At 38.3% G+C, this 71479-nt stretch overlaps 5 protein-coding genes and 1 long non-coding RNA gene across 7 annotated transcripts; all 6 read right to left on the reverse strand.

Moving 5' to 3' along the window:
- Positions 1–807: 807 nt before the first annotated feature.
- LOC122655165 lies at positions 808–2387 on the reverse strand. The gene is made up of 3 exons (XM_043849385.1): positions 2033–2387; positions 1537–1907; positions 808–1431 (listed from the first exon to the last, which is right to left on the reverse strand). The coding sequence occupies exons 1-3, from the start codon at positions 2385–2387 to the stop codon at positions 808–810; spliced, it is 1350 nt and encodes a 449-aa protein (XP_043705320.1).
- Positions 2388–8025: 5638 nt separating this feature from the next.
- On the reverse strand, positions 8026–10899 carry LOC122653726 (laccase-11-like). The gene is made up of 6 exons (XM_043847661.1): positions 10790–10899; positions 10509–10660; positions 10146–10390; positions 9923–10051; positions 8796–9725; positions 8026–8163 (listed from the first exon to the last, which is right to left on the reverse strand). The coding sequence occupies exons 1-6, from the start codon at positions 10895–10897 to the stop codon at positions 8033–8035; spliced, it is 1695 nt and encodes a 564-aa protein (XP_043703596.1). The 5' UTR covers positions 10898–10899; the 3' UTR covers positions 8026–8032.
- Positions 10900–16140: 5241 nt separating this feature from the next.
- On the reverse strand, positions 16141–20143 carry LOC122656518 (cytokinin riboside 5'-monophosphate phosphoribohydrolase LOG1-like). Its single transcript, XM_043851079.1, has 7 exons — positions 19988–20143; positions 19525–19622; positions 19329–19359; positions 18269–18368; positions 17112–17182; positions 16786–16929; positions 16141–16350 (listed from the first exon to the last, which is right to left on the reverse strand). The coding sequence occupies exons 1-7, from the start codon at positions 20105–20107 to the stop codon at positions 16288–16290; spliced, it is 627 nt and encodes a 208-aa protein (XP_043707014.1). The 5' UTR covers positions 20108–20143; the 3' UTR covers positions 16141–16287.
- Positions 20144–23134: 2991 nt separating this feature from the next.
- LOC122656519 lies at positions 23135–42295 on the reverse strand. Its single transcript, XR_006332114.1, has 3 exons — positions 42123–42295; positions 25649–25655; positions 23135–23149 (listed from the first exon to the last, which is right to left on the reverse strand). It is a non-coding gene; the product is annotated as an uncharacterized LOC122656519 (long non-coding RNA).
- On the reverse strand, positions 38358–51322 carry LOC122656517 (pentatricopeptide repeat-containing protein At4g02750-like). Of its 2 annotated transcripts, none has more exons than XM_043851077.1 (4): positions 51250–51322; positions 39851–41658; positions 39251–39418; positions 38358–38621 (listed from the first exon to the last, which is right to left on the reverse strand). In XM_043851077.1, the coding sequence occupies exon 2, from the start codon at positions 41472–41474 to the stop codon at positions 39933–39935; it is 1542 nt and encodes a 513-aa protein (XP_043707012.1). In that variant the 5' UTR covers positions 41475–41658; positions 51250–51322; the 3' UTR covers positions 38358–38621; positions 39251–39418; positions 39851–39932. The 2 variants fall into 2 exon arrangements, with proteins under 2 accessions (XP_043707012.1, XP_043707013.1); XM_043851078.1 differs by having other exon boundaries at positions 39251–39414; positions 39841–41658.
- Positions 51323–64145: 12823 nt separating this feature from the next.
- Positions 64146–68500, reverse strand: LOC122656857 (protein CNGC15b-like). Its single transcript, XM_043851535.1, has 7 exons — positions 67903–68500; positions 67112–67667; positions 66812–67024; positions 66020–66312; positions 65812–65923; positions 65025–65261; positions 64146–64865 (listed from the first exon to the last, which is right to left on the reverse strand). The coding sequence occupies exons 1-7, from the start codon at positions 67929–67931 to the stop codon at positions 64164–64166; spliced, it is 2142 nt and encodes a 713-aa protein (XP_043707470.1). The 5' UTR covers positions 67932–68500; the 3' UTR covers positions 64146–64163.
- Between the last annotated feature and the right edge of the window lie 2979 nt (positions 68501–71479).

Consider the following 71479-nt stretch of genomic DNA (forward strand, 5'->3'; position numbering starts at 1 on the left):
AAGCCCTTTAGTCTATTTAAGGTAAGTGATGCTTTAGGGTCCATTTGGTTGGGTACTAATAGAATAAAACCCATTTTTGATCCAACAAGTCAAATGGGTCAAGTAGGTTGAATGGGTCAATCCAAGTTAAATGGGTCATTTAGCCAAATGGGTCACCCAAGTTAAATGGGTACTTTAAGTTAAATGGGTCACCCAAGTTAAATGGATACTTTAAGTTAAATGGGTCACCCATTAATTCCAAATAGGAAAGAAATCTATCAAAGGGGTCTATTAAAGGGTGGGATCCACGTAATAATGGAACACAAGTCCCTCACACGTTTCTTGAGGTAAGTGGGACCCACAAATAAAATATTTTTAACTCAACTAAAATAGCCCGGGCGATCCAAATCTCGACCCGCACTTCGAGGGCACCAAAGAAAAGGATAAATAAATAAGTCAAGGGCTAAAACTTACTTCTCCATTGCCATGGTGCGTTACCCATGACCCCGAATAGTTTCCTTTACAGAAAAACCCGTATCATGGTCAATAATTTTATAGTTGGGCTTGACCATCATCAAGAACAGGTCACCAGCATACATGGCACCAGTATCTACACGTCATGAGGGAGAAATAATAATTAATTATGATCCGGGGTGCGGGTATAACAGGCTGCCTCTTCAATTTAGGAGGTTGGAGAACACCATTTAGCGTAGATGTATTAATTGGGAACTATTTCAGATCTGGCATAGGTGAAATTATCTCTCTGTATGCAAGCTGGAGTTTATCTAGACTGTAATAGAAGTCACATAAATCTTCTGGTTCTCTCCTCTACTCTCGAATGCATGCTGCTGCATGCTTACAAGGGATTCCTGAAATCCTCCAAACTTCACAATCACAATGTTTAGTGCTCAAATTGACTGTAAATCTTGTACTTCCATCGGTGACTTCATACTGATTTTCTCCAGCAATTTGGGTGTGACAAAACCTTGCATCACTCACAATCAATTTCAGCTTCTTCTTCACAGATGGTGTTACCTTCCCTTCAAGGGAGCAAGCAAAGATATACTTTTTCCGTAATCTAATCATCACTTTTGCCCTAATATCATCGATTAGGCTTAGAATAGTCTTGTTTCTCATTGGCCCTATCCAATTGTTGAAAGACTCTATCATGTTATTAGTAACATGATCACATTTTGCCCCAGTATCAAAAGCATGTCTGGACCATGTACTAGGAGGATTACTCAGCAACCAATCATGTGCTTCCACATTAGTGTCTTTCATCTTTTCAATTGCTCTCTCATAAACCCATGCAGAGCTTACTTGTGCTGCTTTCCAAAATAGTGACTTCAATAACAATCCAGGAAAGGAGGCTTTGAAATTATTGTAGAGATGCCTACAACAAGTTCTCTGGTGAACACCTGAAAATATATTGTTGATAGCATGTATAAGACCCTACAAAAGATAAGGATATAAAACAATTTAGAGTATATAATATTCAGTTGTATATGTAATGTAAGATTAAATATAAAAAAGAAAGATAGGCTTTGAAAAACATACCTTCTGCTTGTCTGTCATAAATGTTAGGTTCATGTAATCCATAGAATCCTGAAGTGCATCAGCTAGACTGTGCAGGAAAAACTCCCAAGTTGCTGTGTTCTCTACTTCAACAATAGCAAATGCAAGAAAAAACAAGTAATTTTTCCCATCAACAGAGACAACAGACAACATAATTCCACCATATCTTCCCTTCAGATGACATCCATCTAGACCTATAAAAGGTCTATATCCACTCACAAACGCCTTCTTATAAGCATCCAAACAAATAAACAATCTCTGAAAAGTTGGGTCTTCATTGAAGTCATGCCTTACTTCGGGATGCAACAAAACTACTGAATCAGGATTTTTGTTTAACAACATCTCACAATATGCTGGCAATTTGGAGTATGAAGCTATATGGTTACTGAATGCTCTCCCTTGATAATTTGTTTTGCTTTGTAACACTGTAGCTTATGTACTACAACTCCAAATTGTTCTTGTATGGATGTCATCATACTCTTAATACTCATGACAGACTCTTCTCTAAGCCTGGCTGAAAGTAATTTTTCTATCCAACCAGATGTTGCATTGGAATTAGAAGATATGGTTGCACATGTATGAGCTGGTCCTATTAACTTGATCATGAAGGTTATTCCATCACTAGTAAGTGATGCATGTTCCCTCCATGAGCACCCATCAGAAGCACATATGGCTGTGACCCTCTTCCTCTCATTCTTCAATCTCAAAATATTAAAGTCACCTTTTATTGTAAATTCTTGAAGGGCAGATCTGAATTGTTTGATATTTTCAAACACTGAATGTAAGTTAAAATCTTTACCTCCATCAACACTACCTATGTTATCATCTGCCATGTCTCACTCATCCAAGTTATCATCCAACTTCTTATCTACATTCAAACGTTCAATCCCTTCATTCCCTTCATCAGTAAATGCCTCATCATTGTCATTTGATGTATCATCACCTGAATTGTCAATTTCTAACTCTCGACTATATTCAGAATCCATATCCTCATCATCATATCCAAAATCAGATTCTTCTTCAACAGTGATAGTAGCTGGCATAAATGAGTCTGATATAATCCTCTCATCAATATCACTAGCATGAGCCCTACCACCAGAATTACCACCACCCCTTCTAATTGGGCATTTTCCAGTCCTACTAGATCCAACTGTACCCCTTGGATCTCTTGTTCTTGGAACTACTTGACCTGGAAAACCATTGACCTCATACATTTCTGTGGGGCTTGGGCCAACTTCCATATCATATACAAAGAATTTGACCATATCCACATCCTTACACAATCTAAACATTGTCAACATATTCCGGTCAGAGGCAATGCCCATATCTTCTGAGGGGTCCGGTAATATACATTTAATAGAGAAATTGACATCATACCCAACCAGTGCATCATCCCTGACAACCGTGTTGTATATATCTGACACCATATCCAGGTACCCATACTTGTCTGGGTCTACTAACTTTTCACTTATTTTCCCTTCATAATAATATATCAACCTTGTCCACTGTGCTATACTCATTTCTTATACTTTGAAACAGCACATAGAAAGGAAACAAAGAAAATAGAAAAAATATAAAAAAGAAAGTTAAGAACAATTAGCAAGAACCAGTGAAAGTATCATTAACCTTGAACACATATAGATGTACATAAAAGAAAGGAAGGGAGACAGTGGTAAGGTTCACTCATATATTAACTAATAGGCCAAGAATCATGTTGTTTGTAGGGTACAAAACAAGGACAAGACCATAACATGAATGAATCATATTCTTCAAGATATTAACAACTCTAATCACATTTATTATATTTTAGATAAATAAAATAAAAACTTTATGTGATACCAACAAGAAGTGCAAAGTCCAAGTATGAAATTTAATGGAATACTTATATTTCAAACTATAACTGTTATGTGAAGTCTGTAATGATATTTTAGCTGCAACAAAATTCCAGATGTTGTTTATTGTTGAGTTCTACAATTTGACTTGAAGTTAATCTTATTCTTCTTGTCCTATAACTTTTTAATAATTCAGTGTTATCTTGCACAATGAATCTGTAGCCTTTGAAAACATTCATTCACTTAACTGCACTGCTGATGGATCCCCCCCCTTCCTTCTTGTTCTACAGGTTCATTTCTTTTACTAATTTTGTTGACTGAAGGCTCAATGTTGGAACTGTTGATGGTTAAACAGTATTATGGTCTTTTTCAAGAATAAGATGGTCTTAGACTTTGAAACAAAACAAACATGGTTGGAGTTAGACTTTGTTGTCATTACTCTATCTGGGTTTTACCATTTATGATAAAATGGACAGATAGATTAATTTTGGGGGATAGAGAAGAGACCCACCAAATTTGGACAGATAGAGTAACTATCAGGTATTTTGGTTGGAGTTAGATTTCTCTCCTTGAATGCTGTCCCAGTAGCATTTATTGTTTATTTATGGTTACAGGGACTAGAAGTCTATTGTCCAATTCTCAAGTTCTTATAGATTTGGAGACTAACTATCAGGTATTTAACAACTGTGGTGATCAGGGTATTTAGCACAATCAATGCAATGAGATTCTGGTGGTATTGTTAAAACCCACAAAATAAATTCAAAAAAAAATTGAGGGGAAAAAGAAGAAGAAGAATCATAGTTTTGAGAACCAGACAGCACCAACTGGTCAATCATAATGAAGTTGAGAAAGTTCCTCTTTGCAGTCTCTATTTTGCTGCTATTTCATTATGGGTCTTTACGTTTTCTTCCACTGTAAACTAATTTTGTTACTCATGAGTATGACCCACTAAAGCTATAGATGTGACCTGAGCCAAACAATCTAGCCCACAAATTTGCATAAATGAGCTCTAATGGACAAGAAACAACACAAATGAGTAAATTCTGCTAAAAAATGACTTCAGCTTCCTTCACCTTCATTCCTTCTTAACCAGTTCCCTCTCCAAACAGTCATCAAGCATTTTTGTAGAAGGGATTATGGGCTTCACATATACTCCAATGGATACGAGTCGAACTGAATTTGAGCTTCCATGGAAACCTCCAAAAGAATGGTCCTAAATCATCAGAAAACAAAATTGAGTGCCTTCCTGTTGACCGAAGGCTTCATATGTGCCTCGGTTTGTTACAAATTTTATTGATTTGGTTTCCTAAGACAGACTCAAACGAACCCATGATCAATTGATCATAATGGAACAACCTTACCACACGAATCAAAACTACCTCAACCTAATGTTAAAAGAAGGTAAAAAATTACCTCAATGGAATATTGCACACGGATAAGAAGAAGGTGAAACGAATAGGTTACGGATTTCACCGACGATCAAGCTCGAATGCCTAAGGTTTCATGCATATTCAAAACCCTAGATATTAAAATCTTTTCAAGAAGATTAAAACAATAGGAAAGATTGAAGGGGAAAAACATACAGGTGTTGGTGTTTTCCTTCTTCGTCTTCCGAGCATGGAAATAGGTCCAGCAATGGCGTCGAAGCTCACTGTACTACATAGTTCTACCATCTTCTTCCTGCAGCCCAGCGATGGTAAAACGATGATGTGTTTTGTTTTTTGGGTAAAAGAGGGTTTTATCCTTAAGGGGTATTATGGTACATTCATCCCTTCTAAGGGTAATTTGGCCATTATGATAAAACTATTAGCAACTTAACCCAAAAAACCTAACGGAGTGGACTAAATTGAAATATCTTCATAAAATAAGGGCAGTCTGTGCTATTTTGACCAAGTTTGACAAGTCCGTTACATATTGGATACTTACAGGGGGTGTTCGTGAAATTTTTCCTTTTTGTTTTTGTGAAAATTTATTCACATTTGACTATCAGTAATATTAATTTAGTTTCTTTATTTTTATAACACGATTGGTTTGATTAAAATTTAATTTATAACATGATGAAGATATGGTTATTTACCATAAAATAAATTGGGTTAAAGGTTTTTCGGCTAAATATGTCAAACATAAAGATAGCATTAATGAAGGCTCACGTGCTCATCGATCTTACAAATACAGTCTTTGAAGACTTTAGGTGCTTGGAGCAACTCCTCATCTCCTGTGCCACGCAATTTTAGGAGGTCTTTAACTTCGTTTTTAGAAAATTCTCTAAATGTCTATTCACACAATTATAGCCTAATCAGGCATATAATCAATAAACTATTCTATGGTTAAGGGGATCTTACCCTACCCGTTTGCCATTTAAGGTATGACACAATTAGAAAATTTTCAAAAACTGCGTTTGGTATGTATGCTTGGTCGATAATGTGTTTGGAGATGATAAAACAATGAAACCTATCATCTTGGAATTCATTATCGATTAGAATATATTTATGTATTCTAGGTCGATAATGCATTCGGAGAAATCATATTAAACGTGGTCTTAATTTCAAAAAATTATTTATACGATTACAAACACTTTCAAAGTATAGCTGTACAGTTCATTTTCTTTAACCACGATTTAGAGTTGAGATCTTCAAGGGTGGGGTGTCCATTACCCAAAAAATGTTGAAGTTGAGAAGATAAGATGACATATATATGTTAAATAAATATGGCATCCAGATTAAGAGTGTTTACCGGTGTGGTTTCGGTTAAACTATATGGTTCGGTTTGGTAGAATACAAAACAAACCATATATTAAATGGTTCCATGTATTGAAACCAAAATTGAACCATTTCATAACAAATGGTGCATAAAAGAACCTACTCTCATAGGAAAAGACATAAGCAATTGTTTAACGGATCGACGTTCTCTGTGGGGGAGTGTGGACCCTGTGCGTTGGTTGGCATCATGAGGGGTCATTTCGCCCCCACAAAGAACTTTTCTCCTTATTTAAATATAAATGGTTCATCCCTGAAAAAGATGATGATTTGGATGGCCATTGTATCTATACAGGATGGAGTCACCACTTAAGATTTGCCTCATACTACTTTTGCCCCAAGTAATGGAAAGCTTAATTTGTGGTTGAACATTTGGTCCTTGGTTTTTTCTTCTCCTTAGCTTTGCTTAAAGGTTTTCTAGTGCTTCTTCTAGTGCTTCTTAGTTTCTTGCTAATTTGGTTTGTCTCCTACTTTTTGGATTTCTTCCTTTATTCTTATAATAAATTATTTTATTCACAGAAAAAAATTATTTATTATAAACTTAATATCATAGAAAAGACATAAACAATTATTTAATACAAATCTACTCATCTTTTGGAATTTTGAATGGTTTCTTTAAAAAAAAGCATAAACAATTTCATCAATGTGGGGGGATGGATCGATCTATAGAGATGTCGAAGATTCAGGAGGGTGCTATTTATTTACTATATAAATAAAATATAATCGATTTTAATATATTTAAACTATTTTTATTTTTTAAACCAAAACCAAACCATTTAACTAAACCATTTCATTTTTTAAACAAAAATTGAACCATTATTACAGGGTTTCACGGTCCTAATGTAATCGGCTCGAATCGATCTCGATAAACGATTTTTCAATTTGGTTTTGACACCCTTAGACTTAAGATGTTGAAAATCATGGGTGGAAGACTATGGTTGTGTTTGGTATGATTTATTGAAATGCATTATCGACCTAGAATGCATTCCAAGAATTCATACCAAGAGTCAGCCTAAGTCAGTGTTGGGTATGCATTCCAAGTCAATTTCACATTTGTTTTTATCGCCCGAGAATGCGAAATTAACCTAGAATACATTCTAATAATCCATACCAAATACAACCTAAGTGTACAGTACATATGTACTCATATGTACTGTCCAAGCCTGGCCTAATAGTAACAGCCCAAGTTGGTACATATCTGTAACTCAATAAACAATTCCATCTAAGCCCATAGCTAGTGGCCCATTTCCTCAACCTATGTATCTTTGATGATGCTTTACCATTGATAGTTAAATGTTGAAGGACAATGTTTTCCTCCACCCATAGAGGATGGTTCACCCACCATCCTAGGGTTCACAAACTCCTCCTAGGGTTTTAGTATGTTCCCAAATACCCTCCCGATACCCATTTCCGCCCTCTCCCATCCCTCGGTGAATGGGATCCTATTCACCGTGGGTGGAGGGAAACTTGGTCCTATGTAAAAATACACTGTGATGATTATCATAGGCTTCCGGTTTTTCTTGGTTCATGTGGGTTGTGATGTCTTACATGGATCCGGGGTTTGCCCGATCTTTCCATCATTACAAAAAAAAATAAATAAATAAAAAATAAAAAATAAAAAATAAAAAACCCTACACTTGCCAACCAATTCAAACACTTTGTAGGATTGGTCTCATTTAGACCTCAAGACAATTTTATATCAAACCTTGTTGAGTTATGGTAATCTCATCCTCTATGAACAGTGAATACCCTATACAACTTTTGTAGGGTATTTCATTAACAGTAGCAACAGCAGCAGCAGCAGCAGCAGCATCAACAACAGCAATAACAACAATTACAACAAGAAGAAAGAAGAAGAAAAACGAATTATCCACAATTGTGTGTTGGTGTCTAGCACGGCGGGAGGTCGTTTGGAGGAGGTAAAACAGATTCTTCTGGTGATTTTCCGTTATCTACAACGAAAGCCATCTTCAATCCCCACATAGTATGGAGCTCTAAATGACAATGCATGAACCAGACACCTACAAGATCATATAAGAATGACATAACAAACAATGAGTTCATGTGTTACATGTTGGAGTCAATATATACTTTAAGGGGGAGGGTTCCACACAACACTAGTGGAGGGGAGTAGGCAATCTACATGTCACATCAATGGTGGTCCGGAGAATAGGATCCATCCACATAGGACCCACATGGTCATATAGCAAAAGAGAGAACATAATAAAGAACCTCATGTGAGAGAGAAATAGTACAATGGCGTCGCCAACTTTTTTTAACTAGCTAATAGTAGTGGGAAGTGAAAATCATTAAATATTTAAATGTAGTTAATATTTAAGTTTCATATATTTTTCTTATTAAAAAAAAACTTTAAACAAGAAGAAAACCATTTAAAAAAAAATAATTAGGTAAGTAATAAATCCTACTTTTCTAAAGAATGATGAAATCTTGTAAGGGTGTCAAAATTGGGCCTTACTCATAGCCCAAACTAAAAACCAAAAAAATCAACCAATCATCTTGTTTATTATTTTCAGTTCCATATTGAAAACTCAGAAGAGAATGTGATGCCTATAAACAGTTGGTATTTATATTCTTTCTAGATTTTAATTATGTTTTTGTATGCAATATAATATATTGATGGGCTTTAGATTACCTGGATTATCAGCTCTAAATCTGATAGCAGTCCAACCTCCAGTTGAAACTCCCACTGTATTTCTTTCAGGAGGATCAACCAAGTTAAATTTTGCAGTGTCTTTTGCTGGATCAAAGTTACCCATTCCTGTTCCGACGACAAAGAAGTTGTAACCATGAAGATGGAATGGATGAGACTCCACAGTAAGAAGATTAGTGTCCTGTAATACTAATTCTACTGTGGTATTGAATGCTACCCTACTCAGCCTAGGCATTGTCTCCAAAGAAGTACCAAGGTTAGCAGTAAGTGGTGCACCAGTGTAATTGAAAGGAGTTGGTGGCTTATCAGGGAAATCAGTGGTAAACACTCCCTTGGTATTGAAATAGTGTGCTTGAAGAAGGCCAGTTTTAGGCATCATAAAGGTGATGTTGTTCAATGAAGCAGTCAGTTTTGTTCCATTCTGGCAAGATGGGCATAGGTTTTTTCCAAGACCAATTGTGTAGAAAAGATGTCTATCAACCTTGAGAGGAACATTTGCAGGAAATTGAGGAGTGTTTAGGCTTCTAAGTTTTCGATTGTAGCTCAATACAAATTCTGTGTTATTAGGTGCAGGTAGTTGTGGCATCACAGGCATAATACTATTGGGGATGCCTTTATATTGTAGGATTGCTGTGGCAGTTTTATTGTCCACAGGAATTGGTACATCCATGAAAGCTCTAGTAGCCATGAAGTATCTTCCCGGTGCTTGATCGGCTCTAACCAGAACATTTGTGGTCTGGCCTGGTGCAATTATCAGAGCCTGAGTTGTGAAGGGTTTAGTATAGACTGCATCAATCTCCACCACTGTCATGTTGTGACCAGCAATAGCGAAGAAGAGTTCATCTTCGAGTGCAGCATTGATGATCCTCAAAAGGTAGGTCTTACCCAATTCTACTTCCATTGCAAAGGTATCTGCAATGAGGAGAAACAGAATATGTTGGTTAGATTAAGATATACTTGGTAGCCTAATTCCAATTAAATGGGGTTGTCTACATAGTTCTTTTTTCTCCAATCAGATCTATTAGAAGCCAAACTTGTTACTAATCGAAAGTTATGTATGTCTTTCCTCACCACTTAATTGTAGAACCAAAGCAAATTGTAATTCTTACATTTCTCTGAATAGGGGAAGAGTGGTCCTGGCTTCCCATTAATGGTATGAGCGTCGGACATGTTCGGTGGTAGACCCAACTTGTTAGCTTGTTTAACATTCTCTTCCACATCAGTATTCCACCATTCTCCTGTACAATCAACAGCAATTATCAGAAAATCCTATTAAGGATTGTTTTAGATGCTTCAAATTCTATAAGGTATTCAAGAGATAGCATTACCCACCAAGCAGAATATTAGTTTCAGAATGAGGTTGAGGGAATGGAAATGAAGTCCCATTCTTGGGCAAGATAACAATGGCACCATAAACTGTGGTTCTTAGCCACAAAATATGAGCATGCCACCATAATGTTCCTCTCTGACCAGTCGCATTGAAATCATAAGTGTAACTGTTTCCAGTCTTGATAGGACACTGGGTTATGTAAGCTGGTCCATCAGCCCAACCATTGCGGAATTGCTTCAAGCCATGCCTAATTAGGAAAACAATCAAATTAAAAACAAGTTATATAACAGTGAAATTCTTATTTGCAGAGCTGTATGTACAGGTCTATTAAAAGTCTTAAAGTATGTGTTCTTGTGACCATATACCAATGAATGGACATGTTATATTTGGCGTAATTGGTGACATTGACGAGAACTCGATCGCCTTCTTTTACATATATGGTAGGTCCTGGGAACATTCCATTCACAGTAACAATAGGCTTGGCATGGCACAACCTACTCACATTCTTGACTTGAATCTGGTAACCAAAATGATGATCAACAAATGATTAACCAAGTGAATATGTGTAATGAGAAATAGACAAGAAGTTGGAATTTAAGCAACTTTGTTCTGATCAAAGCTGATGAAAAAATAAAAGCCCACTCACATCAAATTGGTACTTCTTCAGGGCAGCCTCCACTGGAAAAGAAAGAAACACAATTAAACATAACAAGAGAAAGAGAAAACCCTGATACAAACTGCAATGTTTTCCCATTTTCCAGCCTAAAAGATACTTCTTCAGACCTGAGAAGCTTGTGAGGATGGGTTCCTAGGTGTAAAGGGATAAGGGTTCTTATAAGGGTAGAAACAGAAATAGTTTGTTAAAAGGAGAAGTAGAAGAGGTTGGCCATATAGTTGATTAGGTAGAGGAAGTGAAAGGGATGTACAAAGCTTGGAAGCAAATCCTTTTAAGAGGTTTTTTAGACTTTGAGCATGGATATATATGGAGTACCTTGAAAGCTGACAATAATGGAAAAACAAGTTTACTCCATCTACTAATATTGAATAAAAATAAGATAAAATGCTAATAGAATAAACACTTACTAAGATTTGCTTACAGGTAACATCTTTGTTTTCGGAGTGTCCATGAATCAGCTCTAGCTTTTATGTAGTGAGTTATGGTGAGGTGGGTTGTTTGTGGAGTGGTTTTGTAGATCAAAACCTTCTACTCAGTAAGGAAAATATGGATTGGGCTCCTCTCCACTGAGTGGAGAGCCCAATCAGGTATCCGACGGCTGGGCTGTGCCGTACATATCCCAACAGCTGATTGGGCACACGTTGAGATGTGTGCGGCACAGTCCAGCCGTCAGATGCCTCATTGGGCTCTCCACTCAGTGGAGGCTGGAGAGGAGCCGGATCCGGAAAATGTTCATATTGAGGGCGGGCCTTGGTGCAACGGTAAGATTGCTCCATTATGATCAAGTGGTCACGGATTTGAATCTGGAAACAGCCTCTCTGTAAAAACAGGGGTAAGGCTGCGTACATTATGACCCTCCCCAGATCCCGCAGCAGCGAGAGCTTTATGCACTCTGAAATCCTGTATACCCTTTTATGGTTAAAATTATATTACAACTTGAAAGAATATTTTTCCATTGGTAACACATTTTGAGTTTCCATTTTAAATTTTCAATGAAATGTAAATACAATCCTTACTCTATTTTAGCTTTCAAGAGAAATCTTGTATAAGTTGTATTCACTTAATGGATTTTGCCTCAATACGAAGGCAATAAATTTGTCCATCCCTAATTTTGTAAGGTAAGTTAGTTGTCTTTGATTGAATAAAATAATAAAAATAGTAATTTGTGGGTACGTATGTATTTTTTGGACTGGTATATTTAGACTGGGTTTAGTGTGCATTCTTGAAATAGATTATGAGTCTAGAATACAATCTAAAGCAATAAAATGGAAAAGAACTGGGTTTCAAAATATGTTCTAGACCTAAAATCTATTCCAAGAATGCATACCATACACAGCCTTAGTAATATTGTTATGAACTGTCAAAAAATCTATACTAGCTAATACCTTTTTTAGTCACGCAACAATTCAGATGTAGCCTTAACTTTATAGATATGTAAATCCCTAGGACGTCATCCCTTGCTTAGATGTTTGTCAAGTGATAAAATAGAGCTTTAAAAAAATTAGGAAAATGGAAGAGTGCATAATAGTGATGAGAGTACTAATGGATGTGCATAGACATACACGATGGATGCACACCAATGCAAAGGTAGGTAGGTCGGTTTTCCCAAATCCGAGCCCAACTTCGAAAAAAAAAAAAAAAAAGGCTTGTTATTTTAATGAAGATACCTTCCTCATTGAAAAAAAATAAATGTAAAAAAAGAAAAGAAAAGAAAAACTGCTAGAGCCTGAGCCCAGCTGCGGTTTAAAAAGGTTCCCTTGGGTTGGGCTTGGGCTGCTGGTCTTGCTCTCCTAGACCTCGTTTGGAATCAGGCCACCCCTAAGACTCTGTTTGTTTCGGTGTAAAATTTTATCTGAAAATTTTTTATAAATAAAAATATTTTACATGTTGAAAATTTTTCTCATTAGTTAATTATAAACATTGATAATCCGTCATAGCCTTTTTACCTCCACAACATGAATTTAATCCTTTATTAAGATCCTTGAGAAATTTACTTCTTCACAACTAAATAGCTGAAACTTGACCTTGATACCCATTCGGCTTACATAAGGTTGATCTGAGCTTCTTTTTTTCTTTGCTATGAGTTGATCTGAGCCGTTCATTTTCAACGGTTTTTTTTTTTTTACTAAATTAAATGGTTTGTTCCTTCACTGAGTTGGGAAAGTGCACATAATATCTAGAGTAATGGTACACATGCATAGACATACATGTCACCCATGCCAATGCAAGGGGAATAGGGGTATTAATCAGTCGATTTGGTTAAACCGATTTTGGGCTGCTAATGGATCAAACTGAAACCAAACAGTTAACTTGAAGTTCTGTTTCGGTCGGTTTCAATTTTGGTCTGGTTCGATTCGGACTATTATTGGATTGTCTTAAAATTCTATTTTTAGGCCATTATTGGCTGTTACCTTTTCTACCGGTTTCATAAAGTCCCAAACTACAACAAAACCAATAAGGGTACACTAACCGGTCGCATGATTCCTGCGTCTAGACACAGGGCCACATGAATTTATAGTTCAACCCCAATGAAATTAAAAATTCAATTCCAATAGATCCCCTTGTGTGCACTCTCATTGGCCCCCATACAGGTGCAGCCGCTACACGACCAAACATCGATTTATTGCCTTTTAAACCATGTCCTTTCTATCTAATAGTTGGAATAAACAGATCATTTGCCCAAATGGCAAACATGATGTCTTGTGAGATTGGCAAAAATAACATATCCTTATGACAAAAATATTTTGTTGGAAAGTTTTCCTTGACTTTGCGGTGAAGGTATCATACAATCATCAAAGGCCATGAATATCTGCCCTCTTATTTATGAATGGTATACTACCCGAATCGTTATCGTCTACGGTTCCCTGATCGATGCAGTTCCCTAGTGCCTCTCACAAGAGGGGTGTGGGATCCATCCGGGGCACCTGACCGAACACTTTACCCAGGTGGGGTCCACCCTCCTCTTGTGAGGAGCACTAGGGAACCGCACCGATCAGAAAACCGCATATGATAAAAATTTTATACTACCCATCTTTACACAATACCCTATAAACATCAATCAAAAGGCCTTAGTCAAGGGAGAATGGCTGACGGAAAACTCTATCCATGTTTTGCTTTTTCTTTTTTTCTTTTTTTATGAGAAAAGAGAAAGTGATTAAATAAACGAGAGATTTATAGGGATTTCATAAACAAAAGATAGTCTATTCTATTCTGCTGGGCTTTGTTAGCAATGTAATTAACTAACACAGAAAGCAAAGGGTCTTGAATTGTAGATAATAAGGCTCCACTGCAAAAATTAGTGATCTTCAAAAAATAAGACACCAGAGGGCAAGGCCATGCCGATTGAGTTCGAGATGGAAGAAAACCGGGAATCGTCTTGTTAGAGCACCAAACTTCTTTTACCTTCAGACCCAATTGGGTAGCATGTTCAAGGTTTGTTGCGATGCTAAAAACTTCTGATTCCAAAAAATGAGGAGAAGATAGGTAATCTACAACGACCAAAATGAGTTTTCCACCTAACAAAGTGCAATAAGTCCAACCGGACGAGGTTAGGCCTTTGGTAGCGGTTCTTGCGCATATCAAAATAGGGAAATTTAACATAGGGAGAGGATCAATACTAATTAATGTCATAACCTCGTCATAAGGTGAAGGACATACATCACAAGGGGATGAAATGGCTAGAGGGGATAAATTTAAATAATTAATCCAACGCTCAATGTTCATCATAGTTTTGATTGGATCAGGTTTTTCCAAGCCTATAACAACTTTGTTTCTTGTGCTCCAAGCAAAATAACAGGTAACAATAAAATGGCAAAGAACCAATTTAAAGTTACCTTATCAAGTTCTCTATGGATGAGAACAGAGATGCATAATTGTTCCAAAGATGAATGGGAGATAAATTCAGTTCTCAAATCCAGTGGACCAACAGCCCCAAATATGCTTAACCCAGTAACATGAGAGGAAAAGGTGCTAGATGGACTCGACATTAAAACCACAGAGAGCACAATAGGGGTTGATCGGAAGCCATTTCAAAATAGTTGCCTTGACTGAAAGTCCTGCATGTAAAACACGCTAAAAAAAAAACAATTTAAATTTAAGATGTAAATTAAGTTTTCGAAAGAACTTCCACTGCGGTTAAAATTGCAGACAAAAAGAATTATTAAAAGAGATTTAGTAGCTAATCTAATACTACATTGACCATCTTTGGCCAGCGTACACCACCAGCTTTCATCAGAGGCTTTTTTCTTTCTTTATACACAAGATTTTATATCCATAATTGGAACGCTTCGCTTCTTTCTTTTTAATCTTCTTCCCTCTAGACCACAAAACCCACTTAAATTGACTCATCACCCACTAGTACTTTTAAATCTGATTTCACAGATTTGGCAGAGTATAGTAATGGTACATAATTTGACAAAACCCAAATGAACCAGAGGCAGTAACATAAGGCAAAGGGAACCGAAGGTAGTGTACATTTAGCTATGATCATGTCCACGGTGCATGGCCTCTCTTCTCTTCCAAATCATATACACCTGGCCCTTTCCCTTCCACTCCCTTCTCCCATTGTCTTTTATTCAAAGTTCAAAAGCTAAACAGCACACCATCACAGAGCAAACATGTCAAGAACATGTCCGTCCATTAGAATGACAGTGCCAATTGCAATTTTTAGGTAGATGACAATCATTGGGTTCCTTAGGACTACGGGTCCATGGTGAAGCCAAGCTATGAGTAACAGTAACCTTTTTCTGTCGTGGGCATTAATCTTTTTTTTTTTTTTTTGGGGGGGGGGGGGGTAAGGAGGCATTAATCTAAAGCTGATAAAATCTGTGACAACCCAAGAAAATTGGTGGGATATAAAGTGTTGGAAGGTCTAGTTATTTTCTGTCTTGGGCATTAATCTTAAGCTGATAAAATCTGTGAAAACCCAACAAAATTGGTGGGATATAGAGTGTTGGAAGGTATATATGGTTAAGGATTACCAGCAGGGAAAACCTTTCTTCTTGGAGAAGACAAAGTTAACTGAACTTTCCAAATTCCAAATTTTCAATTAGTGCTCTATGAACCTACAATTTGAGAATTTTTTGTGATCTAAATATCCCACAATTTCCTCATTCATATTTTTGCCTGTGAACCAGAAACAGCAACAAAAATTCCATTGCTTTTGTTTATTGATTAATTTTAAGATGGTTGAGTATCCTTGGGACATCAAGAGAATTGTTCAAATCCTCCATAAGAGTGCCATTGAAGTATGTAAAGAACGTAGGCAGGTTTGTAGAAATATATACCCAAAGCATTTTGCAGTAAAAGTTAGAACGTAAAAAGAAAACAAATATTTCCAATAAAAGGGAAGCAACATATATTAAGTCATTTGTGAAAACTTTACAAAAAAAATTCCCCTAAAGTAGAAAATTTTGGTCTTCAGAATTAGTCTCTCCCATTGCCAAGTCCTCTAATCTCACCCGTCCAATCTATTGTTGTTCAGTCTCCCAGCTCAACTGTGAAGCAACTCGTTCATGGCGGGGAAAGTACTCCTGCAATTGGAAAAACATTTGTCAGGCTTTCCAGCCAAAATAAATAAATAAAACACAATATCTATGGCTGAAGGTCAGGCATGCATGGATGGACTTATGTTTATTGTAAGCATAATTTCTCATCATATGCCTTGATTTGCATTCATATGGCATGTTTCTTCTAGAATGTATATATATCTCTTGTCATGAACAATATTTACTTAGTGCAAGAATTGGGTTGAGGCATCATCAATCAAGAAATGAAAATTCTGCACAAGGAATTTTAGGCAATTGAATCTCAAGAACAGAAGTGGTCATAACACAAGGTGGGTTTCTGATATTCATTATTTTGAAAAAACAGAGCATCCTCCAGGACTCTGGATTTCATGAAGCGACACATATTTAACCCAATCTTTTTTTATCTGATTAAAAAGAAAAATGTGAAGGAATAATTACCTCCATTTTCTTCACCAATTCCTTTGCTGTAGGGGCAGATACAATGATATGCCTTGCATTTGGACTAATAAAGCCTTCCTCTACAGCTTTGTCAATGAACGACAGCAACGAATTATAGTATCCATCCACATTCAACAATCCCACCTGCAAATTCAGAAAATTTTATACTTCCATCACTCACCAAGGAATAGTTATGGTATTTCAAGTATGAAAAGAAAGAACAAAAACAGATTTTTTCAAAAAAAAAAGAGGAAAAGTGTTAAACAGAGATGAATATCTTAGTTTTGGATGAACACAAGAAACAAAGATTTCTAAAAGAAAATTACTGGCTTATCATGTATGCCTAGTTGAGCCCATGTTATCACTTCAAGTAGCTCTTCAAGAGTCCCATAACCACCTGCAAATACATCAGATATATTCTTTAATCAAGTTATACTGCATGAAGGATATATCTATTGAATATGAAAGCATGTGAGAAGAGCAAGGCCTTGCTAAATATGATATTGGTGCTAGGCATACTTAGCACTCTTTAAATGTAAAGGCACCAATATTTCCTTTTAAGGATATGGGGTTATACATTGATTAAGGAAAATGCTTATTAAGGATAAGCCTTGATTCTGGATTACATTAAGGCATGGCCTACCCAATGTAGTTCTAAACGACCCATCTGCCTCTGCATTTTTCTGAACAAGGTGCTTTTCATTCCCATCTTTGGGTAGTAAATCACTGGGTCAAAAGAGGTTGGCTCATGGGGTGAACAGTGAACTTCTACTGCCTCAGTGAAAATTTAAGGTAGCTCTTCATGTTCTCATGTAGAAGTCTCATAAAAACAAAGCTTCTAGTTTGGACTTAGGAGACCATGTATTGTGTTCAAAGAGTTGACTGTCTTTCCAGAAGATAAGACCTTTTTCTTTAGATGAACATTATTTCCTCTCATCTGCAGGTGCTAGTTCGTAAAACTATTTCGTGAAAGTACCGAAGGTTTCTTTTTCTTAATTTGGTACCTAATTGGTACAATGAAATCACGAGCTTCAAGACTATTCCACCTACCCAAAAAATAGAACAACAAAAAGAACAAAAAAAACAAAAACAAAAATAGGAAGAATATATTAAACACTGCAATAGAGTCCTGAGTTTCAGTGTTTGACGTTGACGAGTCAGGAACTAGGGTTTGAACATTGAAGGGTTGCTCTCCAATCATGGGTTTTGGGGTCTGTTCAAAGTTCAAACAGGTGTTGTGCAAAAGAGGCAGGAACAATTGGTTTCACAGCACTACCACATATATGGTAATTGTACAGCTTCCTTTTTTAAGCTTCCTTATTATATACTACGGAGAAAAGTTAGGGCTTTGTGTTTAATTTTCAAACTCACAAGGTTCCTTTTCATCTTTACAAGATTTAACCAAAGGGATATTCTTTGTTTAACTCAGAATTCTAGGTAAGTAATGTATGTTAAACAAGGATTTAGCAGGGTTTACACTAACCAGGTAAGGCAATAAAGGCATCTGACTGCCTAGCCATCTCTGCCTTCCTTTGATGCATATCTGCCACTGCCTTCACTTCCCCTACAGTTTCACCAGTAATCTGCAAAAGAGTCCCAAGATTAGAAACAGAACAAAAATCATTAAAGCAAGCAAGAAAGAAGGTTGACCCTGGAAAGAGAGAGGAAGAGATTAATTTTGCCAATGCTGCAAAAATTTCCTACAGAACTTTTTTTTGGGGTATTGTGCTTGTTCAGGGAAGCAATGATGTGGGAGATACAGCCTACCCAAGTGGTGGACTAACCCAAAACTTTCCCCAAAAATACAAATCAACAAATAAAGAAGAGAGAAAGAAAGAAAACAATACAGAAAAAGATGGTAAAAAGTCCAAAAGTAAGTCTATAATCTATATACTCAAACCAGGAACACCTTTCTTTATCTTCTCACAGTTTTATTGTGTGAAACACAAATGACTTTTCTAACTCGAGAAAATTGGGGAAAACAAGGAAAACTATTTGCAATCCCTACTGAGCATGAAAGGATAAACACAGATCCCACAAACAAACAAAAGCAAGAAAGGACAAAACTGAAAAAGAAAAAAAAAATAGCTCTGAAAAGAACTTGAGAAATTCCAAGAATCTAAAAGGAAGCAAAAACAATAATGTGGGAAAGTGGGAAACCCCAGCTAAACAAGTGGCAGAATGGATTACTCTAGCAGAGTCAAACCTGCATGAAATACCCTACCCCACCCAATAAAAAGGCAAAAAAAACACTCAATAAAAAAATTACAAATTTCCAAAACCGATCAAAAGGTCCTGTTTTTTTCCACTTCTGTTTCAGATTTTTTTTTTTTGCCAGTATCATAATATAATATATATCTAGAAAACCCCCATAGCCATGTTCAAGTATCCGAGCAGTAATGGACTAAAAGAGACGTAGAAACAAAGAGCAGGTATAGGAATAAAAGAGAAGAAGCAGAAAAAGGAGGTAATCCCCTTCTCTCTGGTTTGCTGTTGGCCATTTCTAACCCTTAAAAGAAAATTTTAAATGGCAGCAGACATACCTCTCGTGGCATGAGTGTCTTGGGAATAACTCTGCAAGAAGGCAATAACATGACAAAGATCAGTTGTGGTTGTGATGAAAAAACAAAATCGAAAACAACAACTCCAAAAGCTCAAACCACTGAAAATTTTCCATCCAATCTGTACTATCTGTTTATCTGTTTGAAGAGAACTTTATGGACGAGAGAAGATACTCACCCGAGTACATGCCGACCACCATTATAGACAGCTTGTGAAACTAAACCCATCAAGCCTATGCTTCCACCTCCATAAACCAGATCAATGTTCCTTGTCACCTTCAACGACCAACACAACGAATTAGCCATAAGCGGAGAAAAAAAAAACACAATTTGTTTGGACTAGTTGAGAAAACCAAGAACAGAGGAAACCCAAGAACAGAACACATTTCAAGAGCAAAACCCATGACCCAATTGGTATAAATAGACCCCGACTGTAATAATGAATAACATGAACTCCTGAACAACTCCAATCGACTTTATAAACATCCTTCTAAGAAAAGCAAACCCATGAAGTAAAAGTGATTTCTATCAAGATCCCAAGTTGAAATCCAGGATAAGATTGAAAAGCAAAATAAAAAGAGTAAAACTTCGATGGGAACCCGGAGAAGAAAGAGCAGAGAGAGAAGAAGCATAAGCATTACCAATTCACTCCCAAGCTCTATAGCAGCATCTTGGTAGCTACTCTTCTTTCCTTGACTACTTCCACAAAACACACAAATCCTTTTAAACTTGGATTGCTTCATTTCCTTCTCTCTCTCCATTTTTACTCTCTTTCTCTCTCTGCTTCTCTCCCTGCTTCTCTCCCGAGAGCCACAGCACAATACAAAAATATCCACACGACTCACTCACAGGCTCACTTCACTCACACTTCTCACTTGAGAGTTGAGAGTAGAGAGTTGAGACCACTTTTAATTTAATGGCTTCTCATGCGTATATATAAATAGTAAGGCACGTGTGTAGAGGAGCACGCGTACCTACCACCCCAATTCCTAGTCCCCCACACACGTGCCACTTGCAATATTTATTCTTCTTGAAGATGAAAATCGTTATTTGGGAATTCGTTTTTAGCATTCCCACCCCATATACGGTCTTTTGAGTAATTTCACCGATTCGATTTTTGAGTTTTGCTGTATCGCCGCAATTCTTGACTAGGGGTCTTTTAATAATCAAACCTAGGCCCAATAATCCCTCCTCATTTGTCAAGTGATTCGAACTTGCAATCTTGGCTCCTCCGTTGCTCGAGGAAAGATCGTCAAATACTGTAATTTTCAAGCTAGTCGGAATTAAAAAAGATTATGGAGAACAAAGATTAATCTTTAGTGTTTTTTTATTTCTCTATTGATCAAAGAATTAATTTACACGGATGCAAAGATCCTTATTTATACATGTTTTTTTCTAATTCCTTGTCTCTGATCCTCCTTGGATCCGCTAGAGGACTTTCCTTTATAGTCAAGTGATTCCCCTATGCTCAAATTAGGAAACCCCTCGAAAAAGGGGGATCCTCCTCTTAGATCTCGGGATCCTCAATCTTTTGACATGTGAATTACGGTTATCAGCCTTCACACATTTGGAAGTTCTCAACTGACCTGGCTGATGTGTCTAGACCTGTATAATTGTTTCGTTTTGTGGTCTCCTCTTTTCTGGCCGTGGGCCGATTACTTGTAATCCAAGTCGTTCTACGTGTCAAACAGGGATTGGATAGGTAAAACGTGATGTATCAGGCTCTAATACGAATTTTTGATCATTTCGATCAAGCATTTATCGTTACACTAAAACCAATTGATGACAACAACCTTTAAAGCCTAACATGCAGAAATCGAAACGAAAATATTCTTCTTTTAAACTTCAAAGTATCATATGATGTACCATAGGGGCATCTAAGATTGAGAATGATGCATTGGATGCATCTCTCACTCTCTTAAATTTTGGGGTTTTTTTTTATAGCTATGAAATTAATATAAGCACTTTCAAGTACAATCAAGCTAGGTACTTCACAATTCACATTTGTTTCCAAGTATGAGTCATCTTGTGATTCTAATCAAACAGTATCTGTGAATTTATGTCATCGATCATCATCAACATCCAATTAGTATCATTGGAGGGTGGCTGAATAAAAGGTAGTACATTTCATCACCATTCAATCAAGATCAGCTTCTCTAGTTTGCATTCTCAACCATCTTAATTTATTCCCTTGGACAAGAATGTATGAGGTAGGGACTATGAAGAGAGATATATGATAGAATTAAAACATAAGAGATATTAATTGAGGGTGTGTGTGTGTATGGGGGGGGGGGGGTGTGTGGGGTGGGAGGGGGGAGGGGGGAGGGGGGAGGGGCAGTGGGGCTTAAAGCCTATCTCACCTTGTAGCTCAGTCCACCCTTCCTCACTCAGACACCATTGTAGTATGCATAGGAAACATTGTGTTTTTAAATCAAGCGCCCTCCCATTTCCCATATTTCCCCACCTCCACCAGACCAACTGACCAAGCATGCATTGCATGCTTGCTGTCCCCACCACCCCCCCCCCCCCACCCCCCAAAACACACACACACACACACCCATCCCCTCCCTTAGTTATTGCATTTTCCTCTTCTCCATCCTTTATTTTTAAAACCTTGATCCTCTTCCTCCATATATCCCATTTCTTTATTCTCTCTCTCTCTCAAATGGGTTCTTGAATTGATCATTTATTTGTGCCTAGCTCATTTCCATTTGCAAGGACTGCTGCAACTCAAACCATGCTATTAGGCTAATCTATGTTATAATATTCTGAGATCCCCAATCCCTAAAAACCCAGAAAAAATAATAGACACCTTTCTAGGTCGCCTTCCTTTCTCCATATTCTCTGTTTTTTATGCTTCTTGCCCATCTCTTGGATTATTAATTAACTATTAAATCTATAACTCTTTCTTAGTTAATATTGTGTGTATGTATGTGCATGGCTCATGCGCGCGTGTTTGTACGTGCCTATGTACTAGGTTTATATTAATAAAAACTTACTAATAATATATAATTTATAGATGGACATGGGCATGGGTTTAGTTTTTCAAAGTTTTTGCCTAAAAAAAAATCCTGTGGTGAGAGACACTTGATGAGAGAGCAAGGACCAGCTACATATATATATATATATAAATACTGTTTTGAGAGAATTGTGGAACATCAGGTTTTATATAGAAATTGATTTTAGAGATTGATTTTTTCTTCACTTATGGCTGTTTATAAATGTTATGTGTAGAAGGTGTTTGAGCTTGTGTGTGAAAGAATAAGTTTCCATCTTTCTTGCACAGTTTTTTGTCGCAACTGTGGTTCTCATCTAAGGGTGGAGAAATAATTTCTAGTAGTACCAACACCCGACCTCAACCATTATTCTCTTCCTTTTACAATGCATTCCACCTACTATGACCCATGAGTTGCTAGAAGGGGGTGTGGAGTGGGGAAGGAGAGGGAGGCAATTAAGTACATAACTCAACTCAACCCAATTTAGGGTTTTTTTTTTTTAAATTAAATTGGGTCGCTATATACATTTTTTGTTTCTCCACTCAACTCTTTTCAATGTCATATTTGTTGCTAGTTCCAAGCTTTACATGTCTTTCTTCACAATTTCTTCTGGAAGAGTTTTAGGATCCATGCAAAAAGGGTTTGGCTATTCTTTTTTTATGGGAAAAAGATCTCTACTTGGTGGTGTTTACTAAGCCCTCTCACAGGACATCGTGAGATGATGACTCTGCCCCCTGGGTAGCTACCCAAGAATGCTCACCCATTGACCCAGACGCTTGTGTAAAAACCATGCAACCAAGTAGAGATCTCTTTCCCTTTTTTTTTATAATGCCAGTTATCAATTTGACACATCAACCTTCCTCTTTGATCTGTGCTTGGGGTCGGCAGCATAAAACACTGGTGGAGTTAAACCAGGATGGGCTCAACAAGAAGGACTGGTCGACCCACTTGTGGTTTGGTTTTGTTTGGAATCTGAAATATTTATGAACCCTCATGAAAACCATAATAGTCCCCCATTATTACTCTTCTTAATTAAGTTTTGAGAAAAGGATCTCTGAGCCTAAGGTGCCCCCTCGTAATGCGTTATTTTATTCATTTTTTAATAAGAGAGAAATTATTAAAAACAAAACGTGAGAGGTTGTAGAATACCCTACTTGCTAAGACAACCCTCTCCCTTTAGCCTTTTTTGGTTTTTTGGGTCTATCATATCTATATGCCCAATGTGATTTTAACTATAACTACAAGAGAGTTGATCCCTTCACCTCATGGGGGCATGCATCTAGTGGCAAGCCACCGACCAACTGACCAAGCAGCTATTTGTTGGACAAGTGTGTGTCCATCAAACCCGGTTTGGTTTGGTTCAACCAGGTTCACCTTTGTATTGAACATTTATAAATTTTAGTTTAATATTGTCACATGCGATATAAATTTTTTGAGCATTATGTGTCCGTAAGTTATACTTAAAATGGTAGTCGTGACTAGGGTTTGGGTTGGGCACCCTTATCATATGGTCATCGCATTAGGTATGCCTAAACATGTGATGTCAGGGTACGAATGCGAGTGTTCACATGTTTGATGTGTGCATTGGCGAAGAATCTACTTTGTCGATTCCCTCATGTATTACTGCCAGATATAGGAAGGCATAGACATGTGTCACCGACACCCTGTACCTGAGGGAACCCTGTCACTGTAAAGTGTGATCACATTCTTTGGTTCATCAATGACTGAGACTCAAGCGAGTCAAAGCCGGTAATCTGGGAATGCATGAACACTTTGTGAGTGAAGGAGTTATCCAACACGGTCACCACTGCCCGATTGGGAAACACCAAGATAGAGATTGTCTGTGCATGATCGGATCAGAATCTGAATCCAGTGCCGTTTTGGAAATGGTTTTACAAAAATCTATTTTACATAAAATGATATATTATTTATAATTATTTGAACAAAGTATTTTATCGAGTTTTGCGGGACCCGATCAGATGCACAGACGCTCGTATATGGACTTATACTATGGATTGGGGTTTGACAGTACATGTGTACGTGCCTTAGATTCCATAATGATGGTGTTGATTAGTGGGGGGGTTGTACATGATAATAGTTATCATATAGGGAGTTATTTGGAATTTACTAATTTAATTGACTCTTTATTTAATTAATGGAATTGATGCTAATTGTAATTATCCATTAATAATTAAATAAAGTAGCTAATTAATACTTTCCCTATTAGATTCTGCTTCTTCCCCTTTTAAAAGCACTTTGAGTTTAAACAGAACTGCCAAACTGAGAGAGAGAGAGAGACAGACTCTCACTGGGAATAAAGTAATCCATCCAGGGTTTAATTAAAACCCTAGAACTATAAAAGGATCAGAAAACGCAAGAGGGGGGCAGTGCTCCACGTTTTTGCCTGGCCCCCTCTTCTGCGTTTTGGTCTTTCTCTCCCTCTTTGAGATCTCTTCTTCTTCTTCTAGTTTCTCTCATCTGTGTTTGGGAGTTAGGGTTTGTGAAACCCTAGATCTGTGCTGAAGAATTTGAGAGCATCTGGGATTGGCTTGAAGAACCTTGGTAGCATCGTTGGAGGTTCAGATCTGTTTGTTTGGAGCGCTCACTGGAGAAAGAACCACTGTCTATTGGAGGAGCAACACTTGAGGCTCACCAGGTTAGCAGTTCTTTATTAATTCCTTCAGTTTATTGATTATTAATATTTATGGGATGCGAAAGAAACTCGAATCGATTTAATTCCGTTGTGCATTCGAGTATGGGATGGATTCCTCTTGCCATATGATGGACTAGAGATGAATTTCTCCGTCCCTATTGTGATAATTAAATTTATGGGACGCAATAGGAAATGAGAAACCCTAATAGGGATGCACCAGGGTTCCCATGGGCGACCATGAAAAACCCTAAAATTTAATGGGACACCAATGGGATACCATGGGATAACCCAGGGTGTGCAAAACCCTAATTTTGTAGTATATTGGTTTCTCTAAGGAACCATGGCTTGATCCCTGGACCGTAGTTTGTCCTACACTGTTCACCTTCTTAATTAAGTTATTTTACTAAATTACTTATATTTTTGTAGAAAATATGGTAGGGTGGAGGTATTTTACTTCACTTTTGAATAAGTCTCCCTATTCTGGAGAGAGTGAGAGAGACCAGATGGAGGAGCTAACAATCCAATAGTAAATCGATACATGTCCCTGCATCCCAACAATACTAAGCAAGAAAGGGGAGAGAGAACAAAAAAAAAAAAAATGGAGATAAGCTACCAATCCAATGGTGAAGCAACACATGTACCCCTAATTCTACAATTGAGCTTCTCCAAATATGGCAGCCTAAGACTTTTTTCAGTTATGCTTGTTCCCAGAAAAGCCACACACAAAGACTTAGAATGATCATCACCATTGACCCCACTTACAAGAATTTAAGTTCAAAGTGTATTAACCTTCTCCAACCAGTGAGGACCCCCTTTGTCTCCCTATCTTCCTTCTCCCCCCTTCCAAACAAAGCAAATGTTTCACCCTATTAATTGCTACTGTATTCATTACAGAGAAGGTTTAGGAGAGGGTGTGGAGAAAGAAAAGGTAGAAAAGATTGATAATTCTTCATCACCTTCATTCATCCTTCAATCCCCATAAAAAAAATTTATTCTTTTTCACTTTTTCAACTTATTCAGTCTTGCATTTTATAGGCCTTCCATGCCTTATCTTTCTCTCTTTCTCTCCATTTTATTTTCTTTTTTTACTTTATTTTTGGGAGGTGAGGGGAGGAGTTGTTGTGTTTGTTTTACAGTAGTTGTATGCTCCAAGGAAGTAGGCCATAGGCAGGCCTCTTCTATGGATAGAATTCATAGTATGTGACCACATAACAAGTGGTCAACAATTTTCTTTATGATAGGACTCCTTATTCTCTTAGAATAAATAGACCAGTAAATATAAATAAACCAAGGAGACAAGGAAGAATACCAACCCACTTTTGTTTTCTGGTTGTGGAGATCCTACTCAGAAATTTATGAATCTCTCTCTCTCTGTGGGGGTTACTAAGCATAGTAAGTAGATATTAGGATCATTTTTTCTCTTGGTCCACTCAGGCAAAATGTTAAAACAATAATAATAAGAATAAGCCCTTATGGGTCATCTTTTGTCTCCCCATAGGACCATTTTATGTTGTCAGTGTCTCCATCTGTTTATCTGTTTTAAGTTTGTCTTTGATGAGGAGCCCTCATCTGAATCTCATACAAATTTTCCTTTTTGTTCAATTTCCCCACGTTTCTTTGTTTCTTTGTTTCTTTGTTTCTCTCTCTCTCTCTCTTTCTTTCTTGTGCAAATCAATCAATTACAACAAGGACACTTCTAGGCTTCCAACCCATTCAATTCAGTATCTCACCATGATGATTGTTTTCAGTCCCTTTCATCTTAAGCCTACAAATTAACAAGTAAATTAGATGGGATTGACATGATTAAGGCGCGACGAGAATTAATTAACGACAAAACATGGGTTAAGATAATGAGAATTTAAAGAGGTTTACTTCACTAAGCAACTTGGGTGAAATTACAAAATCTTCAAAGTCCAAAACCTACTTAGTTTTTGGTGGGGGTTTTTAGGGGGTAGTGGGGTTTAAGGAGATAAGGAGAAAAATGGATTTGGCAAGAAGTGCTTGGAAATTATAACAACCAAAAGGATGCCTTTCTTTCTTTGGTTAGAACAGGACAATTTCCAATTGGTTCATTAAAGTTAAAGAGAAACAGAGAAACAGAGAAATACAGAGTATCATATTCCTTACATGGCACATGCATTTGAACCTTCCAGTTGTCATTTTCTTGTTGGACAATTCCAGTAGAATCATACCCACTTATATCTTAATCTTTTTTTATTATTTCTTAAAATTATTTTTCATTTTTTCAGAAATTGGAATCATAAATATCAAATTTGAACTGGTCATAAAAAAACCCAGTTCCTGATTATGATCACTGGTTTTTATTTTATTTTTTTTGTGAACCATTAATTGGTCCATTCAACCTCCTCTTTAGTTGCTTTTCTTTGTTTAACCATTCTTTTTTTTTCCAGGTCAAAGATCAGTTGAGATGAGAAGAGCAGTGTTGTCAAACAACTGCTGGATCAAAGGAAAGGAAAGATTTTGGTACTCCAATGGAGAGATCAGTGGCTCCTTTAACTTTAAGAATACCATCCCTGCAATTTTTCTCTAGTCAAATACTAGTGCATGACATGATCAAGAAGAAAGAATTAAGTCTTTTTAGGCATGCCATGTCAGGTGTGGGCAAGGAGGAGATCATTGATCAGAATTTGGTTAGAAAGATAGAAAGCCAAGTTTCCAGGTCCAGGACTTTGACAAATTAAAGAGAGGTTGGGCTCTCTAATCTTTTATTCTTTTTAGGAGGATTATATGCTTACTGTGCAATACGCATGCAATGGCTGCAAAGCAGATAATCTCAAAGTCCCACTTAAGGTGAAGTCCAGGATTCCCTCCATTGGATAGGCTCTCTTCTATATAAACTGATCAAACCTATCTACAATAAAGAAAAAAACCAAAAGGTAACAAAAGAAAGAGCAATCAAACAACTACAATACAAAGATACATGTGGTTCAGCAAGGTGCTTACGATCACGGTAAGATGCGAGTGTTTTTACTAACAAAGGAGAATAGGGTTACAAGTTCTCTTCCCCATGTCTCTCTATTTACAAAAGAATTTTCCGTTAACCTTGATAAATAACCTCCATCGCTATTAATTTAAAGGAAAAACAAAGAAATACAATTTGACACGGTTTCAATGGTTTCTGACTCCTAATCATTGTATATGTTGTTTAGGTGTTGGGAGTTGTAGAGATATAATCTCGCATAGCTAGGTTATCTAAGATCTAAGATCTTAGATGCGTCTTTATATCTCATTGGGTTATTTTCACCTAATAGCTTAAATTTTTGCGTTGGACTCCCAAGTGGTATTTCGAAAGTTATTCCACTTTATTTAACATGGTATTAGAATTCAAGTCTCGTTGTTGTCCTTCCTATGTTATTTGTCCACCTATAACTCCAGGTATACCGAAACTACATATGAAGATATAAAATAAAAAAAACCAACAGATTTGAAATTTCTATACATATACTTTCCAATAGTAATTGGAACATATGATTAAAAAAGATAGAGATTCTATGTCCCCATTAGAGAGACACATCAACAATGGTGGATGAGATGCTGACAATTTCTGATCTTATCCTTTTCTCCTCCCTAAATTCTATTAAAACATTGACTACCCATGCATAGAAGAATGGAACTAATGTAAGTACTGCTATATTGTAACATGCAATTATATTGTTGTTGTATTGTTTTCATTATTATGCTATTACTGCATTATCATCATTTACTTCTAAGGAAAGATTCTTCCCATGAGTCTGGGTTTTATGCCACATGGCAATTTTTTTGGCATTTTAAATATTGTTTTTCTTTCTTTTCTTGCCAACCAAACTTACCTAATTGAAACTAATATTAGAGAAATCATTTAAAAGCCAATTAAATATAAGAGTGAAAAAATTTTAAGACATTGGAGGCTTTAAAGCTTGGCAGATACCCAATCCAAAGAACAATCAATCTAGGACTGCAACAAGGTCGCGTTGGGTTGGGTCGGGTTTTTTAAAACCCTAGTTCAACCATGAGTCCTCCCTTAGTTGGACCCAAGCCTAACCCGACCCTAACTCAGGGCCTGAAAAATCCAACCATAGCCCTCTCTCTCTCTCTCACACACGCACACACACACAATGGGGATTCCTGTGGTTGATTTCAGGTCAGCATCTGCCTCTCCCATAGTCCTTCTCAAAGCACAGGGAACCTCCAAAGATGAATATATTTTTGGCCCATTTGAATATAATTATGGCACTTCTCAAAGTTCTACATAAAAGTACAAAATTGAGACAGAAACCTAAAGTGATAAGTCTATGCTTATTTTTTGTACTATGTTTAATTAGCATCTTCTACCATTTTTCTTGTTTAATTATTTCTTTCTCCATAAGGGTTAGTTAATCCATGATTTCTAGAATAATTTGGGTTCAATTAAACCTTGATTGTGTTTGGTATACATTCTTAGAATTTTGAAATCTAATTCTTCTCTATTTTATCACTTCAGAATGTATTCTAGACCCAGAATCTATTCCAAGATGTATACCAAACACAACCCTAATTAAACTAATGTTATAAGAACATCTTGGGTCTATGACTTTTCAAATATGTAGAGAGAAAGAAAGAGAGAAGATTGGTTATGGTCTTCTTAATCTAATCCAGTCAAAAAAGAAGATAAAATTGTGGGTTGATCTACCTAGAAATATATCTAAATATGAAGAACCAATCTTGTAAAAAGCATGAAAGTATGAATATGACTACTGTGTTATGATTTGGGTTGTTGGACTTTATTGTCATTCCTCACATGGTGGCCATGAACAAAAAGTGTTGGGGGCATGCATGGTTAATTACAAATGGGAGATAAGAGACTTTAAAGCCTTTTTTTTCTTAGGGTTTTTTTTTTTTTTTTTGGGTGGGGTGTTTTGGTTAATGGGTTTCTCATGATGTGTTTGGTGAAAAATCAAGATTGGAGAGATAGAGATACAATCCCTGGTCTCTTGGGATGTAGAGTCTAATCATCTTCTAATTTGCATGCCAGAAGCCCAGAATGACGGCCCACGCTCAGGTGGGTGGGTGGGTTTTGTCTTTCACTCCCACACCCTTACTTCTTTGTGTTCTTATCATTAACATTAATTTGTTACCAACTTCTTCTATATAGGTTCTATTCTTCTTATTCTTTATTTTAGGGAGAATGTTCTCTGTGTCGCAATGCAGGCTGAGCCTAGCACATAGACCTGCCACTCAGGGGGCAGGGTGGTCATTGCACCCACCCCCATGTATCTGGGCGCAGCCTACTCTGCGGCACAGAGAATATCACCCCTTCTTTTATTATTATTATTATTATAAAATGCACACTAATGATCTTGGAAACTTGAGTGTGTCTCTTTCTAGATCTTCAAAATTCAAATCTATTAAAAACCCAATTACTCTAAATCCCAATTCTTGATGAAAAATTGCTCTAAATATTAAATTCCAAGATCCAGTGTAGTTGAAATAAGTAAACATATGGAAAGATGCACGAAAGACATGTAAGATAATTGACAGTGTACGTAGAAAGACATACGAGACTCTAATACCATATTAAATTTCAAGTTAAAAAAGCTCAAACTATTAGATGGAGAATCCAATTAATACGTGAAAACATCTAAAATCTTAAACTTAACTGATGTAAAATTATTTCCAACAACCTCCACATGAAAAGATAAAGCATGTAGGGTGGGACTATTCCTAACACTAAATTCTCAAATTTCAAAGGCAGAAACACTTAAACTGTCAATCAATCTCAGCTCCAGGGGAGCAAAACATGTATTGGTTTTACACGCATTAGTCACTCACTAACAGACAATTGAAGCACTTGTAGTTGTGTCAGAATCCATGTTGTCCACTTTGTACCCTTCTCTAGTACTGTACACATAGATTAGACAAATGCTCATAAGTTAACCCAACACACTTTATTCTCTGGTTCCACTCCTAAGCTTTAAATAGTATTCTTTCTTTTTTTTGAAAATGGATTCAAAAAGAACTAAATTCCAAGGGAACTAGTCAATTTTAAGGGTTCATTTCAAAGTCTTAAGAGTCAAATATCTCTTTATTACATTTGGAGATTGTTAGGTCATAGGTATTATATATGTCCTCTTATGGATTGAAGTATCGGTATCATATCCGCCGTATCAATCATTCATTATTGAGATTTGGTCCCTCGAAACTCATTATCAAGGATTTAAAAATCAGAATCAGATTGGTTGATTCAAATCGAAATCAGCCAAGGCCGATTTGAATCGGATGGATCAAATTTGCAACCTGATTCGGAGTTTAATAACCTTAATTTGTTCTTTAATTGTTGTTAGTTAGCTCAATTGTGTTATCCAATGCTAATGAATGCCTCCACACTAAGAACATCAATTTGACCTAATGAGTGAAAGAAAAAAGAAACAAAAACAGACAACTTCACTAAATGATTTTTCCTTACTTTATTAATTGTTACTAATAAAGTATTAGTATTACTTGTTAAAAAGCCACTTAACATTAAGTTGTTTATTTAAAAGTTCTTTCTTATCTCCAATTTCAAGAAATTTTCTTTTCCTCCTAACTTTTCAGTAAACATTGTAAGGTAGTAGTCAAAGTGGGTCCATTTCTAACCTACCAAGCTTCACACAACAAACATAGCTTCTACTCTAAAAGCTAAAAGGGAATGGTGGCCGAAACCTATAAATTAACCCTGTAAAAGCATTGGTGACACTACCTGACTCAATGGTTTGGGCCCACTCAAGTAGACCCTTAATAGAGATAGATCTTGTCCCTCTTTTAGTTGCCATTGTTATGTTCCAACTCCTTAATTGTGTCTTCCACCCTCTTTCATCATCTTCATTTCTTTCTTTCCCTAGTTGTAAATTTTCTTTAGACTGAGAGAGCCTCCACCCTTTTGGGCTTTTACCATCATTGTTAGTGCAAAATCCAGTATGGATTATTAACTTATGGGCTCAAATACTGGAATCCAATTTGTCTTATTTAATTTTTTCTACTAATCTTAAATGATTCTTGCAATCTTGATTAATGTAGACAAATTTGCTTTTATCTTTTTTTATGTACTTACCCATTTTGACTGATTAATTGAACAGAATATCCCAATTAAGCACTGGGTTATATTACCTCCAGTAAATTTGTCAGAGCATTGATTTAGGTAATTAAAGTCAAAAGTTAAGCTAAGCACATGTTAGTCACAAAACAAGCAAAGACATGTAATTAGTAAGTTGCAATTACCAACTTCAAAAGTGAAGTTTGGTTCCTCTTTTTCACTATTTGGTGAACAAGTTGAAGGCAGAAAGAATCATTATGTAGTCAAATATCTTACTTTGCTTGGTCACTCTAATGATAGAAATGATGGAGCCTTTGTTAATTGTCCAAACATGGAGGAGACACTAACATTGTAAGGAAAAAATTTTCCAATTTGAATCAGACTTTCCTGGTTGATTTGGAGGGAAATTAGTGTCTCTTAGATAATGTTTCAGTCAAGACTTCAGACACATGAAATGAAATATTCTCAGTAATAAATTTGAATAAGAGGGAAATAATTTAGGCCCTGTTTGGTATCACTCATATATTCTCTAGACTGATTCTTGTTAGAAGCACTTCTTTGATTCTCACCAGTTATCATCATATGAGGAAGGGATTCTTATAATAACATTAAAAAAAAAAACCCAAAATAATAATATTGTGATTACAATTGCAACAATTATCATTAACTAATTAATGGGAAAAACTTATTTGAGCGGCCCACTTCATGAATAAGCCATGTGGGCTGTTGATGTGGACATTATGTCAAATACTCTCTTCCTCCCGTGTATTGGCATGCATCTTCATGTATGCTTATACACACCTATGGTGCCCCAACCACTATTGTGCACACTCTTATAGTCCTAAATTTTGAAACTTTTTTTATCAAATTTTGTTTGGAATGAAATCTTACATGTGAGCAGAGAACTTTAGAGTCTATCTATCCATCAATTTGGGCCTCATTTGGTTTGTCATGTGGTAGATATTTGGGCGACCGGTAGATCGTCTTCAAAAGTCTTACCCTCTCTGAATTTAGGGAGGGGATCTCTACACAGAGTAGAGAATTATCTACTTCGTATAAAAAGTTCCTACTACATGGTAGATTAAACGCGGCTGAAATTATGTGGACCCCCAAGATCCCCCATTCATGTGTCAAGTTTTAGCGCAAATAAAGTTTTGACAAAACAAAACTATGAAAAACCAAGAGGGTGGTATAGTATAGCATGGACATTCATCAGAAAGATAGAGTTGAAATTTAAGACAAACAATCCAAAACATTTTCAGATGATTAAATAATTAATAATCGTAATTGCCACATCACTATTTCACATACAGTCAGCACAACTAAGACAATTCTCTACTTTGCACAGAATAGAAAACCATTTGCGGCCATAAATTTGTGTCAATTTCTATTGTATATATTAAGAATCACACTCGAGGAAAAAATAATTTAAAAAAAAAAAAATCCTTAAGAAAACATAGTAAGCGTGCTCGTGGCAGCATAAGCTACATACATTGATTTGTTGAATGGTAAATAGAAAATTAATTAAAATAGGGAATACAACTTTTCTTAGGCTTTAAGCCAAAGATTACGGACTTCAAAGTATGTAGAAATTATTATTGGATTCACGTCTTTATTGATTCTCTGTTTCAGTCAAGACTCCACACAACACCCACTCTTTGAAAAGGTTTCTAGATGAGTAAATTAATTAATTAATTAAATAATGGAAAAGTGTTTTCAGTGGAGGGAGGGAGGATAATAGCCCCTGCGTGTATGGTGGCCAATGGAAGCATACACGAAATTAAATATCGAACAGGTAGACATTTCATTTTTTCGTGGGGGTAGGGTGATCATTTCACTTCCTCTGTGTGTGAACATGAACATGAACATTTATCCATAAATAAATAATGGCCTGTGAAGGCATAACCCATAGGTTCCCAGTCAAAATAGCCTAGTAAACCAAATCTGATCCAAGAATTGTGCTTAATCAATGTTTGGTTTTACGGAGCTCCTTTTTTACAAGAAATGAATAGGGAAAAAAAATAGAATATTTTAGTTTTCTAGTTATTTGTTTGTTAATGAAAAAAGGTTCGTCGGTTGTTTTCTCAAAGGGTCATTAAGAAGTCGAAGGCTTCGAGGGTTTCACTATAAATATATAGTAAGGATTCTTTCTCTATAACACAATTTGAGAGAGTTGTGAGGACGAGTGGCTATAACTCTATTCTCCATTGATAGTGAAATAAATCTTATGTCACCATGGATGTAGACAATCTTGCTGAACTACGTAAATCCTTGTGTTCATTTCTGATTATTGTTTGTGTTTCCATTCTTTTTTGCATCGTGTTAAGTTTCGTCTTCAACAAAATCGTCCATTAAATTTCTACATAGTTTATTGGTTCCCAACTGTTAGTGCAATAATTTGACAAAAAACAATGCAGAAGGTGGTTGGGACTTGGTTGCAATTTGATTTGTTTGGATGCCGAAGGGTGATGCAAAGAGGTGAGGCAAGGAGAGGGACGTAGAGGTGGGGAGGGGATCTTTGTCCCCTCCAGTTCTTTGCCCGACCCAGTTCCCCCAGTGCCTATAATAAGGGGGGCCACAATGATCACTGTACCCTTTCTCAAACACTCTACCTGAGTGGGGTCCACCCTCCCCCTCCCCCTCCCCCCCTTTTACAGACACTGGGGAACTGGATGAGAGAGAGAGAGAGAGAGTGGTGGGGGTGGGGGAGGGAATGTAGAGGTCGGAAGGGGGTTAGAGATCACCGTCACAGTGGTTTTGAAGGAAAATATTCAAGGGCTGAGATTGGATGGGGTTAGATAGTTATCGGTCCAAGAACGCTCTATTCTCATACTAGTCCCCACAATTTAGTCATTTTTTTTTTTTTCAAAATTGTAAGATTATACAAGTTTTTTGCTTTAATTTTTTTTTTTTTTTTCACTTCCTTTTTAAAAGATCACATGCACTTTGAAAGCTAGGTAGGGTCTCTGTCTCTCTCTCTCATCTTTTTTAAAAGACAAAACATTAGTAGATTCAGCATCTGTCATAGAAAGATTATGTTGATGTTACAGAGCTCGAAAGTTTTGGTTAAGTTTTGTTGGACAAAGTTTGAAAAGGATGAAGGGCTTTTAGTTTTTCATAACTTGTTAGCCATGTTCTGCTTTTTGACACAAGATTTTTAAGATTTTATCCTCTCAAAGATCTTGTTTGCACAAATCAAGAGACTGCCTTCTCCCTTAACAACATACGACCATAATCCACATCCAATTTCTCCTTAGATTTGTGTGTGTGTGTGTGTGTGCGTTGGGGGAGGGAGTGCGGCTTAGGTTCACGTATGAGAACCATCTGGTCTGCTCAGGGGCGTACGAGATGATTCTTTTACGTAACTCTGAGCCGACCTCATTTGGGGTGGGGGCGGGAGGAAGGGAGAGGAGCAAGATTAGAAGGTAAGCACTTTAATTCTTTTTGATAAATAATAAAATCAGTTTAATTATCTATTATTTAAGGAATGTAAAATTTAGGTTGTGATGGAATAAAGTTATATAGTTCATATTTTTTTTTAAGATAAAGTTTTGGCAATATGTATAATTAATCACAAAGGGCGATGCTATAGCTATTCTCCTATTGCATTGCGGCCTATTTTAAGGAACTTATCATTCCATGAGGCTCAATCAAAATTTAAGGTCTTTTAGATGCCTGAACTCACTCAGGGTCTTCTCGATATTTCACAGTCATTACATCATCATTCATCTACGTACTAATATTGAAGCAAATAGATAATGACATATATGTGACATCTAATTAGAACTATTTTTTATTTATTTATTTATGAAAAAATTACTATTATTTTATTCAACTACTCTATAGAAAAGAATTTGGATCCCCTCCCCTGCAGGCAGGGCTGCAGGTAACCACCCCCACCACATCCCAAAGGTGGTCCCCACAGTCCATCTGTACCCTTTGGCAGATAGGTTCCATCAATTTTGAGACCCCCTGTTTTCTCATCTAATGGAATTGAGGAAATTGAGGGGACACAAATCCCCCCCCCCCTCCAAATTCCGTTAAGAGAATTAATTATATATATATAAGTATTTATTCTTGAAAATATGCATAAAAGTTTTATGGGATTTTAGTTTTACGACATCAAACAAACTCTACTTCAAAATCTAACCAAACGGACCCCTTAATGAAACCACCAAATGCGACAAGGAAACCCATCATCACTTGGGCATTTCCAGCAGCGCATCAATGTCCAGGCCAGGCCAGGCCCTCCACCTTCATGGCCAGTGCGCACTGCTCTACCAGTCTCTCTCACTTTCTCTGGCCACTCTGCTCTCTAGTCTCTAGTACGTCCCCGTATTACTACTCTTTTAACCGTTTTAGGGCCTACACTGAAAAAAAAGGTGCACAAAAGCTCAAAAGTCACTGTTGGAACAAAAACAGAGCTTTGTTTGTTCTTGATGGTTGTCTCAATCTGTCTCCCTCACCTCACTAATCCATGCCCTCCCTCCCTCCAAGGTATCATTCAAATAGAATCGTCCTTTCCTAAGAAAATTTTAAAAAAAAAAAAGTGAGAAAGATATGTATATCAAACCCCACCCCCAAGTCCCCAATCCCCACTCCCCAAACTGGGCAGCTTTCTTTTTTGCTGTTGGGCTCCAAAGCACCAAATAAGAAAAGCACCAGTTGTGTCCCTAAACTTGCCAAGTTTTCTTTGGTTTACCACAGAAAAATTATGATGTAACGATAAGAATACTTCTTGCTTTCTTTTCTTTCTGAAAAGAAAAAGAAAACTTTTCATGAGAAGGTAATGTTAAAAGGGAGGGTACAAAAACACATCCAGCATCAGACCAAAATAAAGATGCCTATATAACAAACGAACCAGCTTCCCCACTGGGATGTAACCCAACCCAGCACTTCAATTAGTCTCATTGGCCTGACCCAAGCGGGGAGAATCTGAAGTAAAAAAAAAGAAGAATTGATTGTGCAAATCCTATTATCATCCTTCATAAGAGAAATAGGCCTTTCCATGGCCATGGACTTTGTCTGTACTCTGTAAGGCAACTTGAGTCCAGCAGATAGATCTAATTGTTCTTTTATGAATGGAAACAAACCCTTCAAAATAATTTGTCCACCAAGTTCAACATTATTGCCTTTACAGTCTCTGAGACCTGTGTCATACCCTCATTGCAACATTGAAGAGAAAAAAAAAAAATTTCTTCACTGCTTAGTGGCAAAACTTTCTCAAATTTTAGACAAGTTCTTAGTTATCCATAAGAAAATTTTCTCATAATCAGTAAAAAGTTCAGACGAAATATATTGGCAACTCACATGGATAAGTTTCCAATGAATTTTTTAAGTAAATTTAATCTAGCTAAAGCTTATATAACTGAAGGGAGAGGGTTTGTGCATGCCACCAACTTTCAGTAAGCTAGTGGCATACACCGGGCACAGGAGTGGACACAGGAGGGCAAGGGGGTCTTTTCCAAAGGGGGACGAGAGAGTATGACACATGTTGATGTAAAGCTGGATCACGAAAGACCTAGTCCCATGCAGGATCTTCTTAAATAAAGTTTAATGTTGATTTGATCTTCAAAATACTAGGTAACAATTGAAGAACTTGTAGTAGATCACACAATGAAATTGATTGAAATGGAATCAAAGAAACTAGAAAATAGAAAAGAAGGGTAGGATTGGATCGAGTAATCCCACTCTCCCCCAGGTCTCTCACCCACGGCCTCTCACCAATGGCATCTCACCATACTCTCTCACAGAGCAAAGCACAAGGCTATGTATTTTTTTCCCCCTTCTCAATCTCATTAATCAAATTCATGTACAATGTTGGCCTCCATTACAAACTTGTATAGAAAACTCAAAAAATAGACTTAGATACTTAAAAGAAAAGACCTAACTCAATCCTTAACGAATAAGGTATCTTAAATTGACTAGAAAAATAAAATAATAAAGAAAACAAACTCAAAATAAGATTTTAACTAAACTAATGAAGTAGATCCCGTTTTCCCAAACTAATGAAGTAGATCCCGTTTTCCCATTGAGTCAAAGTTCAATTATTTTAGGCTCATTAAAGTGATCAATTATAAAGTAAATACATAGAATCAAAGTCCCAATACATACATAACCCATCTAAAGGCTTATTTCCACTAAAATAAGCCCTCTAGGAGACTTATCTGCATCACCAGCCTTTTCCCATAACAGAAATAACCATTCAGTATGGTTCAAATCTTAACTGTTTGACTATACTATGAAGAGAACTGGTTGGCCCTTGCTTCTCTCAGTTGACATTCCAAAGAAATTAAACCGTGCTGCATTAAAAGATTTTATATATGTCAGAACTAAAATATAAAGAATTCTCCTAACAAAGAAATATAGCTATTATTACCCTATTAGAACACAAGCAAAAATAAGAATTATCACCCAACAAAGTGGTAACAATGTACATGACAACTTGTCACAAGAACGTAGCCCAAGCATGAAAAGTTCTGAAACTTGACCTTCTAAGCAGCAGACTTGTTGGCACTGAAAGTCACAAGGTATTCTCTAGTAGACTAGTTCGGTCTACAACATAGAAGCAAGAGTCCCTGCACATTGACAGAAATCTTAAAATACAAAGATGAGAACTCTGACATACAAGATAGTAAAATGACCTAACATGGTCATTCATCACCAATTACATGAAAAAGGGTCATCCCAACCCCAAATTGAGTTCTTTTCAGGACACAACCATCCCCACCTTTAAAAGGGAAAAAAAAAATAGATGACTCTGCTCCGATTGCAAGTCCACTTTAGATCATGGTATTGATCAAATTCTTTGAAACTCAAGTTATTACTTGGCCCAACTGAATGGTTTCAGAAGCGGGAACAAGAAGATTGGTAGTTACATGGAAAGTACTGAAATATGGGTCACATTAAAATTTGATAAAATCTGATTTGCAGAAATTCCTTCTGGCCTCAAACAATTATCTGAACCAACTGATTGAGTTGTGATCTAAGAATTGTATGGAATCTAAACTCTAAAACCAAAAAACTAAACAGATAATAATTTATAGTTGTTGAGAGGTTCTACATACAGCAACAAATTTGTCCCACAATCTCAGCATAAATTAAAATATTTACAAATTGACATGCAAACCAACATCATTTGGAAACTGCATCTATATATGAAATAGTAATAGGGCGGGGGAGGGCAGTGTAAAGAAATAACTCTTACCAACTGGAAACTGGTGTGGAGAAGTCTGCCAATTGATCGATAGCCGAACCTGGGTCATATGCCCTTTGGATTGTTTGCAGTGCTCCAACTAAATGTACAGGTTCATTGTAGCATACAGATATTAGCCACCTACTTTCAATTATCAGCACATCCTCAATTTAGACCCATAACTGGGAAACCCAGTGCTATTGCATTCTGTTGATCATATGCTTGAAAAAAAATAAAAGGCCAGGGGAGGGGGGAGGGTTGAATAGATCAGCAAGGATGATAAATTTGATCAAAGTGGCAGAACTACGGAGGCTAAAAAAATACTCCCAAGTTATTAAAACTGAATCTGACTAAAAACCTAAACTAGATTCGGAGCCATAAACATATATAGGTGTACCAACTACCAATCCCCCAGGACCACAATTTTCCTCGGATGTTCATTTTCTAAAAGATAATATGAACTGTCTGCTGAATCATATGAAGCTGATGGCTGAATATTGATGCATCATATATACAGATTTTTAATAGTGTAGCTATATTAACATCACATTCAGCCACATATTACATTAATTACAAGAACATCATGATTTTAAAATAACAACCTGCTTTTGGCAAATGGCCTTGATACTGATGGCATATGTCCATGTCTATATCTTCCTGAACTGATAAGGAAAAGATTCTATGATTTCACATACTAGCCTCGCAATTCTCTAGGCAAATCTATCCTTGAACACTCGGCAATATCGTAATATAACAAATAAAGGGTCATGTAAATGCCATCTGATTCAAGATGAGTTTCATCCCTTGTAGTGAACAGTTGTAACCTCCCCCGTATGTCAATCCAACTATAACTGAACTCCTTTCTTGCTTGTCTTTCCCTCATTAATCTCCGTATTTCCAAAACCCTGGTCCAATTCCTGGCTGAAGCATACATCTCCATAAGCATCAAATGCGCACTTGAATTATAAGGTTCAAGCTTCAAAATCTTATCAACCACATACACACCCAATTTCAGATACCCCCAAACCCTACACCCATTCAGCAATATCTTCCAAAAGATAGTTGTTGGTTGAAATGGCATTTTCATAATTATCTGAAATGCTTCTTTCAGCAACCCAGCACGTGCAAAGACATCAACCATGCATGCATAGTGCTCCAGTTTTGGGGAGATTCCATAATCCGACTTCATATTATTAAAATACTTGCTTGCATCTTCCACCAATCCACAATGGCTGCAACCTTGAAGAACACCCAAGAAGCTGACACCGTCAGGCAGGAACCCAGCCTTTTGCATCTGATGGAAAATTATGGTTGCTTCCAAGCCATACCCATGCTGCCCATAGCCCATGATCATAGAATTCCAGGTGACAAGGTCAAGTTGGGGCATATCTGCAAAAATACGCTTTGCATAATGAACATTACCTGATTTTATGAACATAGAGATGGCCGAGTTTCTGATGTGTGTGTTATTCTCAAATCCTCTTTTAAGAAGTTGGGAATAAAGTTGTTGGCCAAAGAAAAAAGCTGCCAAATCTGCCGAAGCAGTCAAAGCACTAGTAAGTGAATGTGAAGTCGGTTGAATCCCTATTGACACCATTTCTTTAAAGAGCATCAAAGTTTCAGCAGACAACCCATTTTGCTGAAAACCTGATATAACAGAAGACCAGGAGATCGAACTAGGGTTAGGCATTTGCTTGAATAATTTCCATGCATCTTCAATTTGTGAATCCAAACAAAGCCCAGATATTATAGTGGTCCAGCTGAAGTCATCTTTATCAGGCATAATTAAAAATAACTTCAAAGCAGTGTGCATCTTTCTCTCTTGGGTGTAAGCCATTATCATGGTGTTCCATGAAACAGCGTTCCTCTCATTCATGCTATCAAAAATCGCCCTTGCATCACCAGTCCTGTGGTTCTTGATGTAACCCCTGATCATCACATTCGAACAAATAGAGTCTCTATGGCACATTTGATCAAAAAATTTTCTTGCATACTCTACTTCCCCTTTGAGCATGAAATCCGATAATCTTTTGGTCAATGCTACCAGCTCTCTGTCTTTTGTATGGTTATTAAATAGTGCATCCATACCATGATGATTTTGGACATCAACCACAGGTTCTACATTTCCTTTATGAAATGATTTACAAGTAGAACATATGACTAGTATTGCATTTACTCTGCGTACAGCAAGAACCATATTCTTGTATTCAAAGGGCTCATCATTGAAGAGCAGCATGAGCCATCAACCATATAGAAATTCTAATTAAGGCTATGTACTACACATACATCCATAAACTTCCTTCAGTAAGCTAACTGGAAATGAACCCAAAACAATATTCTTGCAGTGGAGAGCATCAATTATTTCAACCATAGCCTGATAAAAACATGGTAATATGGTTTGGTCTTCAAAAAACACGGCCCTGCAACATTTTTGGAAGGGCATTGTATGTATGATAAGTCAACAATACTAGGGAAAGAGGGGAAATGATAAGCCAATAAAAATGGATATTGTAGTTTAATTCAAGCATTCTAAAAATAACTCCTCGCTAGTGGCCAATATCAAACCATCTTCAAAAATGTTGAACTTAAATGTGACTAGTTAGCCAATCTCCAAGATTGTTTTCCCCTAAATTGCACTCTCCTCTCCCCCCACCCAACCCCCCCCCCCCCCCTCAAAGAAAAAAAAGTAGCCATAAATTAACACATCTTACAAACAATATGTAGAATTGAAATGATTAAGCTAAGTGCAAACAAGAAGAATGAAGGAACCACTGACAAATGATGCTGTCTGAATTGGAGATGTTAAAACTTAAAAGGGATGAGCAAAAGGGCTTAAGATGACCTGTGTTGAATTGTTGAGAAAAGATACAAGTAACTGATGGACATACATAACCAAAATGGGGTTGTTTTATAAGGATTAAGCCTAGGGTTGGGTTCTATACATGTTGGGTCTTTGGTCCATTGTGTTTTTAATGTAATAGGCCACTTTAATGGACCTAAAATATGGGTAGTAAGACTGCATACGGGATTTCCTTTATTAGTTAGTTTCTTTTACGTGTCTTTCGGTTTAGCCCAATTGAACTGGTTCTATGTGGTTAAATTTAATATTTTTAGTTGCCAAGTTTATTTGTTTGAGGGTAAAGAGGCTGGGCACGCTACTGTGCACAGCACTGTGTCTGCCTCTTTCCTCACCCCCATGGAAAAGTCCCCCCTGCGTCTCCCATCCCAGCCCCCTCCCATTGGTTGAGGCGCTAGCATGGTTCAAGATCTCGGCGAGATCTCGCTGAAATCTCGGTTTCGTAGTAACTCGAGACGAGATGCCTTCGCTGAAATCTCAGTTTCGACCTTATTAAAGCTTATAAAATGCCATAACTCGACGAGATCTCGCCTCTCTCTCCCTTGTCTCGTCTCTGTGAAGAGGAAACTCCATCTTTGGGTGATTTTTTCATTTCTTTTGGCAAATTACACCTCCAACACCTAATCAAAGCTTGATTCACTGAAGATTGAAGCTGCTAATCTCCTCCAAGCTGCATCTGAAGAACCTAAGGTAACTATTCATCTCAAAAACTATATTTTTCATAGAAACATGAACTAACCTTGTTTGTGTGGAATAGCCTAGGGTAGACCTCACACACTCCGTAGACTACCAACTTAGGGTCCGTAGTCAAAGTACCATTTTGGGTTTGAATTTATAAAACTAATGGTTCCAGTGTGTTTAGAAGGCCTAAAATAGGGGGACTGTCAAGTTTCAGCCCCTATCTTGGCCAAACAACCACCGAAACCAAGCATTGAGTTAAAAAAAAAAAAAAAAAATACATCATCTCGGTGAGATCTCACCGAGATCTCGGTTTCGTGGGCTGGTGAAACCAGTACTGAAACTGAGATCTAAAACCTTGGGAGCTAGCTCAGGAAAGCTAGTGGAGTGCCCAACCTCCACCCTTTGTTTTGTTAACTAATAAGTTGGTGGAGTCCATATCAGCAAGGCTGACTGTGTTATGTACTACATAGGGTCGGTTGGGGATCTCCCATTCCAACTCTTTTTAATTGTCAATAAAAGCGACTCATAAGCATACTAGAAACCCACTATTTTAAGAATTAAACTTGCTGCTGTCTTCACAATTGAAGAAATCCCTTATGTTTGATCAAGGAACCCCTTGTGTATGATCAAGTTTTAGATTGGTGTTTGACCCAATCAAATGACCTTGTGGTGTGAAGCCCAGGTGTTTAATTTCTGTTTGTTCTTGCTCTTCTATCATTCTTCCATCTTCTTTCCTTCCATTAAACAAGTACTGTTCTACTTTTTGTGAAATTTTTGCCATTAAATTGCTGGTCGATACCTTTAAACTATTCACTGTTAATTGCTGTTTGAAGGTGAATTACTTGTTTGATTCAAGTTCTGATTTCAGTATCTGATAATTGATAGTGTCTTCTATCAATTGCTGATTTCAATTTCAGAATCCAATGGCTATTTGCAGTAATCCTACTGCTACTAGGATTGCTTGATATCGATAGATTCATGGTAGTAATTTCAAATCTGTTCTCATATTCCTGAAACTGGATTTTTTCTCTATCCAAATCTGTAATCAATTTGTTATTCTGATCTTGGATTGGTTAAGTCCTATTTCAACTAGGATTCATATGCCACATTTTTTTTCCATGAATTCTAATCACAGACATCCAGAGCTCGATTACAGGATCAGTTGAACTCTCTTCGTCAAGGTAATATGTCAATGGCTGAATACATGGAGAGTCCTCTCTCTCTCTCTTGTACAGACATTAGAGAAAACGGCATTTAGGTGCTATCTCAGTTCAGACTGGGGTTAACGACTGATATCAACAAAGCAATCGGTTGTCAATGTTCGGGATTGTTTTGAGAAAGCTATCCATGCTGAAGAGTTGATAGCACCTTCTCGAAGAAGTTTTGGGTTTCAAGCTAGGGAGGAGAAAATTTTTCCAGCACCTAAACCCACCACTACAGCTCCAATACGTGTCATAGTTCCTACCCGTTTTGACAAAAAAGGTGATATTCCCAGGTTGACACTGAAATGGGGGTGAATCAAGGTCTCAAAAATTTCTCCAAATTTTCTCTCAACACACCCTTGGTGTTTACTGCACTGACGGCACTTCCCAACACAACCTTGTTGATCACCACACTGATGGCAATGACTCTAGCACAAGCACTGATTGGCTGGGGCAATTCCAATTTCACCAATCACACACAGTCGTGTGCACACTGTGGCTAGGTACACCAGGTAGTGCACACCCATCCTGCAAGCACACACGGCGCTCCAATATCCACAGTAAAAATATCACAAGATGTACATAGTTCGGCAATATGCTTACATCCACGAAGCAATGCCCTCACTAGGGTCAGCGTATACTCAACACTCTTTTGCAGCTACAACCCTGGTTTACACAGCTACAACTGTGAAGGTGCTACAACACCCAACTTTAGACAATCACAGCTGTCAAAGGAGTTACAACCCTTCTTTGTCCAGCACCCCCTGGACACCCCAACTACAATCAACAATGGACTTGTAAGTATGTCCCAAATACAAGCTCAATGCAATTACAAATCCCCCCAATTACATCACAAATATGACTTAGGTATTTTCCCAAACATCTAGCCTTCAATCAATAATAAAACAAACAGGGATTTGCTAAACATGGATTACCTCAACCTGTGTAATCCCACAACCGACTACTCTTTTGAAGCGTAGAAATCAATGTGTGCATGCTCCGATTTTCAAGGTAGCCATCTCCATCATCAATACCCTTTCACCGCCATGAAATAAGGTTTTGCCAACTTGGATTACCTCACCCTGTGTAATCCCACCACTGATCACTTCAATGAAGCCTAAAGATCACCTTGAATGTGCTCCAATCACCATAGTAGTCACCATACATCTCCCATTCAAATATTTAGCATTGCAGTCCTCTTCTCCTCACTTTTTCTTCTCTTTTTGTAGGTTTTCATGGTCTAGCTCGAATTATGAAGCTATTGCAAACAACTGGAGCTCCAAAGGACTTAAAATGAGCTCAGAAAGCTCAGTTGAAATTTGGCCATCAGATTGGCAAAGAGGGAAGGCTCAGATAGCCTCAAAAGGGCATCTTGTGACAGTTCAGAATGTCAAGGATTGGCGGCTTGATTATTGACCATCAAATTGGGCCTCCAAAACGCGGGCATGATACGGGCTGTTTGATCACGTTAGCAGATAAGCGGGATGCACAGGGATTGTCGAATCAAAATCTTGTCAGAGACACAAATACACATGCGTAACATCGATAAGGTTCAGACCACAGCTCAAATACTGGCCGTCGGATCGACCGACTAAAATATGGGTGAGACGTACACCGTCGGATTAACTTGATTCCGTCACTGTAAAGCGCGATCAATAGGAACGAGTAGCTTGGAATCTTGGCTGTGCTGCAGGTACGCTGCAATCCATTGAATAACGCGTTTAAAATGCAGGCGCGATCTCAAGCACGAGATCGGAATCTCCGGCATCAAATTCTTGCATGGTGGCTAAGGACATCTGGATCGGCATCTTCAATGGCAGATGAGATTTCGGCCATTCTCTCAACACAATCGTGTCAGGTGTTAATGTGACAAATGAGAGCCTCTAGATCGATATCTCTCCTGCGCGGTATAACATGACGCACCACGGCTTTGGTGCTCGACCAATCTCAAAGCGCACAGAGGAATCATCTTCGTCAGTGGCTTGCGCCTCAAGCGTGCATTATCTTCAACCGTCCAATAGAGATCCAAGTGACTTAAAACTACGGTTGCAGTCCAATTGGCACCTTGCCTTTAGGCATTGCAACTGTGTGCACGTGTGTACCGACATCTGATGTACTCGACCAATAAGAAGGCTTGAGCTCAACGCACCTTCATGCGCACATTAATTTAGGCATGAAGATCTGGATCTAATAAACGTGGCGGCTCACGAGCCGTTGGATTTGGGTTGACCAAGTCAGTTGTGACTACGGTGTATGCGTGAGCACTGTAACACCCGGCCTATCAGAGATGAAAAAATGGAATCTCCACGTTTTAAAAGAATTTTTAAATAAAAAACGAACCGAGGAGAGAGAAACTCCTCTATGACCATTTCTTTAGAATGTGAAAATACTTCCTGAGAGAATTTTAACCGAGAACACCTAAAATTGGTCCAAACTGTTCAGGTTTGCTTCTTTTTTGTGCGACGCTAGAAAAATTGTTATATCACCCTCATACGGTATCAGATCGACGTGATTCCAATTGTGTTGGAAAGAAGACTCAACGTACTACAACTTCTATACTCAATGCTTCTTCCCAATCTACCATTTGGCCTACTCAAATTGGATCCAAAGTCGACACATCAGCGTGAACCTTAGAAATCACCATTCAAAGTGCATGTATCCTTCACCCGATGCTCCTACATGCTGCCAATCATTGAACAACACTGTAATACACAGCCACATATACCATTATGCCCGGATACTTCAATATAACTACCAAATTGAAACACATGTCCAGTTCTCACCGCCACTGTCTTGCCTGCACTACCAAATCACTGTCTGACACTTCCAACACTGCCAAAACACCTGTACACACTGTCACATCAGCATTTGTGACTGCCACTGCTGCACTGCTACATCTAACAATGCACTGGACATCAGTGTATACTTGTGCACCTGCCCCATCACCAGTGTGCACTCCAGTACGCATCAGTACTCACATGTACAGACACCTAATTGTGCCATCTCACTGTGCACCTGCCATCCACCAATGACTCTTCCTCAGCAACACCAGGGATCACTGTGTGAGTCTATCGTTCAACAAACCGTGTTGACGACAATGACAACACCAATAGCCATAGTCCCAACAAAAGGGAAGGCACCTATTGCCAGCAACAACAAAGTACAGTGTGCTATCATTGTCAGGAGTTTGGACACTTTGTAAAAGCATGTCCACAACGTCAACAAGTGAATGTGGTTGCTGAAGTAGAAGAAGCTCATGAAGATAATGATCTTGATCTATTCCCATATCCACTTGAAGATAAAGGCTTTATCGGGTATGAAGATGAGGACGTAGATGCAAACGAAGAAGAGTCTTATGGCACTCATGTGGTTAGCCATATCTTGGTGGATGAAACCAAGGTCAGAAAATTCTATTACAGAGGTCTACGTTGAAAAGATCAAAATAAACAAGATTGAAACCATGGAAGATGAGGTAGTGGTCGAGAATACTCCACAAGAAGTCTTCAATATTCATGATGTTCATAGTTGTCAAGGCGACTCAAGGTGGTGGAAGAGTACCTAAGCGATTAGGCGACAAGGTGCCGCCGCCTAGGCAACCAAGGCATGTATGAGTGGGTTAAACCTAGATGCTGATGATCAGAGTTATATTGCACAATAGAATTACATTATCAAGGAATTACAAAATAGCATAATCACATAGTTACAAAATCAGTGAATCACATAATCACAGAGTTAAATACTCACAAAATCACAGAATTACAGTAATATAATCACATAATTGCATAACTTATACTTACAGATGCACAATTTAATTTGAATCACAGAATATAGCAGCAGTAGTGGCGGTAGCAGCCAGTGCCACCAGCCACCACTAGCAAAGCCAGCCACAAAAGAAGAAGGTAGAGAGAAAAAGAAGAATGAAAAAAAAGAAGACACGAAACAAAGAAGAGGAAGAAGAATCCCAAAGAATAAAAGCCTAAAAGGAAAAAAATCAGGGCAGAAAGAGGGTTTTTCTTTAGAACCAAAAATAAAATAAAAACAAAACAAAAAGAAGCCAGAAACAGGAGGAGAAGAAGAGGACGACGGAAGAAGTAGAAGGAGAAAAAAACAAGGAAGCCAGAAAAAGAACTTACCTGTTCGCGGCGAACAGCAGCAGCGTAAGCAACATGTGTGTCGGCATCGGAAGCGGCAGCAGAATCTGCAGTGGCAGCACTCCTTCGAGTACCTTTGTCTTCGAAGTTCGAACCCTTTTTTTTCTGTTTTCTTTAATGAAAAAAAAACATACTATTGAAAACGATCGCTGCTTGGTCATGTAGCCCTGCACCAGTGCAGGGACCAATGAGAGCGTGCACAGGGGCATCAATCCAGATGGAATTTTTGATTTTCAGGATGGGCTGGGTGGTAATTTCACATGCTCGTGTGTCCGGGCGGAGGAGCCACACGACCAAGCAGCGTTCTTTTTCCCATTATTGTGCCTCAAGTCTTCAATGAGAAGGTTAACAATGTTGAGGACTCTATGAATACGATATTCACAATTGATATTGATTCAAAGATCGAGCACATAGAGTTTGTTATGTCATTGTGATTCATTGAAGAGAAATCTCCACGCTTTGAAGACTCCATTCCTAACATCCACATGTAACCAGAATTCTATTTGGGAATGGTCAAAGTTGCAACTCACATGTTGTTTCCCCCTTGTCATTACAAAACTCGAGGTCGAGTTTTTTCAAGCTAGAGAGAGTTGATGCAGATACATAACCAAAATAGGTATGTTTATTAGGAATAAGCTTAGGGTGGGTTCTATACATGTTGGGCCTTTGGTCATTGGATTTCTAATTTAATAGGCCACTTAATGGGCCTAAAAATCTAAAATATAGGTAGTAAGATTGCATATAGGATTTCCTTTGACTTTTGGTTTAGTCCATTTGAACCGCTTCTGTGTGGTCAATTTAAGTTGCAAAGTTTATTAGTGTTATGGGCAAGAGAACGCTAACTATGCACCAGCATGGTAGCCAATGGAAGTACACACAGAGGCATTGGTTTGGATGTGATTTCAATTTCACTAGGGGCTGAACGGTCTTCTCATGCACAAAGGCATTGGTTTGTGTCTAGACGCAGGAACAACGCTAACCACGCAACTGGTTAGAGTTCTTTTTCCCTTGTTTTATAAACTAATAAGTTAGTGGAGTCCACATCAGCAAGGCTGATTGTGTTATGTACTAGATAGGGTCCGTTGGGGATCTCCCATTCCAACTTTAACTCTAAGTTTCAATTGTCAATAAAAGCAATTCATGGGCACACTAGAAACCCACGATTTTTAAGAATTAAACTTGTTGTCGTTGTTGTTGTTGTTGTTGCTGTTGTCTTCTCCATTGAAGAATTCCCTTGTGTTTGATCAAGGAACCCCTTGTGTGTGATCAAGGTTTAGATTGGTGTTTGATCCAATCAAACCACCTTACTGTGGGAAGCCCGGGTGTTTAATTTGCGTTTGTTCTTGCTCTTCCATCTTCTTTCCTTTCATAAAATAAGTAAGTACTGTTCTAATTTTTCTGAAATTTCTACCATTAAAGTGTTGGCCAATACCTTCAAATCACTCACTGTTAATTGCTGTTTGAAGGTGAATTACTTGGTTGATTTGAGTTCTGACTTTTCTTGTATCAATTGCTTATTTCATTTTCAGAATCCATGGCTATTTGCAGTAATCCTATTGTTAGTAGGATTGCTTGATCTCGAGATTCATGGTACTGATTTCAAATCTATTCTCATATTCCTACAATTGAATTTTATTTCTCTATCCGAATCTGTAATCAATTTCAGATTCTGATCTTGGATTGGTTAAGTCCTATTACAACTAAGATTTATACACTACACTTTTTTTGCATTAATTATGACTAGGCCAATTCAGCCATTAGAATTCATTAAATAAGAACTCAATCCAACTTTTGTCCAGATCAGACCTGCTGATCTGTCCCTGCTGTGAAATCCCTAGTCTACCCATTATTTGTTAAATCTGAGTTTCTGATGCATAATCGTTCTAGTACTGCTGCTATTCTGTTGGTTGATTATTACTTCATATAGTATTACTCGATTGTTTCTTAAATCTCTAGATTCTGATTTCTGATTTCTGTTTTGGTTTGTGAAGTTACCATTTTGCCACTATCCTAGATCAACTAGGATTACCTTCTATTTGCTGATCTAACAAGTAGATTGATCCCTGATTTTCAGTAGATGTTTTAGTACTGATTTGTTGAACTCGATCACAGTTTCGGCCTTGTTTGACCATCTGATTTTGTTTAATTTAATTTCTCTTAAATATGGATTTTATTCTCTGTGAAGAGATCTTGGTTTGGTTTGGTAATTTTTTTCCTTCTTCAAATTCAGTACTATATTAGTAACTTATGAGATAACAGCATGAGTTGTATGGAATGGAATGGAGTTGAATATTTATCGATTAACGGTTCTGATATGATTTTCCTGCAAAGACAAACAATGCCAAACATTTTTTAATTCATGAACCTGCTAACAAGAGAACATCCTTTTTGTATATACCAAGGTATATTGAACAGCCAAAAATTCAATTGCTCGTGTTGAAAAGGTTTCAATTAGTTAGGAGGTACTACAACGTCAACATTTGACATGCTCTGAGATGAAGCAAGGGAAACAGAGCCATTAAAATGACCATTCAATCCATTATGGGTTTCAAAAAACTCAGATCAAAAAAGGGCCAAAATATTAGGAAAATAAAATAACTTACCAAATTGGAGGATACAAAAAGCATTTTGATGGGTTTATATATATAAACAGTATAGCACAGGAAAGTTCAGACAGAATTCAGCCACAAGATCAATGATATGGTCAAAATTAAAGTTAGGGAAGAAAAAAGACAGCTGCAGATTTATTAAGCAACTTCCCAGTTCCCATTTGCACGTTCAATTCAAGAAGCTCAAAGAAGCAAAAGGGACAGTTCAGGGGTTTCAGAGGATTCAAGTATAATTGAAAAGTTCTGGAATCAAGCAAAACTGAAGCACCATCACTCATAGGTTTTGACTTTGGTTTGGTGGTTTTCGGTAAGACCCTAAAATCTATTGGGCTATGAAATGCCCAACTGCATGGAAACTGCTATCGCAAATCACAGGTTTACCCAATAAGCAAATTAAGTTCTTATATCGTATGATACTATGAGGGGGTTTCTACTCTGGAACAAGAGACTCCATCAACGAAAAACTCCACCCGAAGAATAAATTTTAGAGGGAGAGAAAGAAACCTGGCACTGGCAGTGGTGTTGAATCCAACCAAGAGCTTTGCCCACGTCCTTATCCTTCTTCTCTTTCCAGCGGACGTAGATCACATAACTGTCGTCAAGGACGAAACGAGGTAGACTGATCCATGGAAGGGTCTGCTTGATTGTGACTTCTGTTGTGAGTAGTTATGGGAAGATGGATTCAGTCGCTTCTGTTTCTGGTTTGGAAGGAAAAGACTAAAGAGGGTGTACCTGTCTACTGTAGTTACTAGTTAGACGCTTCCAATGAGGCAACTAGGACAGGGTTTCAAGAATTGGACCAGATTGGCCGATCTAGATCGGCTGGATCGGGATCAGCCAATCCAGTTTGTTCGATCTTTGTACAGAAACTAGGGTTACTGATGTTTTGGCCAATTCCTTTCTCACCTATCTAGATCGAAATTGGTCAGGACCGATCCCGATTCCTAGTTTTTAAACCCTAAATTGGGCGGTCTAGTGACTCTAGCCGATCCAGTTTGTCCGATCCTTGTATGGAAACTAAGGGTAAGGCATGTTTTGGTCGATTTTGAACGATTTGTCATTGATCCTGGTCGAAATTGTCCTAGACCAATCCGAATCATGATTCCTGATTTTTATACTCTGAACTAGGCTGTCCAAAGAGAACGAGGTCGTGCAAACAAAAAGAAAACATAAAACACATACTTAGTGTTATACCTAGGTCGTGTTTGGTATGTATTCTAGGTCAATTTTGCATTCTTGGGTGATAACAACTATTTTTTTCATCTGAAAATGCAAGATTAACTTCGAATGCATACCAAACGCTACCCTAGAGTGTCTTGCTCACATCAAGTTCCTTTTCGATCGGAGTTGGCTAAGCAACAAAATCATACATATTGAAAGAGTGGGCACATGCCAAAAAATGGCCACTAAACAAATATATATCTAAAAGCCAAAGCACCAAGCCCGAACTCTTGGTGATTTGACTGTCATGTTGTAATAGAGTGGTTGCATGCCCACTCTATTGGAAGATCATCCAAGTCGACAGATTTCCCCCATGTCGACTCTCTCCTATAACAGTGTGGGTGCATACCATGCATGGATTGACATGGAGTATTTGATTGAATTTGAAATTGAACATTGACACATGGCTAATCTAGACCACTCTCTCAATATCCAATGGTTAGAATTGTCGAATCATGCCTCCATGTGATGGAAACAGGTGATTTGCTTAGAAAACCTCATCAAGTCAACCAACATTTTTTTTTGCCTTTTATTTATTTATTATTATTATTATTTTTTATTACTGATAGGTAAACATCAAGGAAAATAGAAATTGTGACTTCTTTATTGTGAGGAGTTGGTCTTTCCTAGCTGAGCCCCTGTTCTAGAAACTGCTTAATTGTTCGCCAATTTCTTTCCATATAGTTCAATCTTTAGACTTGAACATGTACTTCTCCTGACCAATGGAGGTTGGGTTGTGTTGGCCTTGCCTTTGGTAACAAGGACATCTCAATCTGATATGCCATGCACTAGATTTAATGTAGACAACTATTTGATGGAAATAATACCAAATAAATTGAGAATATAGAACGTATCTCATGACTTCTTTTTTTTTTTGGGTAGAAAAAGGCTATTCATTCATGCGTGCCCAATGCCAAACAAAGGAAAACGAAATACATAACATAGATAGAAGACATGATGAACACAAAGAATGGATACACAATATCCAAAGGCAAGAAGTGGAAATTGACCCGGTCTCACATGCCATTGACTGGGTCATCCGGACTAGGGGTTGGTTCACAGACACTTCCCTTGAGAACAAGCTGTTAACACAGGTAAGCTTAGGCGCATGCACTACCGTGCCAAGAAAGGGGTCCTCATACTCACCTAAAAGAACAAATCCACACTGCCCACGCACGCCAATAAACTGCCATAGCCTACTTTCAACCAGACTGTCGGATTGGCAAAAGTCTGATGGATCGACGAGTGGAACTTCGATTGATGGCAAAAAGACCACCAAAGTTGCTGCCATAGCCTACTTTTGAACAGATCTGTAAGGATCTACTAGATCAGCGAGTTGAGCGTCGTACGACGACAGAAGGTGGTTGGTGAAGATTGAACGGCCACTGAGTCATTCAAACCGATGATAACCACGGAGCCATTAGCACCAAAAACGGCTCCACCTGCAAATATACACAAAAACAGAACAAAAAAAAACCCTCTGATAGCCTCTCATTGTTATCCAAATAGAAACCAAAGATCGAAACCTGTACTTGGATCACTAAAAAAGAGATTGATTGCCAATATTGGCAAAGAACCCCAACAAACCACACCAAAACAGGAGCTTTAGGGGGGGAAGGGGGAGGGGAATGGAAATGGCTAACGGCATCGGCAATGGGTATGATTCCCTGCTGAAAATAACTTGAAATGAAGCAACAACGTACTATAGGAGAGTGTTTATACACAAACAAAAGTCATGAATACTTGGTGGGTTGAGTCATGCCACCGGTCACTCTCCTTAAAATTGTAAAATTATAGTCACCCATTTATGATGCAATACGTGTTCTTGCGAATTAACCTTCAAAATGAAACAGCCTCTGAGGTCTTTCAATAGTTTTTGCACTTACTTACTAGGACATATCGGGACACACTTATGTTGTTACATCCACGCCCGGTTTTGCTAGTAATTATAATTTCTCTCTTATGACATGTGTCGTGTACGCTGGTGAGCTGTTTTCACTTGTGGTCAAATCTAACCACAAGATAGTTGACCAGTTCACAGGCCTGCCTGTGGAGAAGAGGTTCCTTAACCGGCAGTGGGGAAGATTTATCGATGGTGATTTCGTCGATCATCCTCTTAGTACGAGTCCCCGGAGTGAAGAGTACCGGAAGGCGTTCCCTGTGTCCCCACACCTAGACACCTCTTTTGGCGATGAGCTTAGCATCGCGATTGAAAAAATCTTCGGGATCACGAAGGACACGTCGTGACGGTCGAAGGATAAGGTACTGCCCTTATGAATGTTAGTATACCTTCCCCTTATTGGCCTTGAAGTGTGGGTCAAAGCCCAATCAATTCCCTCAGGGTTCTGCCCTTTACAGCAACAACGAACGCACGAACGGACTCACTAAGACCACATCTGCCTGTTAGTCTGCCCGTGCTATTTTAGGCTTTTGGGTATTTTCCTCGTGTGGGACCCACACTCCGTGCCCCGGGCATCCTATCTAGGCACCTAGACAAGGTTGGCCCCACCCTTGGTCTCCTTGGCTTGTGGGTGTGCCATATAGGTGGACCTATTTGCCTAAGTAGGCTTTTAAATGAATTTTGACTCTTAAAGCCCAAGTCAAACATACCCTAAGTGGGGATTAGCTTTAAGGGCAAAACTTAGCCATTAAGGCTCATTACTTCTCCTACCAATCCAAAACGTTGGGAGCTGAGGAGCATTGAAGGCCTTGGAGAAGAAGAGCTTTGGAGGGAAGATTGGAGGAGTTGTGGAGGTGGAAGCCACCCATACATCCATCCTTAAGGTGAATGTCCTCACCTTTCTCCCTCTCTTTTCCATTTTCGGGTTTGGGGATTCCCTTGGGATCGATTCCAAACTTGGGGTCCCTTTTGGAAATCCAATAATCCCTAATGAATGCTCCCTTTGAGACTCTCATCCCCTTTCCTTTAGTGCCTTCATGGATTTGATAACCTAGGTTGTTGTTCAAGCAATGGAGACCTAGTTAAGTTTTGAAAAACTTTGGAGATGGATCAAATCCCTTGAATCCTCTAAGTCCTATGAAGAGCTAGGTGTTTAGGACCTCCAACGAAGGAATGGACTCACTTCCCTAACCCTAGGACCCCTGTGGTTCCATAGATGAAAGGCTGGAGTTGGAAATCTTCACAAATTTCAAAAGAATGTCGACGGATCCACGAGCTGATCCACTATCGTGTTTCCGCCCATTAGTCCATCCGGTTTAACTTAGCTGTTTAGCCTGGGCAGAGCCACGAGCGGACTCACTCGGTGAATCCGCTCGTAGCTCAATTCGCTCTCGGGAATGTCTCAGGATTTGGACGGATGCACGAGCGGATCGATGTTCCACATCCGCCCGTGAGTCTGTTCCATATATTTTTAGGGTTTGGCCAGGATGGATTCAGGGGCGAACTCACCTGGCTACCTCCGTTCCTGCATTCGCCCCTACTGTCTTGACCTAAATTTTAAATAAACTGTTGGGACCCTTCATGAGACCCACCTATACACTTCTAACATTGTTCTCACACGACTTCAAACTTTAAAATCTGTACGGGAGTACGTGCATCAAGACAAATCTTACCGAACACACCGAACGACAATCAAGCAAATTGTAAGTGGGTTTTGGGAGATGTTTGGGCTTGATATATATTATATAATTATATAGATTACATGATGATTTTATGCTTGCATTCATCCTTATCATGTTGCATCTTTGCATATAAAACCATATTGGATATGAAATGAGGATGTGTGGATATGTTTACTTACATTATTGTATTGAGTTATGGTGTCGGGAACGCCGGTGTCGCAACCCCAAAAATCCTTATCATATTCATTTCTTACCATCCTGATCTGTATGCACTGTGCCGTGCTGGTATCCGGGTACTAGATGGAATGGGACGTTGATGCACCCAGAATATCTCTCGGGACGATAGGACTTGCATGTAGTATATCTGTGGGTAGGATTTATGCTCCCTTATGCTACGACCCTAGCCAACAGGGGTTTATGTGTTGGATAGTCTGAACACCTGTTGCCTGTGGAGGTGGGAGAAGCCAGGTCAGGGGTAGTGATGGCTATCGGGGTCTACCACTGGGTGACCTGATGGTTTCTACCAGTGTAGACTCCCTTATGATAATTGAGGTTTCATTGGGGCGATAAGTTAAGTGACCTTCAGTGTCTCCCGAGTTATCACAGTAGCATATACCATGACTTAGACTGTTTGTTAGGTGAAAAATATATGTAGCATTACATGCATCTGTAAGAACCATGGATTCCGAAAAATCCAAATTCCCCCGACAAGGGGTTGGTTTCTCAATGCAAACCGGATCTCGCCGATGAACCCTAAACCAAGGACCATAATTCCTCCTAAGAGGGTAAGCGGGTCAATAGGAAGCTGCCACCTAGAAAAGGTCTAGGACCCATAAATGTTCTCCACTGGAGAACGACTAATGACTCATGGATAAGGTCAAGGTCTACCCAGATCATCGGGTAAGTGTCAGGTTACGGACTGGGAAGGTGTTAGGTACCCAGTCTGCCCGGCTGAAGCCGGTCATCCTTCTTTTGACCACATGTTTGCATCAGCTAGCTCACAATCCCGAAAGCTAGTTATTCTAAATCTAGGTCATCCTAAAACTAGGCACCTAAGACTAGGCATCTATATACACAGAGTTGCAACCTAAACCAAATTCCTAATTTATTCTAAGCAAGACATGAAGTACTAAAAAGATTAATCTAATCAAGCATGGGATGGAAAGACTTACAATAAAACATGAAACATGGAACATCAAACAAGTTTCTAAGCATGCATTAATTGAAGATAAAACATTCCAAACATCCATGGGCTAGATGACGGGCCAGCCCGATTCCCGTTCCAAAAAGCGTGTAGCTACGTCCCAGGGATTTCAACATATACCGCATCAACTCAGGCCACTAGATGGGCATTCTCACTCCTCCGCACACATTCTACTTCTACCCAAAATAGGTTTTAGAAATTCATTTGGAATTCCTTGAACCCAATCGAAATGAAATGAATTTGGGGGAGTGTATTCATTTAACTCCTACATTTATAATTAAACGCACTTGTGGGCCCCAGGGAATTGGCCTAAACTCTCCACTCGATCCACATCAGGTTAACGGGTCAATGCCCAAACCAAAGCCAAAATCAGCTGGCTCGAAATTCAAATGGGCCTAAATTGGAAACGCAGCCCATACCTGCAGTCCCAACTAAGTCAAATCCAGGTCTTGCAATGTCAAGCCCAAACCCAAATCCTAATTGATTGATTCATTAATGTTGGGGGCCCAGCCTGAATTTGGGCCCAAAATCACAATGGGTTTCCCATATCAACTCAAAGAAAATCCTAAAGCCAAATCACTCTAACCCAAGGGGTTCATGTGTCTCAAACCGATATGGGCCCAGGACCAAAAAGACAACCAAATTTGGCCCAAAGCCCCAAACCATTAAACCAAATTGTACGTTCGAATTTAAGCCCATTTCCGATTCATTAATTTATCAAGTTGGAAAACCGAACCAAAACCCAGGCCCAATGGATTTACCTTCCCCTTTGATCGATGTCCCACCTAGAATGGGCCAAGAGTTAAGAACTAAATCCCACTTGGGCCCAAGATTGCCACTCAAACTGTCCTTGGTTAAATAGGTCTATACCCAAACCAAAGGCAAGATTGATCGGCCCCCACACAAAATGGGACAAATACTGTTAGAGGTCCAGTCTACTCAGACCAGAACTAAAGCCAATTGGATCCAAATTATTGGGCCCAAACCGAATTCACAAATTTGGAGGTCTGAAACCCAAATCCAATGTGGGATGAAATTCGATCAAAACCCCTCAGCAAATTAAAATTTAACTGATCATCAACCCAATCTAATATCAAATACGATCCCAACCCACAAAACACAATATGATTCGAGAATTAATTCATAAAATTCAATGCCACAGACCGATAAATCACTCGGATAACTGAAAAAACCTAACCCAAGACTCAAAATGGCACACAGAGACAACAGGGAAGAGAACAAACACAACAGAATTTTATCCATCAAACTAAAATTGACACAACAAACCAAACGGCAACCGATCAACATAACGAAATTAAGAATCATGGGGATAGGGTCATGTGAGCAAGACATAAACAATCTAACAAGGCTGAAATCTGATCTGAAAATATTCAAGAAGATTAACAGAGAGCATCAAAAACAAAGGGATCGAAGCATAGCACTACACAGTCACCAAAGGCATCCCAATGTTCAAAAATAGACAGAACACAAGAGCCGAAGCATTGGAATAAACATATTTCCAAGATTTAAGCCAAACAAAACGCAGGACTGAAATATAGAAATAAGAACAGTTTATACCTAAAAAATCAGAAGACACAAATGCAAAATAAAGAGGGAGAGAAATATACCTGGGGTCTTCTTGGAGCTCCCAATGCAATCGGCAGTGCTTGTGATGGTGGAGAAGATTATTACAATTAGGGAATCAAAATGGGGAAAGGGGTTATTACAGACCACTCAAAGAAAAAACAGCAGAAACTAAATGAAGTGAAGAAATGGAAAAATAAAATAAGAAGAATAGAAGATGAGGAGTTCACGATCAATTGCAACAAATCCTTCTTCCTGGGTCAGGGAGTCCCGACAGACGATCTCAGACACCTTCTTTGTGAAAACCATTTTCCTCCTCTCTAATCCTCTCGCTTTTCTCTCTTTTACCCTCCATAAATCGCTCTATTTTTCTCTCTTTTCTGAACTCTCTCTGTTAACGCTCCTCTCTTCCTTTTCTTTTCTGTTCCCTCTTTCATCGGTGAAGACCAACTCTGTCTCCTCTCTTTCACTCTGTTCCCTTCCTTTTTTTTTACTTTTTTTTGCTGTCCCGATGACGAGACTGTTGGACAAGTGTGTGTCCATCAAACCCAGTTAGGGTCGGTTCAACCCGGTTCACCTTTGTATTGAACATTTATACATTTTAGTTTAATATTGTCACATGCAATATAAATTTTTTGAACATTATGTGTCCGTAAGTTATACTTAAAATGATAGTCACGACTAGGGTTTGGACTGGGCACCCTTATCATATGGTCGTCGCATTAGGTATGTCTAGACATGTGATGTCAGGGTACGAATGCAAGTGCTCACATGTTTGATGTGTGCATTGGCAAAGAATCTACTTTGTCGATTCCCTCATGTATTACTGTCAGATGTAGGAAGGGATAGACATGTGTCACCGACACCCTGTACCTGAGGGAACCCTGTCACTGCAAAGTGTGATCGCATTCTTTGGTTCATCAATGACTGAGACTCAAGCGAGTCAAAGCCGGTGTTCTGGGAATGCGTGAACACTTTGTGAGTGAAGGAGTTATCCAACACAGTCACCACTGCCATATTTGGGGAACACCAAGATAGAGACTGTCTGTGCATGGTCGGATCAGAATCTGGATCCAGTACCGTTTTGGAAATGATTTTGCAAAATTTATTTTACATAAAATGATACATTATTTATAGTTATTTCAAATAAAGTGTTTTATCGAGTTTTGCGGGACCCGATCGGATGCACAGACGCTCTTATATGGACATGTACTATGGATTGGGGTTTGACAGTACATGTATACATGCCCTAGATTCCATAATGATGGTGTTGATTAGTGGGGGAGTTGTATATGATAAATTGTTATCATATAGAGAGTTATTTGGAATTTGCTAATTTAATTGGCTCTTTATTTAATTAATGGATTTGGTGCTAATTGTAATTATCCATTAATAATTAAATAAAGAATCTAATTAATACTTTTCCTATTAGATTCTGCTTCTTCACCTGTGTAGCACTTTGAGTTTAAACAGAACTGCCAGACTGAGAGAGAGAGAGAGTCAGACTCTCACTAGGGCTCTATTAAATCTATCTAGGATTTAATTAAATCCTATTATTATAAATAGGGGACCAAAAAATGCAGAAGAGAAAGCTCTCCATGTTTTTGGAGCAGACACTCTCTCTCCTACGTTTTTGGTTTCTCTCTTTCCCTCTTGTGATCTCTCTTCTTCTTCTTGCTTCTCTCACCTGTGTTTGAGAGTTAGGGTTTGTGAAACCCTAGATCTGTACAGAGGAGTTTAAGGACATCTGGGATTGGCGTGTAGAACCTTGGTAGCACCATTGGAGGTTCAGATCTGTTTGCTTGGAGCGCTCATTGGAAGAAGAACCACTGTCTATTGGAGGAGCAACACTTGAGGCTCACCAGGTTAGCAGTTCTTTATTAATTTCTTATGTTCATTGATTATTAATATTTATGGGATAAGAAAGAAACTCGAATCGATTAATTTCCGCTGCGCATTCGAGTATGGGATGGATCCCTCTTGCCATGTGATGGACTAAATTTCTCCGTCTCTATTGTGATAATTAATTTTATAGGACGCAATAGGGAAGGAGAAACCCTAATAGGGATGCACCAGGGTTCCCATGGGCGACCATGGGAAACCTTAAAATTAAATGGGGCACCCATGGGACACCATGGGATAACCCAGGGTATGCAAAACCCTAATTTTTCTGTATATTGGTTTCCCTAGGGAACCATGGTTTGATCCCTGGACTGTTGTTTGGCTAACAGAGACCCCTCCCAAATCCTTTTCTTTTGCCTTGCTGTCCCCTTTCTTTCACTCTCCTCTCTTTTCTCTCTCCCCTCCTAGAGAATGACGGCTCTCCTAAATTAGAAATATCTTTTCTTTGTTAAACCTCTCCCTTCCACTTTAGGGTTTAAATGTTTTACCATCTTACCCCACCTTTAGGTTTAGGTATCTTTTTTTAAGAGTGTTCTTTCCCATTTTTACCCCTTTCCTCTTTAGGGTTTTAGAATTTTACCTATTTTATCCTTTCAAACAATATCTCATTCTTTTTTAATCCTCCCCATCCTCTTTAGGGTTTAGAAATTTACTATTTTACTCATTCCCTTTTAGATTTATTTCTTCTTTTGTTTTCCTTTTTTTTACCCTCTCTTTTAGGGTTTTATTCTTTCTCTTTATTTTACTTTTTTACCCTCCTTTTCATTTGGTTCCCTTTGGATGCCATGGGACACCTCCTTATGGACTTGGCACCAATGGGCCTTCCCATGGGCCGAGTCCAAATACTCTCTTCATTTATTTTTATTTATTATTTTTTGGTGTGTCTGAGATGGAGATTGCCGGTCCTCTGCATGTCGTCATTGCCAGGGAGGGGTGACAAAAATCAGGTGTCTACAGCATCATGGACTATGTGTGATTGTGTGTTTGTGCACTCCCCTTTTCTCTCACTGGCTCAGTGGAGCTAACCCCCTGTGCACACAACTTTTTAGATTTTGATGCAGATGGTGGCTACTTGGTTGGCGCAGAGGAGCCCAAGTTTGTGTCAGATGAATACGGCGAAGGTTGTCCCTGTGATGATTGTGCTTACGGGCACTGATGTTGTTGGGGATTGTTCCCACCTTTTGATTCTTTTGGAGCTTTGTGCCCGTCATGAACACTTTTTGTAATAACTTACTATTATTTTGAGTAGTTACGTCATGGTTAGTTGGTAGTCAGTGTAAACTATTACCGTATCACTTAGCCTGCTGAACATATTGTAACTGCTTTATTTAAATATTGCTTCCGCTCATATTAACTTTGACAATGAATGGAATATTTATTTCCTTTTTACGCAAATGTAATCATTTGGGTGGGTCCTTGGTTGTTGACTATGGCTTGAAACACTGTGTCGTTGATCCTGATAGGAATTGGGACAACGCGTGTCATCCGAATCACCCTCTTGACTATGTTTATGGCCTAAGCTTGGGATAGGGGCATGACATATGTTGTGCTCAATGAACAAGAGAATGAAACTTAGAAAACTCTCAGAATAGTAAAATAGGAGGGGGGGGGAGAGAGAGAGAGAGAGAGAGAGAATCATTTATGAAATGTTCATAATGTCCTCTATTTATAGAGGAGAGGTATCCATTGGAAATACTTGTCCAAGAGGACCCAAAAGATTTGTCTCTCGGAGAGAGAAGACACAAAAAAACTAGTTGTTGCCGATGTCCAACGCAATTTCGACCGCACAACGAAACACTGTTGATACGTTGGATGACACACAGTCGACATTGATAAAACCTCATTACATGTCGGACAGAGTTACAAATATGTCGGAATTTTTTTTTTTTACCCCGAATATTAACTGGGACCCGAGACAGCCCCTAAGATTTTATTAAAAATAATCCAAATTAAAGATGAATACAAAGGGGGGGGGACATTCCCGCCTAACCCCAAGCCCAAACGAGAACAAAGCGCTGAATACTCAAAGCAAAAGCTCACTCCCAGACCCAAACAAAAAAAAAAGTTACACTCTTAACACTGGAAGACCACTAGCATCTTCATAGGAAATCCACCGAAGATCCTTAGGTAAATTAGTTTCCCCATGAAACAACGAATCGGAAGCCGACTCACAAGCCAAATTTGCCAGGTAATCCACTGCCCTATTACTTTCATGGTACATGAAAGAAATCATTGAGTTAAGGAAGTCAATCAGCTCCAAAACTTCCTGAAACCAGTACCATCCTTTCCAAAATCCACATTTTCTTTTTGAAATGCAAAGCATAGTTGCCACAGAATTAGCGTTGATATGGAACTCCCTAAACCCCAAAGTCGACATATAACATGCTCTAATATGCAATTAACGAATAATAGCCGATGTCGAAAAAACCACATCCGTTATCAACAAAAGGAAATCCAGATACAAGTCTAGCTTGACTACTTGACTCAACTTGCCAATCCCCCCATCCAAAGAGAGCATAATGAATCTTTCTTCCTAGGAACCCTACTCTTGTAACTTCCATTAGATAATATGAATCTCACTCTACTCTCTTCCCTAAGTAATGTGGGACTAAAAACATTGTAAGAGACCAAAAACTAAGAAACTCAGAATATAAAACGATATTTTGAAACTTCCATTTCTTTTATAAATACATCTAATACAACACTATTTGTTTTGGCAGTAAGAAGTTACAAGTAAGCTAGTTTATTTGGATGCGGCTCCTCACCAGTGCGGGATAGTGTCCAACACACATCCAATGGATGGACTTGGATCCTCTCCAACGTAGGAGGGTTTCCAATGCACATCCAACGGATGGGCTGGCATGATCCACATTGGGATGTGTGCTGGCATGTGGATCGTGTCAGCCCATCTATTGGATGTGCACTGGACACTATCTTGTACTGGAGAGGAGCAGCGTCCAAACTAGACTTGGATCCTCTCCAGCGCGGGAGGATTTCCACCGCACATCCAACGGATGGGCTGACTCAATCCACATTGGGATGTGTGTGTGCTGGTGTGTGGATCGTGCCAGTCCATCCATTGGGGACACAGCTCCTCTCCAGCGCGAGAGGGTTATCCAATGCACATCCAACGGATGGGCTGGCATGATCCACACACCAACACAATCTACACTCCAAAGTCTTAACGGTTGACACTTGACCAATGACCACGAACCATGACCACGAACCCAGTCCATTGATTTGTTAATAATTGATAATAAAAAAAATTGAACCAATTATTGGATGGAATTGTTTTTTACTTTTTTTTTTTGTAATGAGTAATAATTTCTTCCAATGTCAAATCCCATAAACAAATTCCCTTTACAAATACAATTTTCAACTTGGTTAGACACTTAAAATCATATTGGTGTGTTAGATCCTAACACTTGAATATGCTGTGAATCTATAAAATAACTCAAGATTCAAGAAACAAATCAATTTAGAGACTCAGGTTGGGAATAATCTCACATCGACTAACTCTGGGATCTTGGATGTCTTCATATTCCAATCGAGTCTCTCCACTTAACAACTTAAGCTTTTGGATTAAACACTTAATCATGGTATCAGAGCACCAAACCCATCATTAAAGATATATCCGTGTACACCTCAACATAGTATCAGGTCAACAGAATCATCTGTACAATCTCCCAAAAGAGGTTCAACACGTGAGGGAAGCTTTCCCTATAGTTCCTCAACATACCCCTCATGTAATAAAATAAATAAATCGCCTACAAATCGGTAGGCTAAAATAGAAAGATAATTAGTATGCACATTACTCACACCATTCACACACTATGCCCAGAGGTTACCCAAAATTAAAAAGGAGAAAAAGAGAAGACTAGTATTCCTAGAGGCAGGCCAGTTTCCCAGTTTAACACACAATTGGTTCACTTTCATTCCTCCTCTGCTGTAAAATCAGGCTCTGCTGGTTTCTGCAATGAACTAACAACAACAGAATCTGACCCACATGACTTGCATCCTCCTCTCCCAGTGCTTGCCGCTAGCCGTGCTGCATACATAGCTAAGCCTGTGCCTGTTTGGGGAATGGACATATCCATTTGTTCAAATACTGGCTCATGTGAGATGGCCATGGGGCTTTCCTTAGCTCTGAGTTTAGCTGCTTCTTTCTGCTTCTTAAACCGCCGCCATGCTGCTTGTATGAAACATACAGCCCATGTGCGCCAATGGTGCGAGTAGAACCGGAACTTATGTCTCAGTTGCTTGCTATGGAGTCTTCGGAATTGTGAAGCTACAAACCTCAAATCCTCAGCAATGAGCGCAAATGTCTCAACCTCCGAAATCGCCTTTACTGTCCTAGTGGATGATGGGAGGTTGACACTCGGACATGGGTCAAGGGCCCATGTCAGTAGTTCTTCACCACAGAAGTCACCGGGGCCAATGCGACATGAATTGAAGAAACCAGTGCGTCCACCATTGGTAGTGTATGAGTCTAGGTGACCTCGGATAATGAAGAGCATCTCATTGACAGGGTCACCCTCACGCACTAGGCATGTCCCTTGGGTGCATAGAGCAGGCTTGAGTCTCTCACATATAGCATCCAACATCCGCTCATCCATTTGGTCAAACAGTGGAACCTGTTTTCATTTCATGAAGAAAAACTCAAATCAGATGAGTATTAAGCGGTGGTCATCAATTCAATAAAAATGACAATAATTCTGCACATCTAATATAGCACTAATTGAACTAGGCTGAAGCGATCCAATTTGAGGTCAAACTGATGATGATTGACTTACTCGTCGAACAAGATCTAAGCAGAGGTGGCGCTTGATGTCTCTTCGGAGGTCCAAAGGGAGACCTTTGAGCAGGGCTTCTTCATCAACTCCTCGTGTTGCAATCCACTTGTACTGGTCATATCTTCGTACACACTGCCTCAATTCTTGTGGTAGCTGCCTATGACGCATCCATTGCTCTGTATCTGTTCTCCTGATCCTCCACTCTTCCAATCGGATAGTTGTGGATTGGAGATATGTCTGTTTAACATGATTATTACAGAATATTTCAGATGAAAAATAAACCAATATAGTTAATCATTTTATACTACAAGTGGAACAATGTCCTGACTTGGAATTCTGACAATGAAGGCACAAGTCTTAGAGTATCTAGTTTTAATGTAATGAGAACTCTCTACTGAGCTTTAACCCATATGATATGTGATACATAATATTGTGTAAACATTTGAGAACTAGTTTCCAGAATGCATCTTGAACTAAATTTCACAAGGAGGGTAATTGTTTTGAGTGTTATTTAGTAAGCATGGAGGTCCCTAGAAAACAAAAATAAAGAGTCAAGGGCAGTGTGTCACATTCAATTACCTCTTGAACCATATATCTCAGACTAAACATTCAGAGGAAAATAGAAATAATTTGTATAGCTTAACCAATAAGATTTATATTGGTACTTTCCACCTTTACCCACGAAGAAACAGTCAAAAATTACTCAGGATGTTCAATTCTCTCTAAAATGGAAGAGAGACAAAGCAAATTGCTAAGAACAGATACCATTAATACATGCTTGACTTACTTGCATATTCCCGATAAGCAATGCAAAAAGCACCAACCCAAGAATTGCAATAATGATTGCAAAACTTATTTCTCCAACATAAGTGCTTGTCAAGAGATTCTGTCCTAAAGAACTGCAAAGGTGATAGAAACAAGATTAGGTTCAACTATCATTACAAGCATATCCTACGGTTAATTGAATTTAAATGGGAGGAAAATAAGTTAGCTACCTCAAGTTTCTTAGACCCCACCACAGACAGTAGAAGTATTTGCTGAAGAACGATGAGGAGGTAACTCCAGAGGTCACCGCATCAGCATAGATACCAAACTCAAAGAAGCCATTGTTTGGATTACATAGATTTGTGATGTTGCTTGACTCAAACCAATTGACCCTATAAGGGTTGTCCTTCACATCACAGTCAAAGAAACTATATTTACAAGATGGGTTCTGAAGACTGCAGACCTTTCTCCAGCATGCTTCTTGTCGCTCAATTGATAAAAGGTACCAGCAGGCTCCTAATACCTATTCAAACAATAAAAATAAATGATCTAACAACTATTGAACTTAGAAAAACTAAACAATTGGGATTAGGCAAAAAGAAAAGGTTATCGGCATTCTATTTAGTCGAAGTCCATGTCAAACTGAAAACTACCATCTCTACATGGTTCCTACACGATTGTCAATGCTTAATTTATGTAATGTCAATGAACTACTATTAATATCAAGATCAAATATGCTCATAGGAATGAAACATAGCATTACGCTCAGTAATAATAAAGCTGATGTGAGCAAGCTGCTAAAGCTTCCCATGCTGATTATAGCTAAACCAAGACATATTTATGGATGCAGCACTGCCGATTAATGCTTGAAAAATTATTCAGTTCAAAATATGAAATCTATCTAAATGGTAAAACAATCTGTGATTTAGAAGGAAAATTTCAGTTTTTGTAAGCATTGCTATTATTGTACAACTTCCAGTTTCAATAGAGAAGTCCAGAAAGAAAACAATTGTCTTACTTACATGGCTTGCCAACATGTAGAGCATCAGGTTATAAGCTGCCCCTGCCCATGCTGTCTCTGTAACAACCCCGGTGGACTTGACAATTTGTGATGATAGAGGAAATATAAGGAATAGCCTTGGAAGGTATTGGAAGATAATGATGAAGCGAAGCATATTTTTGGTATTGGTCATTGTTGAACCATTTAGATTGGGGATTACTACCCAAATTAACACCTGGAAATAAAGCAATATTATATACGGAATTGGAAAATTGAGATACTAAGCCATTACCATAAGTGATGGAAAATAGAAGTACCATACCTGTGGAAGGGGTAGTGCAGCCAGAAGGTCAATCCAGAAGCTCCTGGCTAGGTACCTCGAGGCGATCTTTGAAGGGTCTATAACAAGCTCCCCTCTCCCAAATACACGAGAGGAAGGAGCAACGTAAGCTGTTCGAAGTCGGACAAAAATCTGAATGAAGTAAAACGTATCTGCTATCAATCGTACAATAGTAAGTGCTACTTCAAGGGGCATCCCTATACCTATGCACACCTCCTCTTCCTGAACCCCCGGCAAGTAAAACAACAGAGGATCCACAAAAAGAGAAATCAAACACGCTACCAAGAAAATCTTATTCCATCTATGTATCACAGGTCCTCGAGGATCCAATATCTTCTTCTTTACTTTCTCATAGTCCTCAGAGAACACTCTGGACAATACTTTAGATCTCAAGGACCTTCCAGTCTTCTCGGGTGCATCCCTATCAACTTTGTTAGAGTTTGGTTCCGATATGTGTTTCCAATCAATCTTGTACATGAGCTTAATCCCATTATCTCCATTGGTTTTGAATTTTGCTTCTTCAAGATCCTCTTGAAATCTGATCAAATTTATAGTTTGGGGAAGACAATTTAGAAACTGGTCAAGTCAGAAAGGCTTAGCCATTTAATCAAACTATATATGATCTAAACATATGCAAAGAACTATCCCACTCATTCTAATTTTCATATAAAAATTTAGCAGAGATTCTAATGCTTTAAAGAACAAAGTAACACAAGAAACAGCTAGAGATTGCATTGATATCAATTGCAGCAACGAAATTGTAAAGGACAAACCTTATTGATCTAGAATTACCATAAGCCATGGCACTTCCTCTGAACAATCTTCCCTAAAATGTATCTTTCAGTTAGTGGATTTGATAGAACATCATCATCTACTGGTATAAAAGAAAGGCAGAGCTCCACAGATACGAGGTCATGAACCACCAGAAAACGATGGAATTTGAGCAGTCAGCCACAAGAAATGAAGGGACCCTCTTCTGTTAGCTTTTGGTTTTTTCTATCATCGGGAACCATGTGAAGTGGGCAAAAATCTATCAACTTGGAGAAGAAGCGAAACTGTGAAGACTCACTCCTTTAGAGTCAAAAGTGCAGGTCAAACATGTGAATAGATCATCTGGATCTCTTTTCTTTTGCTAATAACTCCAAAAAGATCAATCTCATGGGGCTGCTTAGCCTGCTTTTCCCCAAGAATCCTGGCTTTCCCTAATCACTCTCAATTTGGGCAAAAGCATAAACTGATAAGAGCAACAACCCCAAAAAACCAGATTTCATAAATACCCTTATTTTCATAAAAAAAACCTTGAACAAGAAGAGAACCAAATTCTAAAACTGCAATACTTTGCTTGCCAAAGAGATGGATAAGAATTTGAATTGATTCAGTAGTAGGACTAAACCCTCTAGTTCTTACCATCCATAAATTTTGTCTCCACTGACAGGATTGAAGAAGAGAATTAATAAAAGTTTGGAGAATGGAGACAGCTACTGTTTTGAATAAGAAAGAACAGAGAGACCCAAAAGCAGGTTTACCAAAATCAAGATCAAAGGGAATATTTAATACAGGTTTTACAGAAAGGGTCTCTGATGGAAGACGAAAATTTAAATACTGACATGAAAAGGATCTAGTTTCTTGGTTTTTCTTCTTCTTCTTCTTCTTTTCAGTGAGAGAGATTGTGTGTGTAACCGTAATGCAATTGAATGAAGAACAACTGTAGAGTAGAATAATCAAAAAAAAAGAAAAAGAAAAAGATAAAAGAGAAAAGAAAGTGTAAACTTGAAGACATTGTTCTGTCCCTACCCAACGAATATGGATCATCACTAAACTCTCTGAAATATTTCTTTGAAAGAGAGAGAAGTTAGGATAGAGGAGTTAGGACTTAGGAGTGGGACCCATGAATCTTCTGGATCCCTCCTGACAAGTGAAGTGACGAGTGGAACCGCGTAGTGTGCAGTGATATATTTTGTCTTTAAATATGACATTTCGTTTTAAAGGTACGAGGTGTTGACAACGATGGACTCTCTATGAGTCATGACAACTCACCTCCTCTTTGATATGTTTCCAAAAGAGTTCATTTTTCACGCCAAATGTATTGTTTGTTGCTTACTCTTTCTTCCTCTCTCTCTCCGCGGATCTTTATCACCTCCTGTTTGCTGACCGGCCCAGTTCCCCAGTTCTTCTAACAAAGGGGGCTGAAATGATCTCTCTGCCCATGCCCAAACACCCTGCCTAGGTGGGATCCACCATCCCCTATTAGAGAAACTGGGGAACTGGGCCGGTCAGCAAACTGGAGGTGATAATTTTCCCTCTCTCCGCTGCTTCAAAATTTTCTAAGTAATATTTAGGTCTCTCCCTACCCTCTTAGTAGCATAACTGCACACCCGCCCTAATTAAAGTCTTCAATTCCCTTATTCCTTTGAGGAATTAGAATTCTTTTTGGATTTTAAATGTTGAACGAGTGTTCTCAGCGTGGAACATAGGGGTCACGCCATGTGCGGCAGCCAATGAGAGTTCATGTACTAGCACATTATGGGTTGAATTTATCCTATTCATAGGGGGTGCGTTGGTCATTTTCAACCCAATGTGTCTGAGCGTGATCCCTGCGTCCCATGCAGAGAACATTTCCCCTTAAAAGTTGGAGTTTTTGTATAAAAAATTTTTACCTATGCATGGCCATGTATTAATAGGTCCTCCTTAAATACTATCAGAATGTTCATCCGAAAATGACTATAACAACTCCCTATATTTCATGAATCGATGCATGGAATCTCCAATGCACAAATCCCTTCTCCTAAAAAACTTGAACAATGTTTATGTTTAAGGCAACAATTGCACCAGTCAAAAATTGTGAGATGGTTAAAAAAAACCCAAATTTTCTCAAAGGAGAGAGAGAGTGTGTCGGTTCTATCACTCATTATTTGAGAAGGCATAGCAATGTTTTCTCACTTGGCATCATGAGATCTTTTTCTTTAAATGTTTGTAGAATTTGAAAATTCATATTTTTTCTTTTCATTAATAATAAAAAAATTATAACAAAGAAAATGTTCATGATCGATAAACTAGAGATGGGGCAACATGATCTAGAATATCAGATCATGAAAATGAAAGAAATCTCTTTTTATTGGCCCATACCATGGTATGTCAGACAAGAAAACCCTTTTCTAAAAATAATTATAAAAAATAAATTTTTTAATAATTATATGAAAAAATAACTCTGTCCGAGAGTGTGGTTTACGTCAATTCTTTCATGAGTCTAAAAAGACACCTTTACCCTCTTATTTTTAAGAGTTGAGAGATAGATAGATGGGAGTGCTAGCATATAGACTACCCTCTTGTATAGAAATCTAATTCACTTTTTGTTATTATAAATTAAAAATTAGAATTGATTAGTTTTAGTGATTCTGATATTTTAAACCAAACCCAAAGTACAACCTTATAGCGTCTTCTTATCCATAGATTATTTCTTGTTACCCCACAAAAAAACATATAATATTACCGAATTGCCATTACTCTTGAATGGAATTAAAATATAGAATTGCGAGTAATGGGCAGATAGGGGATTTTTTTATTGTATGTGGTTCCTAGTGCCTCTCACAAGAGGATTGTGGACCCCACCCAGGTAGAGTGTTCGATCAGATGCCTCGAGTGGGTCCCACCCCCATCTTATGAGAGGTACTAGGGAACCATACCGGTCAGGGAACCATAGACGAAAACGATTCACAAATAGGGAGGCAAGCAGTCCAGTCGGCAGTCACCATCTCGCCATCCAAATTTGCATGCCCTGTTCGATCCTAACCCTCAATCCGATGGGTGGCGAACTGTAAGTGAAGGTTAAAAAGGTAATTACAATGACACTTTTGGTTTTTTTTTTGGATAAAGAAGAGAATTCTCATGAACAAATTTATGGATGATGATGATGCATTATTAGTAACGGAGGAGAAGATGGGTGGGGCCACTCATTCATTCAAAGGAAGGTGCGGTCTCTTTATTAGAGTTCTGATGACAATGGAGAATGATAAGATCATGGATGGCTTGCCGGCCACCGTGCGCTGTGTCAACGACGGTGGGGCATCACAATTCACATAGGCCGTGATTCTTGCTTGCCATAACAAGGGCATGTTGGAGGACAATTCTTCCCAAGTTTGGTTCATCCGTAGTGAAAGAAATCTTATTTACCGTGGGTGGAGGAAAACTTGATCCTAAACTTATTGCGTACAATATTTCATCATACAGATTGGTTTTCCAACACATTCACATGTAGGAGTTCATGATCAGATCAAAACCATGTTTACGTGATATTCACATAAGTTTATATTAATTGTGGCATCTCTATAGTGTTCAAGTTCTAAATCCCTA

Source organism: Telopea speciosissima, chromosome 3 (assembly GCF_018873765.1).
Source record: "Telopea speciosissima isolate NSW1024214 ecotype Mountain lineage chromosome 3, Tspe_v1, whole genome shotgun sequence".
In the NCBI taxonomy this organism is placed as follows: domain Eukaryota; kingdom Viridiplantae; phylum Streptophyta; class Magnoliopsida; order Proteales; family Proteaceae; genus Telopea; species Telopea speciosissima.

What these genes read in the sequence shown, in the direction of transcription:
- LOC122656517 (XM_043851077.1), bottom strand. Translation starts at nt 41,474, where the DNA reads ATGCTGCTCTTCAATGATGAGCCCTTTGAATACAAGAATATGGTTCTT.
- LOC122656857 (XM_043851535.1), bottom strand. Translation starts at nt 67,931, where the DNA reads ATGGCTTATGGTAATTCTAGATCAATAAG. An exon ending in TGGGGTCTAAGAAACTTGAG is followed by an intron (nt 65,924 to 66,019) that starts GTAGCTAACTTA and finishes TCACCTTTGCAG; the next exon opens with TTCTTTAGGACAGAATCTCT. An exon ending in TGCTTATCGGGAATATGCAA is followed by an intron (nt 65,262 to 65,811) that starts GTAAGTCAAGCA and finishes CATGTTAAACAG; the next exon opens with ACATATCTCCAATCCACAAC.
- LOC122653726 (XM_043847661.1), bottom strand. Translation starts at nt 10,897, where the DNA reads ATGGGAAAACATTGCAGTTTGTATCAGGGTTTTCTCTTTCTCTTGTTA. An exon ending in TATAACATGTCCATTCATTG is followed by an intron (nt 10,391 to 10,508) that starts GTATATGGTCAC and finishes TTTCCTAATTAG; the next exon opens with GCATGGCTTGAAGCAATTCC. An exon ending in ATTTAGAGCTGATAATCCAG is followed by an intron (nt 8,164 to 8,795) that starts GTAATCTAAAGC and finishes ATGATCTTGTAG; the next exon opens with GTGTCTGGTTCATGCATTGT.
- LOC122656518 (XM_043851079.1), bottom strand. Translation starts at nt 20,107, where the DNA reads ATGGAGAGAGAGAAGGAAATGAAGCAATCCAAGTTTAAAAGGATTTGT. An exon ending in TAGAGCTTGGGAGTGAATTG is followed by an intron (nt 19,623 to 19,987) that starts GTAATGCTTATG and finishes TGGTCGTTGAAG; the next exon opens with GTGACAAGGAACATTGATCT. An exon ending in AATTGGTGAAGAAAATGGAG is followed by an intron (nt 16,351 to 16,785) that starts GTAATTATTCCT and finishes TTCCAATTGCAG; the next exon opens with GAGTACTTTCCCCGCCATGA.
- LOC122655165 (XM_043849385.1), bottom strand. Translation starts at nt 2,387, where the DNA reads ATGGCAGATGATAACATAGGTAGTGTTGATGGAGGTAAAGATTTTAAC. An exon ending in GTCTGTCATGAGTATTAAGA is followed by an intron (nt 1,908 to 2,032) that starts GTATGATGACAT and finishes CCAAATTGCCAG; the next exon opens with CATATTGTGAGATGTTGTTA. An exon ending in TTATGACAGACAAGCAGAAG is followed by an intron (nt 1,432 to 1,536) that starts GTATGTTTTTCA and finishes TATCTTTTGTAG; the next exon opens with GGTCTTATACATGCTATCAA.